Below are 72089 nucleotides of genomic sequence, written 5' to 3'. Positions count from 1 at the left end.
TTATGATCACACTCATCCATGTCACCTTTTCATATACTCTGACACTTACACATGTGTTATATTTAAGTGTTTATCTCTCCTCTCCAGAATATAAGGTCCATGAGAACAAGAATTTTTTATTGTTGTTTTCCTGTTAAATAATATATCCCGAGTCACCCGGCTGGCTCAGTAAGTAGAGCATGCTACTCGGTCTCAGAATTGTGAGTTTGAGCCCCACATTGCGTATGAAGATTATTTAAAAACTTAAAAACATAGACATATATCATAACCCCAAGAACATTCCCTGGCATATAATGGGTCTTAGATAAATAAAATATTTGTTGAATTAATAAATTAATTTAGTTTTATTCTGTGAAACAACTTTATAATAATAGTGAAAAGACATTTGTTAGAAGGTATTGGATTTCCATTATAGGAAATTCAACCTGGGAATGTTATTCAAATTAGATGCTAACATTGAATAGATAACTACTGGCCTCTATGAATGTAAAGTCCTTTCATTTGTAAAATGCTATGATCCTCAATACTCGATCAAGGAGTGTTAATGCTGTTTAACTGCTAAAAGCACTCATAGACCAAAATAGTTATAAAAAAATATATTCAGGGGTGCCTGGGTGGCTTAGTCTTTAAGTGTCTGCCTTTAGTTTAGGTCATGATCCAAGGGTCCTGGGATACAGCCCAGCATCAGGCTCCCTGCTTGGCGGGAAACCTGGTTCTCTCTTTCCCACTCCTCTTGGTTGTGTTCCCTCTCTTGTCATGTCTTTCCCCTTCAGATAAATAAAATCTTTAAAAATACACACACTCACACACACACGCACGCACACACACACACACACACACACACATATATTTCAATACTTATGTGGTCTTCAGTTTTATGGCAGTGGGATATGCAAAAGGAATAAAATAAAAAGATAGCACTCGTGGGAGAAGACAGGCAACAATGAAATGAGCATTGTAATTTCGTGGAGATGTAATTGCTATGAAAACAGTAAAACAGAGTAAAAGGAAGGAGAACAAACTAATATCAATGAAGTTAGTTAGAGAATAGAGTCTGAAAATGAAACTTAAGCTAAATACTGTATGATGAGAGTATGTCACCAGTACAAATACCTTGGGAAAGGAAGTCACAAGAAAAATAGACAGCAATGCATAAAGGTGCTGACAGTCACTGGCCTACAATGAGGTACAAAGAGAATGCCTGTGGGTGAGAGTGAGTAGTATGGTGTGGGGTCAAATGGTGAAGATGGCTGGGTTATGGAGATCACTGTAGACATCTTACTACTTTTGGAGAATCATTTTCTTTTTTGCATCCATGAAAAAACAGTTTAAAATACTTTATTTGGACAACTATGTATGTTCAATAACATGCTTGCATCATTATGAAACTTGGGCATAATTAATGTTTTCTTGTTAGACTTTTATTTTTGAGATGTTTTCCTTAACATCTGAAATTAGATAGACTCTTACCATTTTATTTTTTTCTTAAGCTAAATTTACTTTTCTGTGGCTAAAATGGTCTCCTTTATTTGATATTTTCTGTCCAAATGGAATAAGAAGGCCAATCCTTTACTGTATATAACTATTTTTCAGAGGTTTCAAAAGAAGACATTATGCTCTAATACCCTGAAGATTTATTTGTAAAACTTCTACAAGGAAAGAAGGGAAACCACAGAAAATTCTGAAGCAGGAGATGAAAAGTAAACATAGTGGGTTGTTGAAATATGGTTAGCAAATGATGAGGTGAACTGTAGAAAAAGAACTAAGAATTCTCTTTAGGCCTGGAAAATTGTTAGAGTTAAGAACCTGTGAACTGTTAAGTCAGGGAGGGAATGTTGGCAGTTAAAGTAAAGTAAGATTTGGGTGCCTGGGTGGCTCAGTGGGTTAAAGCCTCTGCTTTCGGCTCAGGTCACGATCCCAAGGTCCTGGGATCGAGGCCCACATCGGGCTCTCGGCTCAGCAGGGAGCCTGCTTCCCTCCTCTCTCTCTGCCTGCCTCTCTGTCTACTTGTGATCTCTCTCTGTCAAATAAATAAATAAAATCTAAAAAAAAAAAAAGATGCTCTTTAAAAAAAAAAAAAGTAAAGTAAGATTCTAAGAGAAAAAGAAAATTGTGAGTCCATTAAGTTATTGAATATCAAAAGCTTAAAGGACTTTTTGCTTCTTGTTCTTTTAAAATATAATTCAAGATTTTAAAAAGTTAAAAATAAAATATAACTCAAAATTGTTTTAAAACATAATTTTAAAAATAAGCATTAAGGCCTCAATATTATTAAATTATGAAGATGACCACAACATTACAAAAAATATTTTGTTGATGACCCTTTATTTCCTAGAAATATTATCTTGGGTCATGAAATCCTTTTTGTTACTGAAAAGGATAGAAGGAATGATACTATTTGAAAAATAATGTTATGTCTTGCTATTTTAAATTTATAATTTATGTATTTTAAAAAATAAAGTTGACACTATTTTGTTTTTGCTAAGAAAAATCTGTTTAGGAAAGATTTCTAGGGTTTTTTTTTTTTTCTCATTAACTATTTTCTAGAACATATCTAGAAGAGCTAGAATAGACAAACTAAATAAGTCCTGACAATATATCTTGACTAGTCATACATTTGTCCAAGATATAACTATATAAAGTAGGATACAGCTAGGCAAAGTAGATATATCTATATAATATATCTGGACACCTTATCTATTAAACTTTACTTCAGACAGTTTAAATGTATTTTTCTCCACACTGAAAGAAATTCTCAAGATCTCAGTGTCTTTCTCTCACTTGTTCTTGAATTGCCCTGCCATACTCAAAACACCTTTTTATATGTTTGGCCTGTGTATAATACAGATATTAGGAGTAGATAACTTCAGTGCTGCAGAACTAAGGATGGACAACAGTTGGAAGGTGGAAGAACTCTCATATTTTACCCATTATACTTAAGGATTGATTGAATTTATTATTAATATGCATTGCCTTGTTATTTTTTTTTAAGATTTTATTCATTTATTTGACAGAGACCACAAGCAGGCAGAGAGGCAGGCAGAGAGAGAGGAAGGGAAGCAGGCTCCCCGCTGAGCAGAGAGCCGGACATGGGGCTTCATCCCAGGACCCTGAGATCATGACCTGAGCTGAAGGCAGAGGCCCAACCCACTGAGCCACCCAGGTGCCCCAATTTGTTATCTTCTTAAGGACAACTACAAATACTGCTATAAAAAAAATAAATGGAATCCACACACAAATATTTATAGCAGCTTTTTTGTTGTTGTTAATTGCCAAAACTCAGGAACAACGAAGATGTCCTAAAGCAAATGAATGGATAAATAAACTATGATACATCCAGACATAATACTAAGTGAAATATTACTAAGTGAAAGAAGCCAATCTGAGAGACTACCTGCTGTATGTTTTCCAGCTACATAACATTGTAGAAAAGGCAAAACTATGGAGACATTAAAAAGATGAGTAGTTGCCAGGAGTTGGGGTTGGATGGGGGAAAGGATTAGTACAGGCAGCCTAGAGGATTTTTAGGTCAATGAAATTTTTCTGTATGATACTATAATAGTAGATAGATGTCATTATACATTTGTTCAAACTCATAGAATGTACCAACACCAAGAGTGAAACCTAAGGTAAGCTATGGGTTTGGGGCAACTATGATGTGTTCATGTAGATTCATCAGTTATAACAAATGTACTATTCTGGTGGTGGATATTGATAATGGGAAAGTAATGTATGCATTGAGGCAGGAGGTATACGGAAAATATAGATTTCTCTCAATTTTGCTGTGAGCCTAAGACTGCTCTTAAAAATAAAATAGTCTTTAAAATAAGAAACAAAGAAAAAGAGCTTTAAAAAAGATAATTGTGATATATTTAAAAATAATCTTTGAATTATTGAATTGAAATAACATTTTAAGATGTTACTTTAAAGACAAAAAAAAGCAATCTAATGTGGGGGAACAATCATAACTTAAGGTTTCTTAGAATGACATCTTATAAGTACTTTTTTTCTCTACTATACAATAATTAAATCCCTAATTAAAAGATACCTCTTTCCTGGGGCTAATTCTTCTTGTAATGTGTGAAAGTACATTAGGAGGGCTTCATGGTGATTTTATGAAAATAATGATGGGTGAATTAAATGAAACTCAAGATTGTTCCAATTAAAAAAAAAAAGTAGATCTGACCTCTGCATGGGAAATAAATACCTCTGACATCAACAACTAGAAAGCTTTTCTTTTGTTTAACATAGAATTTAATTCACATACAACCATGACCAATAAGATAAACTGTAGATACTGGTTTTCTACAGATATGGAAAATATTTTTGCATTTCTGAAATTCATATCTGAATAAGAATGCCTCATATATATATATGTTTACATGTTGAATTAAAATGGCTTTAGTGCATTTTTAAAAATATTCTGTGCTTAAACTCTGCTATAATTCTAATCCTGAGTAATCATTCTGAAGGGACTTAGAATTTCTTGGCAACTGAAAACTTTCTACTTTATAGTTAGTTTCTCTCCACTGTAAAATGAAAGACTGAAAATTAGTTAAATTATAATTAGTATTATTATTGCATATACATCATTCTCTTTCTTTGATATTGAATAAATGTGGCTTAATATTTATTTCCAAGCCTTACCTATAATCATGAGTTTTTCTATATGCTGTGTTATACCCTAATCCTATTTAGTTGTGTTTCACCATCCCATAAAACTCCAAAGGTAAGAACTGCCTTTATATGAATCTTGGCACTAGCCCCAGACACCCTCAGTGTGGGATTTGCAATCCGTCTTTTCATTTCCTCTTCAGAAAATAGTTTCTGCTCTTCTCATCACAATTTCTCGTTTTAGCTATTAGTAGATCTTCTCAACCCTCTCCGGATGCCTAGAAGTATCTTAAGGGAGTTCATTTTGATTAGAAAGTCTTAGGTCAATGTGTATGTAAATTCAAACCTTTGGTTTCTGTTTCCCGGAATGCAAAGTAGTTTAAATCTTAAAAATTTCCCAATGTGAGGGGTATATTCTTTTAAAATTGTGTGTATACATGTTTGTGGGAGTATGTGTGAAAGGGTGTTGTATATGTGGAGTTTTAAAGCATTATTCCAAGAGAAAAGAAAATGAATGACTTATGTTGAAATTTATATTATCTATAAGTGTTACCTAGAACAGTGAAAAAGTAAGCATTTACAAATAATTTTAAAACTGTATTTTTTGAGGGGCACCTGGATGGCTTAGTCAGTTAAGCATCTGCCTTTGACTAAAGTCATAATCTCAGGGTCTTGGGATGGCCCAATGGGCCAGTTCAGTGGGAAATCTACTTCTCCTTCTCCCTCTCACTTTTTCCCCTCACACTTGTGCTTTCTCTCTCACTTTCTCTCTCAAATAAATAAGTAAAATCTTAAAAAAAAAAAAGGTCTATTTTTCAGATCCAAGTGGGGAGGGAGAGCATTATTTTGAAGATAGGAGACTATGTAAGCATGCAAACTTGATAGGAATAATTTAATAAGGGCATGTGGACACTAGTCTTTAAACAATTTAAGAGACAAATGTGGTTATTCAATTAGGCAGGGTCTATTTATTTTACATTTGTGGACATTTATTCATTCGTTTAACAAGTGTTTATTGAATATCCATAGTACTGACAGTAAATAAACAAAACAGTTGTACTTGTGCATGGGAGAGCTTCAGATCTGAGGAGGTTACCATAAAGCTACTGTGGGGACAGGTTGACTTCAGTTTGAACAACTAACTTCTTACATTTAGTTGATTAATTTCCAAGACCCTATGGTAACCTCTGTTTACTAGTAAAGGAACGTCTCTTGGGATGGGATAGAAAGTCTTACTTTTAGAACATGAGAAATTATGGGGAAGTCCTGAGAGAAAGCTTTTGTTTTCACTTGGGTTCATCTCTAAGGAGGCCCTGTGACATTAAAAGGACAGGAAACCATAGAGTTGAGGGTCCATATCTGGGCTCTCTACTCTGTTCCACTGGTCTATGTGTCTGTTTTTATGCCAGTACCATACTGTCTTGGTGATCACAGCTTTGTAGTAAAGCTTAAAATCAGGTAACATGATGTCCCAGTTTTATTTTTGTTTTTCAACATTTCCTTAGTGATTCAGGGTCTCTTCTGATTCCATACAAATTTTTGGATTATTTGCTCCAGCTCTTTGAAGAATACTGGTGGAATTTTGATCGGAATCGCATTAAAAGTATAGATTCTCTAGGCAGTATAGACATTTTAACAATGTTTATTCTTCCGATCCAAGAGCATGGAATGGTCTTCCATCTTTTGGTGTCTTCTTCAATTTCTTTCATGAGTGTTCTGTAATTCCTCGAATACAGATCCTTTACCTCTTTGGTTAGGTTTATTCCCAGGTATCTTATGCTTCTTGGTGCTATAGTAAATGGAATCGATTCTCCAATTTCCCTTTCTGTATTTTCATTGTTAGTGTATAATAAAGCCACTGATTTCTGTACATTGACTTTGTATCCTGCCACGTTGCTGAATTGCTGTATGAGTTCTAGTAGTTTGGGGGTGGAGTCTTTTGGGTTTTCCATGTAAAGAATGATGTGATCTGCGAAGAGAGTTTGATTTCTTCATTGCCAAGTTGGATACCTTTTATTTCTCTTTGTTGTCTGATTGCTGTTGCTAGGACTTCTAATACTATGTTGAACAAGAGTGGTGAGAGTGGGCATCCTTGTCGTGTTCCTGATCTCAACGGGAAGGCTGCAAGCTTTTTCCCATTGAGGATGATATTTGCTGTGGGTCTTTCATAGATAGAGTTTATGAAGTTCAGGAATGTTCCCTCTCTCCCTATACTTTGAAGTGTTTTAATCAGGAATGGATGCTGGATTTTGTCAAATGCTTTTTCTGCATCGATTGAGAGGACCATGTGGTTCTTCTCTCTTCTCATATTAATTTGTTCTATCATATTGATTGATTTGCAAATGTTGAACCATCCTTGTAGCCCAGGGATGAATCCCACCTGGTCGTGCTGGGAAAACTGGGCAGCTATATGTAGAAGAATGAAACTCAACCATTCTCTTACACCGTACACAAAGATAAACTCAAAATGGATAAACGACCTCAACGTGAGACAGGAATCCATCAGAATCCTAGAGGAGAACATAGGCAGTAATCTCTTCGATATCAGCCACAGCAACTTCTTTCAAGATATGTCTCCAAAGGCAAAGGAAACAAAAGTGAAAATAAACTTTTTTGGGACTTTATCAAAATCAAAAGCTTTTGCACAGCAAAGGAAACAGTCAACAAAACAAAGAGGCAACGCACGGAATGGGAGAAGATATTTGCAAATGACAGTACAGACAAAAGGTTGATATCCAGGATCTATAAAGAACTCCTGAAACTCAACACACACAAAACAGACAATCATATCAAGAAATGGGCACTTCTCCAATGAAGACATATAAATGGCTATCAGACACATGAAAAAATGTTCATCATCACTAGCCATCAGGGAGATTCAAATTAAAACCACATTGAGATATCACCTTACACCAGTTAGAATGGCCAAAATTAGCAAGACAGGAAATATGTGTTGGAGGGGATATGGAGAAAGGGAAACCCTCTTACACAGCTGCTGGGAATGCAAGTTGGTGCAGCCACTTTGGAGAACAGTGTGGAGATTCCTCAAGAAATTAAAAATAGAACTTCCCTATAACCCTGCAATTGCACTACTGGATATTTACCCCAAAGATACAGATGTAGTGGAAAGAAGGGCCATATGTACCCCAATGTTTATAGCAGCAATGGCCACGGTCACCAAACTATGGAAAGAACCAAGATGCCCTTCAACGGACGAATGGATAAGGAAGATGTGGTCCATATACACTATGGAGTATTATGCCTCCATCAGAAAGGACGAATACCCAACTTTTATAGCAACATGGATGGGACTGGAAGAGGTTATGCTGAGTGATATAAGTCAAGCAGAGAGAGTCAATTATCATATGGTTTCACTTATTTGTGGAGCATAACAAATAACATGGAGGACATGGGGAGATGGAGAGGAGATGGGAGTTGAGGGAAATGGGAAGGGGAGGTGAACCATGAGAGGCTATGGACTCTGAAAAATAATCTGAGGGTTTTGAAGGGGCGGGAGGTGGGAGGTTGGGGTACCAGGTGGTGGGTATTAGAGAGGGCACGGATTGCATGGAGCATTGGGTGAGGTGCTAGGAAAATTATGCTGAAAATTAATTTTAAAAAATAAACAAACAAACAAATAAATAAAATCTTTGAATAATTAAAAAAAAAAAAAGGACAGGAAACCTGACTTACTGAGTACCTTGCATAAGACACTTCATTCAGTTACAAATGGAAGAAGGTAGAAGAGATCTGAGATACTGGCAAGTCTCTGGCTTTGTAATTTGCTAGTAATATGGCGCCTCATTTTTATTTAAATATATCTTATCAGATTAGTTAGTGTAAAACATTCATTTTCATTCTTTAATGTTCCAAATTATATTAAATTTCTCTTCATAAGTTCACTATTGGGTCACTGCCTGGTGATTCACAGTATTTGCTCTGAATTCTTGGTTTGGTGGAAGAGATTCAGTAAATGATCAACTTGTTGATGATGTCATTGGAATGTTTTTAGTTCTATCCTTTGTCTCTCTCTCTCTCCTTCTCTCTCTCTCTCCCACCTTTTCTCCATCCCTCTCTCCCTTCTTCCATCTTTCCTTCCTTTCTTTCTTTTCCAAAATTGACACTTTCCTAAGAAGACACTTGGGACCTGTGAATGGTTTCTTGATGTAGTTTTCCATAAGACTCTCCTGATCGGCATGCTCTCTTCTCCACCTACAGTCTTTATCCTAGGAATGTATCTTTATGATATCAATAACTAAGATGTGAAGCAAGTTATCAAATTCAATAAGAACTATAAATTGAATAGATAAGAGTCTCTTTCTCTTACCAGTGATATTAATGCCTATCTCAAAGTTGAAACAGAGAAGAGAGGAAGTGTCCAGCAACTTACTTTTCAATAATTATTTGTATTTCAGACATTTAATCTGTTCCTTTTATAAGGAGCTTTCATATTAGCATGGATGACATTCTTATCTAAAATCCAGAAAGCCCCAGGAAGAGAGAAAATTAAGGAAAATCCTTTTAAGGAAACCACATCTTTCTCTTCAAAGCAATCAAAACTTTAAGAGTCTTGTGTAAATAAGTCAGTCAAAATTTTGCTTGTTTTAGGATTTTTATGCCCCAAACCAAAAGGTAGGACTAACTTCATTTGGTTTATTTGTTTTTATTTACTATTTAACCTTTACTTTTCTAAGTCAACCCCAAGTCTTTCTTCTTTCTGGACATAAGGATGTAAAAAGAAATAGACTAGTAAATGTATGTGCACCTAAAGTAAATTATTCTTGATTAGCTCTTTCCAAATACATAGTTGGCAGCCCCTCAGAAAACAAAAAAGAGAAATGTGAACTGTGTTGTTCTCTATATTTCAATATTTCTTCTAATTAGATGTAATTAGTGAAAAGGCCAAAAAAATTCAGACATGTCTCCAAAGTGAGTGAATAAGACACTTTAAGTACATTTATTAATTGAATGCATTGCAGCAAAAGTAGCTAGATGGAACTTATTTTAAAGCCTCCAATTATATTTAAGGTGAGCTGCAAAATAATAAAATAGTCATTTTACATCATATTGCTTAGTAGATGCTTTAACTTTCTAATTTCAGGTTTTAGAAAAGGTTATAGGCAATAAAAGTCAAAAGGAATAGGACAAAAGTTAATACCATATGTCTACACTCATTAACATACCTGGCCCCGAGAAACAAGACACAGTTGAAGTTCTTCTCACAAATTAGCAGGTCCCATGTTTTGGGAGAATTATGTTTAGAATCATGGGACTTTGCCTTTCTTGAGACACAAAGCTTTCTGAGATTTACAAGGACTGTTGTTTTCCCTACCTAAGAAAATAGAACATGTGTATATACACATAAAATGCTTGCACAGACCTTGTTAAACTCCGATTATCAAGTTTTGAAAAAAGATGAAATCAGAATCAGATAAACGTAACACTTTCTGATGCATGTTTGCCATTTTTACAATGAAGTACAACATGAATTCCAATGGCTCTCAACCCATGCTATTCTCTGAATGAGTTACTGTTTTTGTATTGACGAAGAAACTTAACATTTCAAAATAACTTTAAAGATTATAAACTGGATCAACTATGTTAGAAAATAATTTGGAAGCAAAGATCACTGACTTTTGAGGGAGCAACTCTACTTATAGAAATTTGTTTTAGAGAAATAATCTGGGGGGCGCCTGGGTGGCTCAGTGTGTTAAGCCGCTGCCTTCAGCTCAGGTCATGATCTCAGGGTCCTGGGATCGAGCCCCGCATCGGGCTCTCTGCTCAGGAGGGAGTCTGCTTCTCCCTCTCTCTCTGCCTGCCTCTCTGCCTGCCTCTCTCTCTACCTGCCTCTCTGCCTGCCTCTCTGCCTGCTTGTCATCTCTCTCTGTCAAATAATTAGAGAAATAATCTGAAATGCAGTTTCATGTACAAATATTGTGACAATAACACATTGTAATATAAGCTAGAATGTGTTTAGTATGTTCTACATGGTGAGCTCATTTTTTCTTATGGATTTTAACTCAGTCTAATGGCAATTTTATGTAGATACCATTTATTATGCACCATTAAAAAAAAAAAAAAAAACCTGAGAGTTTAAGTGATTAATAACCAGCCCCACATTTTAAAGAGGAAATGGCATAGTTGAGACATGAATCCAGGTTGGCCTGCACTTATACTTTTAGTGGTCCATTTTTTAGAATATTGTTCATATCAATGGAAAATCAGAGGAGCCTTAATTTCCAATAATAAAAGGAAGTTTAAACACCATGTAACCATAGAGATAAGATGGATAGGATAAAGAAATTAAATTTAATCAAATAATGCAATGCTGTGGGAATTCTTAGTATATGCAATTAATGTATGAAGGAAACCTCAGAAATATTCATATTATAAAATTATAGGTGCAGTATGAACATAACTTTGTGACTTTGACAAAATTTGCCAAGTATTAACAAAAAATTGCTTTGGGATTTTGTTTTTTTATCATTTCCATTACATTAAGTTGTTTATAAAAAGCATGCATGGCTCTTCTAATAATGCAAAGAAACTCTTTTGCTATTTTTGTAGTTGTGGATTTCGCAATTCTTCACCTGTTCATGAGGACTACCTAAAACTGAAAACAAGAGAATTTAGCGCAGGCTCTGATAAGAAAGTGGAACATGCCCCCTAGTGGTCACATTGTTTTTAAAGTTCTTTACTGCCTCTTTTTCCTCTGAGTGGTTACACTTTGATCTGGTATTTGATGGTGGTGGGAAGGAAATGGGATTCATGCTATCAGAATGAACGGCAACGTCTTCTAATTAGGGGTTTGGGTTGTTTGGAACACTTTACTTGTAACCCGCTTTGGGGAAATTTTTAAATCAGATCAACAATTTAAAAATGTGTATTTAACAATATTTTAAAATTATACACATTTCTCTGTTTATTTTGCCTGTTAATATTTTAAACACATATTCTATTTTTCCTAGAGTTAAATGTAGCTTTATTTTTACAAAAACTAAATTTACTGCCAGTTAATTAAAGTGTTTTGTTTCTGAAAGTAACCTGTTTTTGAGGCTAAAAACGAGTCAGTGTAATGATCAAAAGAGCCATGAAATGATATGGAAAGTAATGATGTATAAAAACCCATTTAAATGGTGAATAAAGTATGTGCATATTATGGAAAATCACAATACCTTAATGACAGATACTACATTATTATTATTGTGAATTTCTTTGTGCACTAGAAAAGATGCTCAGACAACACATTCCTACTGGGGAAGATTTAACATAGACATAGAATTAAAGACATTAATTCTTAAATTCAAAGCAGAATATAATATATCTCCTATAAAATTCTAATAAGAAGTAAGGTTTAGGTTGAGGGCTTTAAAGATTTATCTATCTGTCTATCTATCTATAATTTTATCTGAGACAGAGAGAGAGCATGGGAGGGCAGAGGAGGAGGAAAAGGAAGAGAAAGAATCAAGCAGACTCCCCGCTAAGAGGACTTAATTTCACAACCCTGAGATCATAACCCGAGCCAAAATCAAGAGTCAGATGCCTAAATGAGGCACCCCAAAGATTTTATGTTTGTGAGACAGAGAGGGACGGAGAGAGAGAAGAGTGGAAAAGGGAGAGTGGCAGCAGATTCCCTGCTGAGTGCAGAGCTCAGCCCTGGCTGGGCTCAGGGCTCAGTCTCAGGACTCTGAGGTCATGACATCAGCGAAAATAGATTGGGGGCTTTAATGTTTGGTTTCAGATCTTAGTCTTAATGCCCACTTGCTATATAACTCAGGTGATGTTACTTAATTATTCTGACCCTAAATGTTCTTCTTTGTATAGTATTCATACTAATAATGCAATGTCTACTTCAGGGGTTTATGAGATTTAAATGATGCCAGGAATGCTTGGCATAAAGAGGAATTCAATAAATTATAGTAAAAATTATTTTTAAAATTTATTTCCCTTGAGAATACTAACAGCACTAATTTCTTTTATTTTTAATTAATAATAACATTTTCCAAGAAGAAGTACTTTGAATAGGTAAGATATTCCTGAAAAAGAATAGAAATAAGGGACATTAGTCCTCCCCAAGTAAATGTATGCCTATAGAGAATCAGCAAATGCATCATTGTATATCTACAAAATGGAGTACTGTTTTGTTGATAAAAATAATCAGCTAGAGGGGCACCTGGGTGTTTTCAGTCAGTTAAGCATCTGCTTTTGGCTCAGGTCATGATCTCAGGGTTCTGGGATCAAGAATGCCTCAGGTTGCCTGCTCAGCCGGGAGTCTGCCTCTCTATTTGCCCCTCCCCCCTCACTCTGTTCTCTTTCGCTGTCTCTTTCTCTCTCTGTCTCAAATAAATATATAAATAAATCTTTTAAGAAATAATTAGGTAGATGCATATAATAGAATTAAAAAACATGATGAATAACTCTTTTGGCAGGAAGTTAGATTTTATAGCTAGGGTATAAAGCTAAATTTACATGTAATCCAAATTATTCTTAGAAATCTCTCAGGAAAGTGTGATGTTGGAGACAATGGCCCTGAATAAATCAGGTGATTTCTATATAAAGACAGTATTTTACCCAACATGCTTTCTTTAACTACTAGATCACACTTAGTGCTGCAAAACCTCATTCTAGAAAATTCACTGAATGGTCTTACAAACTTGAACCAACAGAGGGAAACAAAAAAAGTGGAAGGATAGTCTTCATCTACTTTGATACAGAAACATTCTGCTTACTGAAGACAAATATCTGTGCAGTTTTCATATTTTTTTCCTACCTTTTTTTTCCTTTCCAGATTATGTATATTTCAATTTGACTAAGTTAAATGCATGGGAATTTAGTGGAAAGATCTTAGTGGAAAAATCTCCATGATTAAAAAAAAAATTGCTGAATTATATTATAATATGTTACTATAAAGACACCCAATATACACACATTATAAAAATGGATCAAACTGTTCATAAAACAGTGTATTGTATATATTTAAGGAATTATGCAATTTCAAACAATAGAAATCAAGTTGTTAATTTGTGATTGTTTCTATGCAATAAAATCAGGAGGAGGGATTTTCTTGATATATCTTTGGATGTTCAAGGAGTATATGTTAATTTTGTAATGTAATAGACTGTATATTAAATGATTGAAATAAAAAGAGAAAAAAGAGAAACTAACAGTCTTGAAAAGAAAACTTTTGGAGCATGCTTTTTTAACATATGGCTTAAAACAAATTAGGGTGTAGGTAAAGACAGAACAAGAAGAAAGGAAAATTTGCCATAACTCAGACAAATAATTGGATTCAAATATTGTATTACTGGTCTATAAATGTGTATTTCTATGTATGCATGTATGTGTGTCACAGTTATTAATTCCTACCCAATCTGATCCCTAGTTTCTGGAGTTCACCACTACCTCTCCATCATTGTTGCTAATGCCTTAAATCAAGGAATGGCAAACTGTTTGAGACAAATGCACAAAAGGAATTTGTTTCAACCAGATATTGTACTTAAAATTTGCACTTAACAATTCATAAAACTTTGACATTTGTTATTTCACTTTTCCCTATAATATTAAAAGGTCTAAAATACTTAGTCTACATTTCCACATAGCATTCACCTACAGGAAATGAAAGATGAGTAGACATCTCTTTTGTAGATATAGCATGTGTTCTCTGTTTTCCATAGTCTTAACTAGCTGTTTCACTTATTTAAGTGAACTGCTTGACCTTGATATTGACTGTTATAAATGTGTCTCTTACTGTTATGACCTCAAAATTGGTCTGAAGTTACTTTGAAGCTGCCAATTTTATTCTGTTTACCAAAGATAATTATGTCACTATTGTGTTTAAATGAGGCACTTAAAAATATCTGCCACAGTTCCTTTGCCATTACTTATTTTCCTTGTAAGTCCCTTACTTTATCTTGAGTTGCTTTTCATTGTTCTCTTTTATACTCCAAATACATACCTTCCTGATTCAATGAAGTGAATGTTTACTGAGTACAAACCACATGCCAGGCTCTTAGCTAGGTGCTGTGGATATAAAAAGTTCTTATTGGGGGTTGAAAAATTAAATTATTATTAAGTCTCAATTAAATTGCTCTAGCTGATGATAACAGAGCAGTAAGAAAACCAGCTAACTTTACCCTCAGAGGAGTAAGTCAAAGAAGACTTAATGAGGGTGAGAGGAAATTATATAATAATTAATTGTTGGAGATAAGTTTGGATGTGTACTTGAGGATACAGTAGCCATAATACATAGATTCATTTTCTGTTGAGTTACACCTTATTACACAACTATTCTCTAGCTTAAAAGAAGGAAAACATAAAGATAAAACAACCATTTTTATGTATTTTCAGTTGATGTCATTTAAAAAACTATACAGCATAGCATATTAACATTGAAGCATAAATTTTGAAATATAAATAATTACTAATGATCTTTATTACCATGTCATTCTTTTCTTAAATGTTGGATAATTCTATCCACTAATTTTGGAAATGCCAATATCTTGTAATGAATGCATAATATGCTTATAAAATTCTCAGGGAACAGAAAAAGAAGTGTATTGCTATGTGTATCTGAAATCCCCAATTACTTCAGATTCAGCACTAAGAAGGAAGTGGAGTAATAAGTACTAATGAATTTAAGAGCACCATCTGCTGCTTTATCTTACTATCACATGTTGCTTGGTAAAAATACTATAGATTAAATAAGATTCCAGTCTGTGGAGGAATAAAATAAAACAGAGTCTTGATGTAAGTTTAATGGCAATGTAGTATTTTTTAATTAAGTGAATGTTCTCAAAAATATGGATAAGCTTAAATTTAGATACTTAAAACATGTAGAAAAAGGGAAATTAAGGAATTTCACACTCTATCAGAGCATTCTCAAGTATAAAATATGATTATTTCAGTAAGTCAACGTTACATATTGCAACACAAGATTAGACAGATATATGTACACTTTTCTTTCCTAAGTCAATATATACTTTGCACTTTTTTTTTATTACATTTTAAGTTATGCTCTCCAAGTAAAAGAATACCTCAAAGAATGAAGAAGGATCCAAATAAAAGAATACCTCAAAAAATGAAGAAGGATTCTACTATTAAATGTTTTATATATATATATTTTAGAGAATGAGCAATAGCTTTCAGGATAGGCTCTGCCCTCTTCACGGAAGGCCAACTCAGTCCTCAGAATATGCTCTTTTTTTTTCTTGTCTCTCTTGTTATCCTCTCTCTTGTAATCTCTTATATATATTTTTTGTATTTTCAGTTTTGGGCAAGGCTAGCACAGTATGTTTCTAAAAAATATGAATATCAGATTTTTATCATAGCTGACCCAATCATTTTCTAATAAGATGTTTCCAAATTTATGGGAAGGCCAGCACCCCATGTTTCCGTACACATGGGTATCTGACTTTTATCATAGCTGATCCATCTATTTTCTATTAAGACTTTCAACTGCCATATTACAATTTGAACTATTAATATTACCTTTTCTCTTTCCAGTAAGCAAGTTGATCTGAAATCTGGACTCCCTTTTTAATGTTTTACTTTGAAAATAACTTTTCTTACTGTCCAAATTTGATCCTCAGCTTTCCTTTATTTTCTTTTTCTGTCCAATCCTTGTACATTATTTTTTCAATTTAAATTCTATTACCCAACATGTAGTAGTACGTCATTAGTTTTTGATTTAATGTTCAATTATTCATTTAGTTGCATAAAAACCCAGTGGTCGGGGCGCCTGGGTGGCTCAGTGGGTTAAGCCGCTGCCTTCGGCTCAGGTCATGATCTCAGGGTCCTGGGATAGAGTCCCACATCGGGCTCTCTGCTCAGCAGGGAGCCTGCTTCCCTTCCTCTCTCTCTGCCTGCCTCTCCGCCTATTTGTGATTTCTGTCAAATAAATAAATAAAATCTTTAAAAAAAAAAAAACCCAGTGGTCATCACATCATGTGCCCTCCTTATTGCCCATCGCTGAGTTACCCCTTCCTCCCACCCACCTCCCTTTCCATGAAATTCTACATATTAAGTCTTTTCCAAAGTGGTATATAGACATGTTTAAGTCCCTCCTATCTTACTTAATACTAAACCAACAAGATAACTCTCCTTTGAACCTGTTCATGCTTCTAATGCCGGTCATACCCCCCCGCCCCCATTTCTAACCAAGCTTCTTAAAGCACAGAGCCTGATGCAGGGTTCATCTCATGAACCTGAGATATTGGTCTGAATCAAAATCAAGAGTGAGATGCTTAAGTGATTGAGTCACCCAGGCGCCCTTCAAACATTCGTGTTTTAAAAAATGATCTTACACATTCTTTGAAAAAGAATCTCATGGCTTCCTTCTACCTGAAACTTTTTTCTGTTGAAGTCCATTCTTCTGTGAAAATGAGGATGTCCAACTGTGTACAAGTAGTGAAGTCGTGATATGTAAGCAGTTTTTCATTAGCTTTGTAGTTTTGAACAAACTTCTTATATAATCTAACCTCAATCTCCAACTCTACAACAGGAGACTGTTAATACTGATGAAATGACTTGTTAACCCAGTGCAGCCCCATCTGGCCATCATATGCTCAAACTCGATTTCCTCTTTCTACCATTACCTGTCAGGACCACACCACTGGCTTATTTGTATCTTTATATTCTCCTAGGAATGGCAATCTCTTTCCATGGTTGCAGCTGTCCTATTAGAATCTTTCAGTAAAACACTATATAAAGAAGAGGAAGGAAATTACATTTTAAGTCTGATTAAAATGCTGTGGTATTTGCAAACATATCATTATATTATATTCTAACAAAATTATGCAATAGTTTAATGATCTTGAAGGAATCTTCAATTGAGCATGATTTTTTGTTCTGAATTAATCTCAGAAAGGAATGTGTAGCTCTGCCTTTTCCTTGCTGCTCTTTCCTATCTGGTTCTTTGCCCCGTGAATTCTAGACACTTTGACCTCCTCTAATTCGCAATTCTGTCTCACCCCTTCAACTCAGGTAGATCACCGAGTTCTGCCTCCCTGTGCTGTAGCATGAAATTCCATACCGAGAGCTCTGACCTTTTTTCCCTTTCCTCAGGCATCACTGTCCCGTGCTGCCTGTTGTCCAATGTATCAGACAACAATTGAATCGTGTGTTTTGTCTCGTTCTTTTTTTTTTTTTAAAGCCAGGTATGTAAAACCAATCTTGGCTATTCCTTCATGAGTGAAGAGAGTTGAAAACTGACATCTTTTAACTATAGCAATTAGCCTAATATAACTGGGGTTCTGATACAGAACAGACTACTATAAATATTACAAGCCCTGATTATGTATAAATGATAAAAATAAGAAAAAAAAACAGAAAGGAGGGTAGAATTTGTGTGACGACTACTCTTGTATTTTATTGCAAGGGTTAAACATCAAATAAACAATATATCAAATAGTAGAGGTTATAAAGGTAACTGCCAAAAAAAAATCAATACCATTAAATAAAATTGGAAGGTACAGATGAAAGAGAGGAGGAGTAGTAATTTCATCACTGCTCATAGTAGAGAATTAATCAATAGAAGTTTAAGTGCCTCGTACCTCACAGCTATTAATATAATTACTAAAATGAGTATATAGAACATTTAATTATTAAAATATATATACACAGAAGTTATACTATAAGAGATTGAGGTGAAAAAAACAGTAAAAATTAAAAGCATTACATGAAATATAATGCCAGAACCAAAACCAAATACAATTTCATATCTGTAAATATTGACTGGCTAAAATCATAAATTGAAGGAAAAATCTCTCACTGAATCATAAATTGAAATGTTATGCATTCAAGGGAAAGTTCAGCAAGAACTTGGATCCCATGAACCAAGTTGTTTGTCCAAGGAGTCCTTTATTTACCAGGAGTGGGTGTCTCTTGGGATCCCTGCTGCCTCCAATGTTTGGCTAGGAGCAGCCCATGGAAGTGTGCCCTGGGCACATACATACCCAGAAACAGATTGCAGGAACTGGGCCCATAGTCAATTATGCTCTCCCAGTTGGAGGTCTGGAGTCCCATTCTCTTTATTGCCATGAAGGAAGCATTCTTTGAGAGACTGAAATAAAAACAAAAGCAAAACCAAAATGCCAAAATACTCTTCAATCCTATACAACTGACTCAAATTACCCTCCTGAAACCATGGATCATTTACTGAGGATGTAGTGACCTCTCCTCAAAAATGCCATAGTGACTTGTTATTCCTTTGTGAAATGTTTCACACTTATTTTAAGTATTTATAATGTATGTAGTGAATAATATTGTATTTTATGTAATATAAGTTATAATTTATATTTTGTCATTGGTCCATTAAATTGTCACAGATAAATAGCCAGAATGCACAGACATATAGAAAGGTAGGCTTTGCTTTTATGGGAGAAAAAGTGGAAGTAAATTCATGTTTATTCCAGCTTTCTGTCATATTCCTTGATTCTTCATATTGAGTGATTACTTCATCAATGTTATATGAAGAAAAAAAAGGAAAAAATGGAAAAGAAAATAATTAAAAATCATTGAAAATTTAATGCAACAAAAGTAATGCTATAACAAATTCTTGAAAATTGTATACCTTATTTTCTTTAAAAGCAACAAAATATACTACAACATAAAATGGAACATTCAACCAATGTTTTTAAAAGGCAGAACAATGCAAATTATAGTTCAAATATTGTGGATAGATGTGTGTTTCTATAACAGTAGTTCCAAGCTACCACAGAATGGGGTAGAAACACACTACATTGTGGGGATTATGTGTACTTTTTTTAAAAAAATTATTTTTATACTGCAGCAAAAATAATAACAATAATAAAGTAGTAATTTAAGACAAAGGACAAAGTCAAATGAGGCTCTCTGTATATTATAGCAATATGTTCAAATTTTGAATCAAATTTTAATGGAGGCAGAAATCAAATTTTAATGGAATCCACATGGCTTCTGAACAAGTTGAAGTTGACGGTCCTAAATCTTGATTGCTTGGCAGTCTCCCATGAATGAGTTCTTAGGAGAGTTGTAAACAATAAATCTGATTTTAGTGGTAGAGGGGTGCTTAGTAGCCAAATCTTCACAGGGCTGATAACTGATCACTATCTCTGGCGGAAATCATAATCTTTCCCTATACATGCTCCCTGTACTTGCAAGGGCACTCTGTTTTCCATGGTGTTTGCTACATTTTCTCCTGTGGGGGTAACATTAGCAACTTCTACGTACATGAACTCCACTGTCATCAAATAACACTTCAAATGAAAACTACAGGATCTAGTTTAAGGTAGATCAGTTTTCTCTATTAACTCAGTTGTGATAAGGTATCATCTTCATCTGTTTTTCTCATCTTTCCATACTTGCCAGTGGTATCCTTAAAAAGTGAGTGGTCACTGTGTCTAAGTACTAAGTACTTTGTTCAGGGTCTTTAAACTCAGAGATCAGCTGAAGGGCTGCTTTCCAAGTTATGCTTTTAAAATATTTAAAACATAGTGTTGCAGTATATTATCCTGGATTAAGAGCCTCCTGATTAATTTTTTTCTCATCTTCTGAGAAGGGCTTAGTAGTAGGGGTGATTTATGGCATCGCATCTGCAATTTAGATGAGTCTGATCATACCTCGTCTTTCATTTTTAATCAAACTGCTTTTCATTGTGCAGAAAATTCTTGGGTGAGTAAAAACAAGGAGTCATGTATTAATTTTTTAGAAATAGTTAATGATTCTTGGAGCCCTTGTGTAATAAATTAGCTAGGTATAGATAAATCAGTAGGAAATCAGTCTCACATTTACATAGATGACAAAGTAATTTGTAAATAAAAACATCTCATTTGTACTCTTGTAATTTTATACCACATATATACATTACTTTTTTCAAAACTAAAGAACTCATTTAAAATTTTTATGCAATCTGAGATGTACCTCTGAAATATTTTTAAGTGATTTTTAAAAATTTTTAATAGTTTTAAATGTACAGAAAAGTTGCAAAGATAATAATAATACTAGGAAGTTTCCAAATATCCTATGCTCAATTTTCCCCATTTTTCTTAAGATTTTATTTATTTGACAGAGAGAGAGAGAGAGATCACAAGTAGGCAGAGAGCCAGGGGGAGAGGGGGAAGCAGGCTCCCTGCTGAGCAGAGAGAGCTTAATGTAGGGCTTGATTCCAGGACCTTGAGACCATGACCTGAGCTGAAGGCAGAAGCTTAACCCACTGAGCCACCCAGGTGCCCCAATTTTCCCCAATTATCTTATATAGTAGGGTACATATATCACAACTAATGAGCTGATAGTAATATATTATTAATGAAAGTCCATACTTGATTCAAACTTTCTTTGTTACTACTAATTTTTTTTCTGTTCCAGGATAACATCTAGGATATGACATTAAATTTAGTTGCCACATCCTTGAAAGCATATTTCAACCATTTTTATTTTCTATGTCTATTAAAATAGAATTATGTATATAATCTAGTTAATTTCAACATTTGGGTGCTTCATTTTAAATAAGAATGTATATAATTTTTTAAATTAATGTTTAAATAATTTTTATTAAAATATGTATAGATATGTCATGGGACCAAGTAATAAAATATGGTATCAATCACATCATGATACTGGAATATTTAGAAAGCACAAAGTAACAAAAAAAAGCTCTGTAAACTCCTACTGCCCAGAGGCAGTAACTTAACATCTCATCATAATTTCTACTCTGCTTTTATCTAGCTTATTTTCTTGAAGAACTGACAATCATATTGTTTATGTAAGTTCTTTTCTGCTTTTTCCTACTTAAAATGTAGATTGTTAACAAAAAGCATTTTCTTGGTGACAAATGTTCTATTTCTATATAAACCCATATTTTAAAAATGTATTTTCTACTGATAATCATTTAAATTATTTTCAATATTTTTCTCTTTATATATATAACTTCTAAATGAATTAAAAAAACACATTATTGAATATGTGATTGACATACAAAATGCTGTGTATATTTAGGATATACAATTTGATGATTTTGTAGATTACTATATACCCATTAAACCATCCCTACAGTGTATGCCATAAGCAAATCTATCACCTCCTAAAGTTTCCTCCACCCTCTTTATTTTTTTTTTTTAATTTTGGTGAGAATACTTAACATTTTTGACAATAAATCTTTATCATATTTCCAGATTTCTTTAGGGATCATTTATTTCTTTACCATTTACTACTTTCCAAACAGAATTTCAGAGTGTACCAAAAACACCCATAGTGTATTTAATACTAACTCTCCAGTAAAGCATTAGAAAAGATTATCTGAAATAAGTTCCTGCACTAAAAAAAATGTGAACATTTTAAGGCTTTTGACAAATGTTGACCAAAAAAAAACCTTCCCAATTCTGGGCATTTTCCTTAAAAACATATAGTAGTAGTAGTAGTAGTAGTAGCAGTAATAATTTGATAATCATTTTACCATTCGCGTGCTTGAAATTAACATTGCAATATTTTCAAATATCTCTAGCTATTGCCATTCCTTTTATTTAAACTAGCCATTTATATCCACTTATCTTTTGTGACATTGGGATTTATCATACCAATTTGAGTTAGTTCTAAATAAATTAAAGTTAATAAAATTTTTATCTCGTATATTCTGTATTTATATCCAAATAAATTCAGAGGTTTAGACACATGAGGACATTAAATGTTTATTCAAAATATTAGTATTTTTACCTGCGGTATCTTCTATTGCTTTTAAGGTTAAAATGTATTCACTATTCACTTACCAATAACCATGATGTTTCATTTATTTTCTTTTATCTGTTCTAACAGTCAATATATCATTGGCTATGAGCTCCCTCCAGTTCTTGCCAGGTACGCCGAGAATAGAAGGCTTTGACCCCTCTTTGCCCATGCCTTTCTCAGGGTTGTGTTTGCACCCAGCAACATTGAATGATTAGATAACCTATGCCCCCAGACAAAGATCTGGCTTGTCTTCTGCTGACCATAAGAGCAGTAAATTCCTTGAGCTCAGTGTTTCTCAGCTGCAAAGAAAACCCACTGAACACACAGTGTCTATCTGGGCCCTTCCACACAAGTCCAGTAGGATTTGGGGGTGAATAAGGAGGATCTATGCAAATAGGATTCTTGTGCTACTTCTTTTATTATATCTAACTCTCTTATATCTTTGATCCTGGAATGCGAGGTCTTCTGCCAGCATCCAAGAAACAGTGACAAGCTAGCTTTCATGAAGAATAACACCCTAGACTTTGAAGGTTTGACAAGAATGAAATGCAGACAGACAGAGCTTTCTGAAGGGGAAGAAGGAGGGACTGCGGGAGGGCTGAGTTCGGGGCTATGAGAAGACTTCCTAGGAGTACTTAATATATGCTTTTGTCAACGATGTGAGTGAGATGGAAGAGTAAAGACCCCACTGTCCTACTGTGCATGAGTCTGAGCAGCAAGAGGTGGGATTACAACAAGTTGCCTAAGTGGCTCACTTTTTGTCAGACAGGAGGAGGGATGCTATCATGAAAAGGGGTCAATAAGGGACTCTATAGCTGAAATAAATGCCGCCAGCAGTGAGGATATAGAACTTTAAGTGTATAGAAAACATTAAAACCTTCTTGAACCTGAGTGATCAGAGACCAAAAGCCCCTGGAAACTGCAAATAAATGCAAAATCTAGCTTACTGCAGTGGAGTTGCTCTCCCCATCCATTTGCCCTTACCTGTTTCTCTCTCTCCTGTTTATCCTCATCTCATCTGCTTTAGGCAAAAGCCTGGATATGCTGGCACACCTAGGGGAGGAGAAGGACACAAATTGTTATAGCTCTGTTGAATACATGCATCCAAGTCACATTCTATGTGGCTGTGTTGCAGAGTGGATGCTAACAACAAGGGTGGCCAAAGTTCTAAGAACTGCAGGGATGACCCACAGCAGTGAAGGTGGAGAGGGTCTGCAGAAAAGGGTCCCTAATGTTGAGTGTTTATTAGAGCCTGGAGATCACACGCAGGGAGGAAATGGTGACTCTGAAGCTAGGGACACAAGGAGAAAATTTTTCCCAGCTAATCTCCTCTGGCATCTAGTTCCCCACAGCCTAGTTTTCCCGCCTGTGTGCTTCCCAAGTTCTAGTAGGTGAATAGCAGGATGTCCTAGTGGCTGTGGCTGTAGCTTCCAATAAACGTGTGTTAACCCCTTAGTCTGTGTTCCCCGGGAGGTAACAGACAGGGTTTGGGAAAACTGCAATGAAAAAAGAAAATTAAAGCAATCTCCTTAGTAAAGTCTTTGAGGTTATTCTGTATCCTTAGAGTTTCCACTGTTGTATATATAAGCAGAATGGCTTGTTCTGTCAATGCTCACAAAGTCTAGAGTGAATTCTTCCATTCAAGTGCTCCCCCATATACAGATGTGACCCCTTTCTCTTCTTGTGTATGCTCTAGCAAAAACAAAATAGAATCCAGCATGAAATGGGAAAATTACAGAGTTGGTGATTATTTAGATGACAGTTGCGAACAAAGAGAGGTAATTTCCTTGTACAAGAGTGACACCTGCCTGAAGCAAGTAAATTCCTTTTAAAAAGGGTTGAACAATGGGTCGGGTTGGGGGGAGTGGGTTTCTGTCCTGCTGCAACTTAGCACCTGAAAGTTGGTGATTTGAGACTCCCAGACTGACTATTGTCTTCATTTTAGGGTAAGTCAAATCAGATACCATGACTAATAAGGAAAGGGCCCAGCAAGCCTTGTTAATCAAATAGAAATTATACGACCACCCTTGCCCTGGTGTCATCTTCTTATACGTAAAGTGGTAGCAACTACACTTTCAAGCCCAAGTAGTCCTGGATAACACCAGGTATGACAGGTGACACTGGAGCTACTGAGTGATTCTGCCCATGCGGCTTAAACCAATGTAATATGATTCAAGTAAAGTTTAACAACAAATCCTAAACTGGAATAACTTGAGCCCTTTCAGGTACTATTTGTTCGTAAAAATGATTGGCAATGGGATATCTAAGGTTGCTTTTTGGCTCATGACTGCATAATTATTGGCAATAACAATAATAAATATCAGCAGGTCCCTTGGGTGGGTCTCCATGTGGTAAGACTTCTTTTCTATCACATTCTGTATCTCTTTTTTCTAGACTTCTCGCTAGGCTTAACTCTTGATATATAAACCCAAGTTTTAACAAGTAAAATACTTTTATCTTTAAAAAGAAAATCTAGGAGCACCTGGATGATTCAGTAGGGTAAGCATCTGACTTAATTTCTGCTCAGGTCGTGATTTCAGGGTCTTGGGATCAAGCCCAGCATTGGGTTCTGCATTAAGGACTAAGTCTGCTTCTTCCTCTCCCTCTGCTCTTACCCCACTCACACACTCTCCCTTTCTCAATAAATAAATAATTTTTTAAAAATGAAAACCTATTTTATTCAATCTCCTGTTACCAGAAATCTAATTTGCGAATCAGAGCTTAACAATTACTTCTTTTGTTCTACCATGGTATTCATCCTTCTTGGAAGTTTAATCAACCTTTTGTAGAGTAAAGTTAATCACAGTTATGGAAAACTGCAGAGTAACATGATTTGTGAGGATTGTTTTAAAGGCATGAGTTTTTTCTCCTCTGGTATTATGGTTGATTATAAACAGTGGCCAAAAGAGCGTATGAAGGATTCAGAAGCTCTGAAGAAGGTTTCCTCAGAGTTTATAAACTCCCATGTGTTGGTTAGGGGAGAAAAGAAGAGGGAGCTGGGGCCTCCAGGGACAGAATACCCTAAGAGCCTAAGTCCCAAGAAGCACAATTATTAGGATGCTGAACTTTGAGCAAGCAGTGGAAATGTAAACTTAGTATAGAATCTGTGCAGCATAAAATACCAAATACAGTGGGAAATATAACTTTGTGAAAACTAGTTTACAATATGATAAATAATGAAGTTTTCCTTATCTCTTACCTTTGAAAAAGTAATTCCCAGATTGTTCAAAATCCAAATGAGAGATCTGCACCTATAAAGTAAACTGAATGAAATAAGAAGTGTTTCTTAAACATGCCAGAAACCATAATCTGCAAAATCAGAATTTAGTGGATTTGGCTATTTAAAAACAAAATTTTCCTCTAAGATAAATTTTTCAGATGTGCAGAGACCTGTTAAAAGATACATATAGATTCATGGAAGAGGAAATAAGAATTGCCTGTAAGTGTGATTAATTTATTTACTTTAGAGATATTCAACTTCATTAGTAATAAGGAAATGAAAATTTTAAAAAGAGAGAGAGAGACAGAAATTACTTAATACCCATTGTACAGACAGAGAATTCAATTTTGGATAAGCCAATGTTTATGAGGATGTAAAATGGAAGTATAAACTTGGGAAGCTATCCTAGAGTGCAGTCTGGAATTAAGTGAAATTAAAATTGTCTATATGTTAAGATCCTATAATATATTTCCTGAAAAATATTGTACCCAGAAAAACCTTGCACAGATTCATTAAAGGATACATAGAAAGACATTTTTTTTTCAGTCCCATATGTGTTAATTGTAGGCAACATAACTGTTTATCACTAGGCGAAGAGATAGAACTTGGCAAATGCCTAAGAAAGAATATAATATGGGTACAATATCAGAAGCCTCAATGTGTATTTGTGTGTGTGTGTCTATTTATCTGTTTATCTATAGAGAGAACACAATATACATGGTTCTTAAGAGAATAATTCTGGGTTTACAATAGCAACAGAATGAAATTTGTACCATAATTTCATTTATGGGAATTAAAATACACACAAAAAACATTGTATATTTTTCAATTAAATATCTATATATTTCACACATCACAGTTGGCTATTATTGTCAGAAGAAGAATAAGAGAACACATTGTGATGGGGAGAAATGGAATTATCGGGCGCCTGGGTGGCTCAGTGGGTTGAGCCGCTGCCTTCCGCTCAGGTCATGATCTCAGAGTCCTGGGATCGAGTCCCGCATCGGGCTCTCTGCTTGGCAGGGAGCCTGCTTCCCTCTCTCTCTCTCTGCCTGCCTCTCCATCTACTTGTGATTTCTCTCTGTCAAATAAATAAATAAAATCTAAAAAAAAAAAATATGAAAAATACCTAGTACAGACAATGACTCTCATTCTCTTGAACCAAGGGTGTGATGAGCTCAACTCCCCACTCTACCTGATATTCACACATGAGAGGGGGGTAAATGCCAGTCAAAAAACTCTCCAAAAACCCCTAAATTTCCAAGAGGCTTGCTAATTAATAGAGGATATTCATGTATTAATTCAAATTATTGGTTAATTTGGGGACTTTGAGATACTTACACAAGTCAAAGGGGTAAGTTTTTAATATTTCAAAGCATATAATTCTTTTAAAGCTGATAAATGCAATGATCATTAAGTGGCAACTTCTATTTTTACTGAACCCTTGATTTTTTTTAGAGGATCAGTAGATGAAACTTCAGTACAATCTTTAAACAGGGTAATTTCTTATTGCCTTCTTATCTTGCCTTATTCTTAAGACTTGTTTCAAGAATCCATCATAAAAAAAATCACAATTTTGTAATATTTTATTAAAAACAACCTTGAAACATAATTTAATATAATGCTCCTTTTTGAGTTATTTAAAATTGTTTTTGCTGTATTTAAAATCTGCTTTTATGAGACCTTCATATTTTATTTCTATAAAGAGAGAAATTTCTGTGAAAAGACTGAGACAAAATAGTTTCGTTTCACACAGTACCCTCTAGTGGAATATTGAGCTATTAGAAGAGTTCTGTATGATGGGGGAGACTGTGAAGGCACACATGCAAGTACACACCCCTCACTGAAATTCTACTTGCTCTTCAAATCCTAATTACAGAGAGAATTGGTGGTGGTGGCGGGGGGGAAGAATTCACAAGCTTTTATGTTAAGTGTTGGCTTTAAAGTGAATGTAAGACACCTGATTATATAAAAGAATTCAGTTGCATGTACTGAAGGCAGGGGCTTTTTAAAAATTTTTATTTATTTACTTTAGAGAAACAGAGAGAGCATGAGCAGGGGAAGGGGCAGCAGGTGAGGGAGACAAGCAGACTCCCTGCTGATACAAGGCTTTGATCCCAGAACTCTGAGATCATGACCTGAACCAAAGTCAACTTAACCAACTGAGCCACCCAGGCACCTCTAAAGGCAAGGATTCTAGCAGAAAATTGGGAACTCTCTGAGTGCAAGAAATCTACTATTATAACAGAATGTTGGCACAGAAAGCTTACTGAAACAGTTGGCCTATTTCATATCTAAGAACAAACAATATGTAGATAAGAAAGAGAATCCTAGTGTAGTTAGAAAATTTGGTCCAGGGGGGATATTGCATCCTCAGAAGGACTCAGGAGAATTGGAAGGAAAAATCTGAGGAGAGAGTACTGTGAAACACAGAAGAGGGCTCTCAAGTTGAATAATTCCAATATAGGAGGTAAAAGAGACATATTTTTCCTTTCACTGGGAATGAGCTGTTCGAATGGGTTGATTTCACTTATTGAACCCCAAAGCAAAGTGATATAGCCTGGAGTTGGGGGATACAGCTTCTCTGAGTTTCAAACAAAAGTTCTGTGAATTTGGTCTCCCGAGGCTTTATTTTTTTTCCTTATTAAATAAAATCATAGCAATAAACATCACCTACTTCACAACATTGTTGAAGGATTAAATAAGATAAGGGCTATAAAATACTTGGCAAGATCACCAGCATTAATTTAAATTATTCTCCTTAGGTTTTATATAATATCTTAGGGTTTATGTAATATTGATTTAAAAGTTATTCTCCTTAGGTTTTATATAATATCCTAGGTTTTTATATAATATCAGAGGTTTTCTTTTAAATTTTAAGAAAATCATAAATTATAAATTTTTCATTTGATGAAACTAAAACACAGAATATCTTTTATAATATCTGAGCAAGCATATGTCTTTATGGAAGGGACACCAGAAAAAGACAGTGAGACAATGATTCAAGGTTAGTTAGTATAATTTAGAGGTAATACCCAGAAATACTGGGGTGTGAGACAGAAAAGGGAAGGCAGCCTGTACAGGTCCCTTTAGGATGCAAGTTACCACAGTAATGGAGCTTATCCTGCTAGGGAACTAGGAGTAGTATAAAATGTGAACCTCAGAATTATCATCGTCAGGGAGCTGGATATTTATACCTTATTTCCTTCAGTCATAGGTTGAGGACTGGTCTTGAGGAAGATTAATTCTGCCTACCGTATGGTAACAGAGAATAGCTCAGGAAACATGTAGGTGGTATCAGTTGAAAGTTGAGGCAGCATATACCAAAGTGGTAAGAGGAAGGAGAACTAGAGCATTAACTGCAAGGGGTAATTTATATATAAGTGTAAAATTTAATGCAGTGACTGGTACATGTACTGTTTATAACCAATACAGAGAACATATTTTTCTTCAAAACCATATCACCATTCATATCACATTTTCAAGGGTATTTAATAAATAAAAATTCATTATAATTGTATATTTTAACAAATTTTTTAAAAGATTTTGTTTATTTATTTGACAGACCGAGATCAAAGTAGGCAGAGAAGTAGGCAGAGAGAGAGAGGGAAGCAGGCTCCCTGCGGAGCAGAGAACCTGACATGGGGCTTCATCCCAGGACCCTGAGATCATGACCTGAGCTGAAGGCAGAGGCTTAACCCACTGAGACACCCAGGCGCCCTAAACAAAATTTTCTACATTGGATACTGACTATATATAAAGAGTATAAACAAGTCTGAAAAGCTTCTAAATGTGTTCCCAGTGTCCAGTCCCACATGTAAACCGTTTGGACATCACCAATCTGTCCTAACAAGAAAAAAGCTGAATAGAGACTCTATTTGAATCCATGAGCAGTGAGGACACAGGACAAACTGCTGCCCTAAGATCAAAGAGACAGAAAGGTGAAGATAAGGTGTCATGGCTTACTTGTGTGGATTCGGGAGTAGAAACTGCTATGACAACCATTGCCAGGATAGGAAACTCTCATCAGTGATTGACAAATTGCTGGAGGCTTCGCATAGACAAGAGTTATTTATTCCAGGGAACCCAGTTATAGGGGAACCCCCACATTTTTGTGAGATTTACCTGCAGGAGCTTGACCAGGTTCTCACATTGATTTTTAGAGAAAAATCCCAGCAAAAGAAAGAAGGAACCATTCAGAAATTCACCAGAGCACTCTGTTCTTAACAAGGCCTGCCTTCAGAAGAAACAAGCAGACCAGAACCTAACCTCCTCTGGTATTATCAGAGCCCAACTGACCTACAGAAAAGAAAATACCCAGCTTCAGTCCAGCCTTCACATGTGCGAAAGGAAATACCCAATTCCAGCTCACTGTTGTCTTTCAGCAGAAAAAAAAAAAAGAAGAAGAAGAAGAAGAAAAAACAAACAAACAAAAATACCTGAGAAGTACTTGTTAAGTTCATAGACAAAAGACGTAGGCTTACCAAAAGATGAGCCCTAATCACAGAGCTATAGAACACTTCCCCTCCCTGTCACATTACCACACATTGTTTTGTTTTTTAAAGATTTTATTCATTTATTTGACAGAAATCACATGTAGGCAGAGAGTCAGGCAGAGAGAGAGAGAGAGAGAGGAGGAAGCAGGCTCCCTGCTGAGCAGAGAGCATGGCTGCGGCTGCGGGGCTCGATCCCAGGACCCTGAGACCATGACCTGAACCGAAGGCAGAGGTTTTAACCCCCTGAGCCACCCAGGCGCCCCTATCACCACATTATTAAAAGCCTATTTGCAGCAGTTCATTTTACCAGGTACACCATATCAAGGTTTTAAGAAAAAATTACAAATCTTGCTAAAAAGCAAAAACACAATTTGAAGAAACAGCAAGTATCAAACCAGACATGGCAGGGATGTTGGGATTATCAGACCAGTAAATTAAAGCAACTATAATTAATATGCTAAGGGCTCTAATGGATAAAGTAGATAGCAAGCAAAAATAAATGGGCAATATAAGCACAGAGATGGAAATCCTAAGAAAGATATTTTGCTCCCCAAAATATGTTAGAGATCAACAACACTGTAATAGAAAAGAGAGGTGCCTTTGGTGGTATACTGGGCACCGCTGAAGAAAGACTCTGAGCTGAGGATATATCAATAGTAACCCACAAAATGAAAAAGTGAACAGAATGAAGAGGAAAAAAAATAAAAAACAAGCAAAACAAAATAACTCATGACTATGGGACAACTGCAAATGGTGTGACATATGTGTAATGGAATACACAAAAAGAAAGAGAGAAAGAGAATAAATGTTTGAAACAATAAGAACTGAGAGTTTTCCCAAGTTAATGTTAGACACCAAACCACAGATACAGGAAACTCAGAGAGCCCTAGGCAGGATACATACTAAATCAAACAAAACCACACCCAAGGATATCATTTGAAAATTACAGAAATGAAAGAAAAAAGGTCCTGAAAGAAGCTAGAGGGCAATAACACACTACCTATAGGGGAACAAAGATATAAATTATATCTGATTTCTCCTGAGGAAACATGCAAGCAAGAAGAGAGGGGAGGAAAATATTTATAGTGTTGGAAGAAAAGAAAAACACATCAAACTAATATTCTATACTCTACAAAATTACCCTTCAAAAGTGAAGGAGAAATGAAGACTCCTCAGGCAAATAAAAATTGAAGGAACTTATTGCCATTAGACTTGCAATGTGTAAAAAATACTACACCACAACAGGTAGGATTTATCCCATGTATGAAAGGTAGGTTCAACATTCAAAAACCGCTTAATGTAATCCATCACATCAACAAACTAAAAAAGGAGCATCATATGATCATAACAATAGATGTTGAAAAAGCATTTGACAAAATCTGACATAATTTAGCCTTATTATGTTTTAACCATAAACAGTACTTCATAGTTGCTTTAAGGAAAGAAAACTATGGAACTTCAATTTAATAGAACTCTTCCCACAGGATGACGTATCAAGAGTCACAAAAAGCACTGAGAAATGGGGAGTATATTATCATGAGTTTTTAAGCTTCTTTTAGTGCCACTAGATGGCATATATGAGCTGTGAATCTCACTTGAACTAAGTTTAAGGAAATTTATAATGACTTATTTTCCCACAGTATCCAATACACTCCCAAATATCTTCTCTTTCATCTTTAGCAATTTTCTGTTGTTATTTAAACTAAGACACTTTTACATATTTGTAAAACTATGTTATAATCAGGTGCAATCATTTAATAATTAAAATAACAACACATGATTATTTCTATATCAAGTTACAATAGAGCGATTTTTATATAGATATTTTAAGTGTATGAATTATGTAAGGAAATGATGTTTCCTTTGGTTCTTTCTTAGAAAAAATCATCAATCGTTTTCAATATGAAGCTTTGACCACAGTAGCTAATTTGGATGAAGTGTCAAAAAATGACAGAAATCTTATCAGATACTGCTAGAAATGAAGGAAAGGCTTTACTCTGTTGAGATAATCATATTAAAAGATTGTCACTTGAGTAACTATTGGCAAGGAGTCTTTTTCTTGATTATTACTTTGAATGAAATAATTGTCTTTAAGAGAAACAAGTTATAAAAACAATCTGAAAGGGGCTTCCATTGATTATCAGTATTAACACATATGCAAACATCAATTGAGAGCATTCTCACCCTATCCCAAGAGAAGAAAAAAGAGGGCAGGGAATGTTACACCCAGAGCTTGGTAGTATGTTGGAAGAAGAGGGGGACCAATTGAGGCCTCTCTCTGTCATCTTCAATAGCCAGAGGTCAGAAAAAGACAGACTCAAGCTTAGGATTTATTTATAAGGATAATGGAGCCCCAATAAATATTTAATTCTCAACCTGGGCAGATCCACTTTATAGGTCAAGACTTTAATTGGAAAAAAAAAGAAAAGAAAAATTTGGAATCAAGACATCTGGGATGATACATTTGATCAAATTGAAACCAGGTCTCCTCTGAACCTCTGGGCCATTCCTCCCTCTTAAAGATGAATGTTCCCTATTAATTTGAAGACAACATCTTACAATTGAACTTACAGGTAATTTAGGATCATCTTTACCTCCTCTCCTGGCCATCAGACTGGTAATGAGTCAAGTCAGAACATAACTCAATGGAGAAATGGGGATACTGCCAAGGAAAGAAAATGACTATACACCAGAGAAACCACAGTACCTTAGTACAGTCAGGATGCTATAACAAAATGTCAATGAATTTTAGGGGGACATGAACATTCAGAACACAACACCTAAGTAGTATGTACCAACGGAAACTGCAAGTGTCTATAACACTAAATCCAGAGGGTGCTAAGGTTGATGGATCTAGAATTCTATAACATAAAATTGATGAGAATTTATCAATATGACAGTGATGGTTAATATCCTGGCACGGACCACTGGAGAAAGTGTTAACGTGTTCCTGGAGGCTTGGAAAAATAAAGGACGACGTTAAATGAAGCAAAAATTGCAGAATTTTCACAGCAGATGGTTCAGGAAGGGATCAAATGACATCCTAGGGAAGATATATTATATAAAAGCAAGAAACACAACTCCCAGCTATTCTCCACAGGAGGGCCCAGAGAATACCACATTTATTAAATCAATAAGGAATCTACTGTGAGAGTAGCATTCCATTGAGAACCTCAATGGAAGTTGTTTTCTGAGGCCAGAGATGATAGGAGGAGATTTTGTTACAGAATTGGGTAACCTGATTGCAATGGTGGGGGGCGGACTGAAATGAGGGAAGCTAATGCATTTAAGAGTTAGAAACAAGAAACTTCATAATGAGCAACACACAGTAGAAGCTGGAATTCCTGGCCCATGAGGAGTTATAGATATGGTTACGAGGATGTATAATTCCATGTATAAGATAAATCGGCAGTTAATTAGGGTATTCAACAATTTATACAATTGGAATAATTCAGATTTATTTATGATCTAGAGATTTAGGGTAGCCATCTCAATAAGAAGTCATGATTCCATGCTGTGTACCCAAAGCTGAGATATTTTGAAGACTCAGAGCCCATTGATTGAAAGGACAAGAGAGTCCTCATCATAAGAAAATATTAATACTATAGAATGTGTATATGGTAGTAAGTCTCCTTGCAGCCCTTTCTCCAAGAGAAACTTAGGCCATTTTGCTTCCCTGTTTTACACTGATCATTCCAGACATTTTGACAAAGTTTGGATAGAGGGTTCAAGTTGAAATTGATTCCTAGATTCTAAAGCATCACCATGGCTCAGATTTAGGGCTCATGGAAACCAGATAAAATAAATGGGGTTCTAGCCCAAGTTCTACTCTCTATTCAGCTCTGCTCAGATCTTAGTCTACTCAGCTTATGCCCCATCTGGTGAATATTCCCATGGTTCCCAGATATATATTCTGAAGAGACATACCTGAGAGTATATGGGTTGCAGAACCACACCCTTAGTTCCTTGGCCTGTTGCAAAGACAAAATGCTAGTCTCTGAAACTGACCCCTCCTGGCAAATGTAGTAAATCAAAACTGGCATCACAACCTATGAGTAGGTTGAACACATAGGAATTGGTGCTACTCTTAAAGATATAAAGGGCAGTAGCCATTCCCACACAAGCCCCACTTTAATTCACAAGTCTTTCCTCTTTAGATGGCTTCTTATGGTAGAGAGGAATCTATTAAAAATTTAATCAAGTAGATTCATTTTCATCAGCTGGGCTGGATATAATAATTCTTTTATAGCAAATCAACACAGCCTTAGGTAAATGGTCACATTGATTTGGTGAATATATTATTTTGAGAAGTGGGTTTACATTAATGGAATGAACAATATTATATTTATAATTCACATCCTTACTCAGATTGGGTTAATTCTTACTTTCTGTCATAATATACTCCAATGGCCCAGGGTTTATGGACATGTTATCACATTGTTCTGTTGTATCTGTGTCATAATATTAATTGCACAGATGACCAAGAGAAAGTTGAAAGAAAGTTAGGGCCCTTGGTAAAACACATGCACATCAGAGAATGGAGATAAATCCTACAAAGGTTCAGGGATCTGCAAATTTAGTAATTTTTTTTAGACTTCCCATGGCTTAGAATAGTGGGAACATTCCCTCTAAAATAAAGGGAAGTTGTTTCACTTTGTACTTCCCACCCACTAAGATGGAGACACAATATCTGGTAGTAACACACTGGTCTACTTACTAGGTTACATTAAAAGATAATAAATTTGATTGGGGCCAGAGCAAGAAAGGACTTTGTAGCAGATCTAGGTTATAGAGTAGTAGCCCTGCCACCTGGACCATGCAACCTAGCAGGAATCTTGTGAAAAAGGCATCATGTGAAATTTGTGTAAAAATCCATAAACAAGTAAGAGAAAGACAATATAAATCTGGAGTGTTTAATGGCAAGTCCATGCCATCTACAGGAAAGAGCCCACCGTTTAAAAAAACCAGCTCCTGCTGTGCTAGAAATAACCTATCTGACCAGGGAATACAAAGTTCCCATGTGGCTACAGCTGCCCATCATGAACTGAGTTCTATCAAACCAACTAAGGTAAAAGCAGGGCGATACCAACAATAATTCAGGGTAAAAACAGAAGTACATCTAGGATTGAGCAGGCCCAGTGTTAGCTGCATGGTCTGGTGGCCCAGACCTCCCTGCTATTCACTACTGTTACACTAACACTGCTCCCTCAGCTCAAATCTAAGGCAACATGGTATTGAAGGAGGAAAAAGGCTGTTTGCTTCACTGGTAAGCTAGTGCAGTATATGGATGCAGGCAGAAAAGAACTAGTGCAGTATATGGATGCAGCTAGTGCAGTATATGGATGCAGGCAGAAAAGAACTTTTTACTGAATAAGGACTTTATGGGATTTGGGGTGGCTTAATTTCTATGTATAATGTACTCCAGTGTTTAACATTGGGAATCACTCTCACTTTCTCTTGAAATGGGAATGAAATGACACATTTTAAGAGCAAATTTGGTATACTTAACACATATTTTAACTTTCACTATTTTTTTTCCTACATAAAAGTCGTAATTACAAAGACTTGAGTTCATGGTGAACAAATACAGAAATGAATGAATTGTTTTCTAATGAAGGAAAGTAGTGTGGCCCTCTTTGGATGAAAAAATTCACTACTTGGAGAGCAATAATGAAGCAAATGCAATGACTCTCTTGCATATTATTTATCTAGTCAAGTGAAGGTATTGATATAATCACAATATAACATGGCTTGTGGTTTATTAACTCTTAGAATCAAATTATCAGAATCAAATTGTGGTTACTTCTGGAGACTAAGATTGAGGAGAGTGGTGGGGTGCCATGGGTTGAGGTAGAAGATTGTTGTTTTTCATTATAACTGCTTATGTACTATCTTGTTTTTATGTATATGTATTACTTGGGCACTTCAAAGAAAACCATATTGTTGATTTTCTTGAATTGAATTTAAGCTTAGCTTTTGTTCTCTGATGGTGACATCATGTGTTATATTAATCTTGTGGTACATTAATGAAGAAACTGGGCAGTACTTCTAACTGGCACTTCCTGACTACTATGGTCCTTACTAAAATTTGAAATACTAGTTTAAAAATATACGTATCCAAGTTGTTCCTCCTGAGAAATATTTATTTAGGGGAGAGGGGGCCCAGAAATCTATTAGTTAATAAGCATCTTAGATAATACCTACAATTAGTTGACCTTGAAAAACATTGCTTCTGAATACACTTAATAAAATCTTAATGGCGACATGAAAGAAAATGTCATTTTAACAAATTTTCTGTGGCATACACAATGCTTATCTAGATTTATTGGGCAGCATACTAAATTTAAAATTAACATGACATTTTTAATTATACATGTCATATTCAAAGTTACATGAATAATGTGTAGGAGACATGTTTTATGTGTTAATTTTTTTGTTTTATTTATACTGTATGCCAAATGCTCCTATTTAACCAAATTCCAACTTTTTTAGGTCTCAATTCAAATACAGTTGCCACCCAAGGAACAAATAACTCATTTTGCTATTGGCTCTTTTACACTCATTCTTACCTATTAGCTTCTGCTTTATTTTGTTATTATTTTTTTAAAGCTTCACCTTTTAGAGTTTTCCTCAGTTGTACCTTCTGATGAGGTATACTCACTCTAACCATAAACCAGTAATTGGCACTTGAGCAATCCCTCTGCCTAGAGCAGTGCTTCTCAGCCCTTGCTGCAGAAGAGAAGCACCTGAAGGCAAGTAAGCTTTTAACATACTTCAATCTTAGTCGAGAAGAACTGTGTGTAGGACACAGGTATTAGCATTTTTTAAACAAGAATTGCTACCTTTTTAAAAATTTTAGTTAGTTAATATATAGAGCAATATCTGTTTCAGCAGTAAAATTCAGTGATTCATCACTTACATACAACACCCAGTGTTCATCGCAAGTACCATCCATAATACCTACCACTCATTTAGCCCATCCTCCAGCCAGCTCCCTCCATCAACCCTCAGTTTGTTCTTTATCTTTAAGAGTGCCTTATAGTTTGTTTCCCTCTCTCCTTTCTTTTATTTTCCTAATTGCTATATTTCATCTGCTTTCTTTCTTAAATTCCACATATGAGTTATATCATATGTTATTTGTTTTTCTCTGACTTATTTCATTTAGCATAATGCACTCTAGCTCTATCCATGTTGTTGCAAATGGCAAAACTGCATTCTTTTGATGGTTGAGTTATACTCCATTGTGTGTGTGTATATATATATATATACACACACCATTGTGTGTGTGTGTGTATATATATATATATATATATATATATATATATATATACCATTGTGTGTATATATATATATCACATCAATATTACATTCTTTTGATGGTTGAGTTATACTCCATTGTGTGTGTGTGTATATATATCACATTTACCAGTCAATGGATATTTGGGCTCTCTCCATAGTTTAGCTATTGTTGACAACACTGCTATAAACATCAGGGTGTATTTGCCCCTTCGAATCTGTATTTTTGTACCCTTTGAGTAAATACCTAGTAGTACAATTGATGGGTCATAGGGTAGTTCTGTCTTAAACTTTTTGAGAAAACCCCATACTGTTTCCCAGAGTGGCTGCTCCAGTTTGCATTCCCACCAACAGGGAAAAGCATTTTCCTTTCTGCACATCTTTGCCATAACCTGTTGTTTCTTCTGTTAATTTTAGCCATTCTGACAGGTGTGAGGTGGTATCCCACTGTGGTTTTGACTTGTAATTCCTGATGGTGAATTATGTTTAGCATCTTTTTATGTGTTTATTAGCCATCTGGATGTCTTTTTTTTTTTTTTTTGAAAATTGTCTATTTATGTCTTCTGCCCATTTCTTAACTGGATTATTTGTTTTTTGGGGTATTGAGCTTGATAAATATTTATAGATCTTTTGATACTAACCCTTTATTGGATATATCATTTGCACATATCTTCTTCAATTCCATAGGCTGCCTTTTAGTTTTGTTGATTGTTTCTTTCACTATGCAAAAGCTTTTTATCTTGATGAAGTCCCAGTAGTTCATTTTTGTTCTTGTTTCCCTTGCATACAGAAACATATCTAGTAAGAAGTTACTAGGGCTCAGGTCAAATAGGTTGCTGCCTGTGTTCTCCTCTAGGTTTGGTGGTGTCCTGCCTCACATGTAGGTCTTTCATCCGTTTTGTTTATTTTTGTATTGGTGTAAAAAAGTGATCCACTTCATTCTGCCTGTAGCTGTCCAGTTTTCCCAGCAGCATTTGTTGAGGAGATTCTCTTTTTTTCCATTGGATATTCTTTCCTGCTTTGTGAAAGATTAGTTGACCATATAGTTGTGGTTCCACTTCAGGGCTCCTATTCTGTTCCACTGATCTATGTGTTTTTGTTTTCATGTCAATACCATGCTGTCTTGATGACTACAGCTTTGTAATATAGCTTGAAATCTGGAATCATAATGCTTCCAGTTTTGTTTTTCTTTTTTTCAGGATTGCATTGGTTATTCGGGCTCTTTGATGGTTACATATAAATTTCAGGGTTATTTTGTTTGAGCTTTGTGAAAAAATGCTGTTAGTATTTTGATAGGGATTGCATTAAATTTGTAGATTGCTCTGGGTAATACAGATATTTTAACACTTTTTCCTTCTAATCCATGAATATGGAATGCTTTTCCATTTCTTTGTGTTCTCCTCAATTTCTTTCATAAATGTTCTATAGTTTTCAGAGTACAGATCTTCTAGTTAAGTTTACTGCTAGATATCTTATTGTTTTTGTTGCAATTGCAAATGTGATCAATCCCTTGATTTCTTTTTTCTGCTGTTTGTAATTGGTGTATTGAAATGCAACAGATTTCTGCACATTGATTTTATATCCTGCAACTTTGCTGAATTCAAGTATTAGTTTCAGCAATTTTTTGGTTTTGTGTTTTGGGTTTTCTACATAGAATATCATGTCATCTGCAAATAATGAACATTTGACTTCTTCCTTCCCAATTTGGATGCCTTATATTTCCTTTTGCTGTCTGATTGTTGAGGCTAAGACTTCCAATACTATGTTAAATAGTAATGGTAAGAGTGAACATCATTGTCTTCCTAATGACTGTAGGGGGAAGGCTCTCACTTTTCCCTATTGAGGATGATATTAGCTATGGGTCCTTCATATATGACTTATGATGTTGAGGTATGTTTCCTCTATCCCTACATTGTTGAGGGATTTTTTAAGAATGGATGCTACAGGAGTGCCTGGATGGCTCAGTTGGTGAAATGTCTGCCTTTGCTTGGTCATGATCCCAGGGACCCGAGATTCAGCCCCACATTGGCCTCTGCTCAGTGTGGAGCCTACTTCTCCCTCTCCCTCTGCCTGCTACTCTACCTATTTGTGCTCTCTCTGTCTGTCTCTGTTGGGGTCTGTTATCAAAGGAATGAGACTGAGACAAAGTGAAAGTTATGTAGAACTTTATTCTATGCTAAGCATTAGAAGTCAGACTGCCGGTCAGGGCCACCTCCAAAGAGAGCGACCCCCTCCCTATCTCACAGGCTGGTTTTATAGGGCATAACCACAGACCCAAGGTACATGGCTTCTATTGTTAAGGCATTTATTACCGGAATCGATACCAGGAACCATACCAGGAGCTACTGGGGCGTTTATTCCCGGAATGAAGTCCATGGGTGTAAACAACAATATGGCTACCTAGGCAATATGGAGTTGCTCTGGCTAAGCAGGCCCTAATAGTTAAACAGGTTTTAACATTAAATTGGCCCCAACAGTCTCTGTGAAGTAAAGAAATAAAATCTTAAAAAAAAGAATTGATGCTGTATTTCATCAAATGCTTTTTGCATGTTTTGACAGAATCATATGGTTCTCATCCTTTATATCATTAATTTGGATATATCAGTAACACTGATTAATGTATCAACGTGATACACTGATTCATTTATAGATGTAGAACCACACCTGCAGCTCAGGAATAAGTCCCACTTGATCATAGTGAATAATTCCTTTACTGTAATGTTGAACTTGATTGGCTAGTATTTTATTGAGAATTTTTATATCCCTGTTCATCAAGGATATTGACGTGTAATTCCTCTTTTTAGTGGGGTCTTTATCTGGGTTTGAAAACAAAATAAAACTGGCTTTATAGAATGAGTTTGGAAAATTTCTGTTCATTTCTATTTTTTGGAACAGTTTGAGAAAAGTAGTTATTATCTCTTCTTTACATGTCTGGTAGGATTCCCCTGTAAGCCCTTGGACACTGGACTTTTGGTTGATGGGAGATTTTTGATTACTGATTGAATTTCTGTGCTGGTTATGTGTCTGCTCCAATTTTTTATTTCTTCCTATTTCAGTTTTCGTAGTTTGTAGGTTTCTAGAAATTTGTCCATTTTTTCCAGATTCCCAGTTTGTTGGCATATAATTTTTCATAGTATTCTCTTATAATTGTTTGTATTTCTCTGGTGTCGATTGTAATCTCTCCTTTTTCACTTGTGATTTTATCTGTTTGGGTTCTTTTCCTTTTTTGACAAGTCTGGCTAGGAGTTTATCAATTTTGTTAATTCTTTCAAAGAACTAGCTCTTAGTTTCCTTTATCTGCTCTACTATTTGTTTCTATATCATTTATCTTTCTAATCTTTATTTTTTACCTTCTTCTGCTGGTTATGGGCTTTATTTGTTGTTCTTTTTCTAGTTCCTTTAGGTATAAGGTTAGGTTGTGTATTTGAGACTTTTCTTGCTTCTTCAGGTAGACCTGTATTGCAATATATTTCCCTCTTAGGACTGCCTTTGCTGCATGCCAAAGGTTTTGGACTATAGTGTTGTCATTTTCACTTGCTTCCATGTATTTTTTTTTTAATTTCCTCTTTAAATTCCTGGTTAATCTATTCATTTTCTAGTAGGATGTCCTTTAATCTCCATGTATTTGAAGTCTTTCTAAATTTTGTCTTGTGGTTGGCTTTAAGTTTCATAATGTGGTCTGAAAACAGGCATGGTTGATCTCGATCTTTTCGTATTTGGTGAGGGCTGCTTTGTTAGCCACTATGTGGTCTATTCTGGAGAATGTTCCATGGGCACTCAAAAAGAATGGGTATTCTACTGCTTTACGATAAATTAAGTCCATCTGCTCCAGTGTGTCATGCAAGGCCATTGTTTCCTTGTTGATCTGTTTAGATGATCTATTTATAGTTGTAAGTGAAGTGTTGAAGTCTCCTGCTGTTATTGCATTATTATCAATGAGTGTCTTTATGCTTATTAATCGACTTATATATTTGGGTGCTCTCAAGTTGGGTCCATAAATACAATTGTTAAATTTTCTTCATGGATAGACCCCTTAATTATGATATAATGCCCTTCCTCATCTCTTGTTACAGTCTTCAGTTTAAAATCTAATTTATCTGATATAAATATGGCTACTCTGTCTTTCTTTTGACATCCATTAGCATAAAAGATGGTTCTCCATCCCCTCACTTTCATTCTGCAGGTATCTTTAAGTCTAAAATAAGTCTCTTGCAGGCAGCATATACATGGATCTTGTTTTGCTATTCATTATGATATCCTGTGTCTTTTGATTGGAACATTTAGTACATTCACATTCAGAGTGACTACTGAAAGATATAATTTAGTGCCTTGTGTTACCTGCAGAGTTGGTGTTTCTGTTGATGTTCTCTGGTCCTTTCTAGTCTTTGTTGTTGTTTTTTCCCCCCCTCCACTCAAGAGACCCCCTTAAAATTTCTTGCAGAGCTGGTTTAGTGGTCATGAACTCCTTTAATTTTTGTTTGGGAAATTCTATATTTCCCCTTTTTTTCTGAATGACAACCATGCTGGATAAAGAATTCTTGGTTTCATATTTTTTCCCATTCAGCATGTTGACTATATTCTGCCATTTTCTTCTGACCTGTCAAGTTTCTATGGACAGATCTGTTAGTGAGCCTGACCTGTCTTTCCTTGTAGGTTAAGGACTTTTTGCCATTGCTGCTTTCAGGATTTTTCCTTTGTCTGTATTTTGTGAATTTGACTATGATATACCTTGACGATAGTGGGCTTTTGTTGAATTTAATGGGAGTTCTCTGTACTTCTTGGATTTTGATGTCTGTGGTGTCCTTCCCCAGATGAGGGAAGTTTTCAGCTATAATTTGAATATAACTTCTGCCCCTTTTCCTTCTCTCTTCATCTCCTGGGACTCCTATGATATGAATGTTACTACTTTTAATAAGTTGCTGAGTTCCCTAAGTCTACTTTCATGATCCATTATCTTTCTTTCCCTCTCCTTTTCAACTTCATTATTTCCTATAATTTTATTTTCTATATTACTGATTCACTCCTCTGGTTTGTCCCTCCTTGTTTTTATGGCATCCAATTGGGGTTTGCCTATTGTTTTGTTGTTGTTGTTGTTTTCTTTTTTAATTAAAATTTAAAATATTTTTAATTATTTAATTTTGGCCTGAGTAGATTTTAGGTCTTTTTGTCTCTGCAGTAAGGGATTCTCTAGTGTCTTCTCTGTTTTTTCCAAGCCCAACCAATATCCTTATAGTCATTGTTTTAAATTCTAGTTCAGACATCTTACTTATATCTGTTTTGATTAAATCCCTGCCATGAGTTCTACTTCCTGTTTTTTTTTCCTTTTGGAGTGAATTTCTCATCTCATCATTTTGTCCAGAAAAGAAGAAAGGAAAAACACCAAAAAAAGAAAACAAAACAAAACTAGACCCTTTGTGTATTTTGATCTGCTTGTTAAAAGAATCTAGATCCAAAACTAAAAATATAATATAATAGTATAGTATAGTATATAAAAATAAAAATTTTAAAAATAATAAAAATTTTAAAAGGAATATAAAAAATGATAAATGAAAAAATAATTAAAAAAAAACAAATAATAAGAATAGAAAGGAGGCTAGATTCCATTTCTCCTAGAGCTGAAGATTTGAAGCCCTTCATGATCAGTAAACTTGGTGCAAGTGAGTTGTTTGTGCTGGTCTTCTGGGGGAAGGATCTGCTGCCCTGATTCTCAAGTGAACTTGCCCTAGTGGAAATGAGCCTCCAGGGTACAGGGGTCCAGGGCTTCGTGTAAACAGCTCCTGCCTTCACTAGGTGGTGCTCTTTTTACTCCCTGAAGTCTTCAGCACTCATAGGTGAGGTGAATATGGTGGCACAGCTAGCCCTGAAGCTGAGAGTTCACACCCCCACACCCTTCAGTGAACCCTCACAGAAGAGCAATTTATCACCCCTCTTATGTTCCCAGTTTCTGTCACAATCCTATGTTCACCCTGCCCATGTCTGAGCTTTTTCATCTTAGGCGCATGACTGAGTTTCAAAGCTACACATTTTAAGGACTCCCACAGAACAAACTGGCACTGCTTCCTTGGGGAAGGGTCTCACCATACTTTTGCTGTTTGCTGGCTGTCCCAGAAAATTGGTCTCAGGGCCATGCAGTGGTTCACAGTTTATGGCAAAACAGAGCAGTCATCCAGCACCAAGACCTGCTGTTCTCAGCTAGCTTTCCTGCTCCTATGAGTGGGAACAGTGCAGCACATTGGTGCCACCTATTCTTCTTGCAACCCGGGGGATCCTCAGATCATACTGTCACTCCTGGGATTCCACCCCCGTTTTGCCACCCGAGCACCTTTAAGCCAGTCACATTCCCCACAGTAGTGGACACATAAAAGTTCTGATTTTAGACTCCACTGCTTATAATACTTTGCAGTAGCTTCAATAAGCAGGGCTCCCTCCCTGCCTGCTCCCTCCTTATTACCGATAGCTATATCTCCTCCAAGACAAGTCTCTGTGCCTCCTACCTTCCAAAAGGTGGTCACTTTTCTACTTGTAGATTTGCAGGTTTTGTTCTCTCAGAACTTGCATTGATTTCTTGGTGTTTAGGATGATTTGATAACTATCTAGCTGTGTTTGAGGGACAAGACAAGGTTAAGGTCCTTTCCCCACTCCTCCTGCATCTTAACTCCTGCCTCAGAAAGATACTTTTTTGTTGTTGTTGTTGTTAAGATTTATTTATTTACTTGAAAGAGTGAGAACATGAACCTGGGACGGGGCAGAAGGAGAGAGTGAATCCTCAAGCAGCCTCCCCCCTGAATGAGGAGACTGCAGTGGAGTGCAATCCCCACACCCTGAGATCATAACCTATACAGAAATCAAGTCAGCCACTTAACCAACTGAACCACCCTGGTGCCCCAGAATGATACCTCTTACTTACGGATGAGGAAACTAACTTCAAACACGCTATATAATCTTGCTTTCCCCATGTTTATATGGAAATTAAAGATATGTCTCCAGTTTATCTCTTATTTCCCCATCCAAGCTCTTCCTTCCATGTGTTCAGTATATGAACCAAACATTATCTATTGTTTATTCCATGTGTGATTTAAATAAAATTCCTCCTTTAGTTTATCATTGTACACACACACACAACATACATGCACACATGTATGAAAGAAATAAAGATAATACAGAACTCTACCCATTTTAGAACAAAAGTATTTTATAACTATCAATTGAAGTTATTTATGTTGTGCTACTTTCCCATGCTTCTCTTTTCTTGTGCTAGAAAAATCTCTGAAAAAAAAAACCAAAAAACAGTTTATACCTGGTTACTCATTTCCATTAAGGCATTAATCCCTGTAACGTGATATTTACCTTTTCAAAGGTTACCAGGACCAAATCTCCTCTTCTGCAAACAAGATTTGAGTGATTAATATTTGATTGGCATTGGGGATAAACATTCAATTAATATTTGCAACTGTCTTCCTAATGTTTATAATAAGAAAACAAAGAGACCGGTAATACTCTATGTGGTGTAGTGTTTTAGGAGTGGAAGCTTTCATTCAAGTTATCCAGAGAATGTGGTATCTGAGTTGTCTTGCTTTACAAGTAGAAATTAGTTATTGAAAAAAGATTAAGGGGTTCAGAAAGGGCATAAAACAAAAAATTAATATAAACAGTTTATATGCAATGAAGTCCTATTCAAAAAAATAAAGGGTTGACACATTGTTATAGACTTTGTGAGCTGCAAGTGGTGTTATATTCCTAGAATTAAAGGCATATATCTGGAATTACATATGTCCAGGGATAGAGAAGAACATGATTGTTTTCATTAGCTAAGGATGTGGAATTTTTACAATGTGAAGTTGGCCCCCAAGTCTGTTTTCTTACTAGTTAAAGTTAGAATAGTAATATTACCCTCTCCTTCATGTTTTCATGAAGATTACATATTAGGATGCTTTTTGTCAACTAGGTCTGGCACTTAGTACACACTCACAAGATGCTGTCTATAAATATATTCTCTTGTTATTACATAGTAGCTGTGGAGGCAGCATTTGAAATTGTGGGGCCAATTTGTAACCTACCACCTTAGCAATCAAAAATGATTAATTAAGGCTATTAAGGTGGTAATGGAAAATAAGAGGATAGCAGAAAGCATTTGAATCTACTTAATATGGTGTCTGTGTATTTTCAGAATATAGGTTTCAAGAAAAATGTATCTTAAAAATTTATGAATAATTATGATTAAGAAAAATTAAACTGAATTTTTGAATAGGAGAATAGTTTATTGCTATGATGCGCTTGGACCTTTAAGTAAAAAATAAGCATTTATAATTCACTTAAGTGTAGTTTGAATAATTGAAACTTGACAGCAATTTAATTAATGCTTTTCCTTAGTACTGTGAAATTTTCTCCATGCTTTTGGAATACTTTTTGAATGTAAGGACATTGATACTGTATTCTGTTTCTTACCGGAATCAATTGCAGATTCATTGTAAACTATCAATGGCTAGAAGAAAATAATTTATAATTACTATTCTAGTCTAAATTCGTATCCTTATACATAGATGTTGATGTTATCAATGACCTTGTGGTTCCTAATGAGATTACTACTTTGCAATTCACAGAGCCACTATATTAGAGTCATTTATACAAAAAAAATCTGACAACTGATTAAAATGATGTCTTGTTTACTCTTATTATTCATGCATTAAGTCAATACTTGTAACATATTGAAGGCTTCCTTAGAGTTTCATAGCAATTTACTCAAGTTTTAAAGTCTAATTATGTGTCTTGTTTATGAAATGCAATAAGATTGCAGTTCAGAGTGAGAAGAGAGAGAAATTTTAGAGATTTGAGAAAGTAGGAAAGCTCTGAAACTGTCATCACTGACAGTGGCAATGTGAATTTATTAGGGACATAGACAAGTGTGGGTGTATTGACGACCATTTGGAAGCATGGTTATAAATCCAAAGTGAGTCCAAAATGCATAATTGTGTTATTTTCAACAAGTATATACTATTGCTTAGGTGCTGTCAAAAGAGCAGATGATCACTGAATTTAATCAGAATTGAAGTTTTTTTCTGCCTAAATTTAAATTCAAAGGAGGCTGGTGGACAAGAGTTAAATGTTTACAAATAGAACAATAATACTAGACAGTGGATTTAAGCTAGTTAAAAAGAATGATCCCTGTAAATAAAGAGAAGGTAGTAGATTCCTCAGCATAAATATCTGAGATAGAGAAATACCTAAATATTTTGGATCAGATTAGGTAATGACCAGAGTGAGATGTTTGTTATCTAAATTTTCTAAGGTGTTGCAATTATTTATGATGACGAAGTACTGACGGTGACTCTGGGAGTGGGTATCTGCAACAGGGAGGACAAAAGAAGGGCAAAGGAGTTAAAAAACTGATCAGCCATTCTGTAACTAGAAGCCATATTGGTGGGTAATTTTCATGGAGGTTTATTTACTTATTTTTTTAAAAAAATTTTAAAGCTTTTCAGAAAGAGAATGCATGTGCAAGCACAAGTGGGGGGAGGAGCAGAGGGAGAAGCAGATTCCCCACTGAGCAGGGAGCCTTGATGCAGGACTGGATCCCCCAAAGACCCTGGGATCATGACCTGAGTTGAAGGCACTTAATTGTCTGAGCCTTTGAGGTGCCCATGTGGTGGTTCAGTATGCCGTGAAATATGCCAGGATAAGTGGTGAAAATAAGTCCAATTAGCTGGAAATTAAATTCACTGGTGAACTTGAAGGTAACAATAATAGTTAATGTCTGTTAAAATTTGAGGTGATATATACCTCAAAGGTATTTTTCCACATTTGAAATATTTCAGTATTTGAAGGAGGAAAGGGGTGCTTGGTTGGCACAGTTCTTTGAGCATGTGACTCTTGGTGTCACTCAGGGTTGTGAGATCAGGTCTTTCGTTGGGCTCTACACTCAGTGTGGAATCTGCTTAAGACTCTCTCTTCCTTTGCTCCTCCCCGTCACATGCATGCTCTCTCTCTCTCTCAAATGAATAAATCTTTAAAAAAAAATTTGAAGGAGGAAAGAGACACACTGGACGAGGAAAAATGAGGAGTAAGTAATTTGTTTCATCTCTAGGCTCTGAGATTTTGGGATATGTTGCAAATATTACCTTTACAGCAGTGTTCTTCCAAGTTAAAAAAAAATCTTTTAGTGTGAGAAGTTAAAGGAATAGCTTAGTGGAAAACACTGACACCCATATATTTTACAGTACAGTGTCATACATGCTACAATGAAGTTATATGTATATTTTTATAGATGCATCTAGTTTTGACTAGATGGTAGCACTGGGAGAGGGTTGCAGTGAGGATATCTGAATCTAGTCTCATAGTATAAGAAAGGCAAAGGGCTTGAAGAGAAAGTTGGTCCATCCAGTTGGAGAGGAATCTATAAAAGATTTTGAGTTTGTACACCAACCTTGAAGTTGTGACTGTGCAAACTCTTTCCTACAGTTCTCTAGCTGTATGTTCTAAATGATCTATAACAAGACGTGTATTCTTCATGTGAACCCAGGTGGTATTTCTTCTACAAAGCTTTCCTCTGACTGATCTAGCAGTGTTTTTTTGAATGCCTATGTATCTTATTACATGCACTGAGCATCTTGGAAGGAATTATAAACTACTGTACATTATTCTTTACTATATTTTACTTATATATGTTCCCAACTGGAATTTGGGTTCTTGATGAGAGAAGACCATGTTTTATACATCTTTAAATTCTTTGAAGTAATTTGCAAAGTGAACTCTATAGTTAAGTGTTACATAAAAACCAGTTGAAGGAAATATATTTATTAAACTAGTTTAAGTGCTAATTACTTTAGTATTGACTGGAAAACATCTTACTTATCTAAAGACATTGTACCAGATATAGTTTTGCATAAAAATTAGTTCTTTAATTCAGTAAAATATTGTGCTTTGGTTTCAATGTTTCGACTCCAATTTGAAATAAAATATATGCTAAATAATATTGTAATGGAAGAACCCTTGGAAGATAGTTGTCATGTAGTATATATTTGTTAAATACCTGACTATAATAAGGATAAATGGGCACCATAGATATCCTTAGATACAGCTCAACTAGGTTATCTATGCAGTCTAATTTCACAAATTTTGGGGGTGGAAGCAGAACACTGAAAAGGAAAAAAGAAAGAGCAATGAAAATTTGAATGCCTCCTCTCCAATACACACCATCAATTTATACCTTTAGAGATTATGCCAGTCTTAGAATATGATTTCCCTTATACCTGATATCACCAGTGTCAATCATTTAAAATTGAATGTTAGCTCTTCTATCCCTCAGTTTCCATTTCCACTTTTAACTGATAGGCTTAAATTATTTCATTTCTCTTTATGAGTTACCATTCACTATAATTTACTTGTAAGTGCTTTTTATTTTCTGGATGTCATGAAAAAAGAGTAATCACTGTCAAACCTGTGATATTTGCCCTTACCTGACGATTTCCAGGCAAGAAGTTTAACTTTGTATTTCATTTTGAATCATTATTCAGTAAGTTCCCATACCTATAAAGAAGATTTAAAAATAATGGAAATATTTATTTTAACCTTTAATATAAATATTTCAAATCATATGTGCATAAGTAATTAATGAATCAATAGTTTATCTTTATAAATAATTAGATGAACATTAAATAATGCTTTAAACCTCAGATTTTCCCCTTCAAAACATTAAGTCAACTTTTACCTTGATATCTGCCCAGGATCCTTGGTAGTGAGATTTGATTGGGTATGCTGATGTTTGTGGCAGTGGGGAAACAATCTTGAGCAGGCAGGAGCACTACGGATAAAGGAATAAAAAACAGAGAAAGTTTTAAAAAAGAAACTTAGCACCTACTTTTTAATCAAAATTGTCAAAATTATTAAAATCAATCATCTGCTTTGCTATTAAACAAATATCATTGAGTTACCCAGTAAACACTACTTGTCCAAAAAGAAAAACTTAATCTAAACAAAATGCCAATTAACAAGTATTTCTTTTGTATATGAAAATGAAAAAAATCCTCAAATCATTTTCATAAAATTTCCTTAAGAAAATATTAGCTTCGGGGTGCCTGGGTGGCTCAGTGGGTTAAGCTGCTGCCTTCGGCTCAGGTCATGATCTCAGGGTCCTGGGATCGAGTCCCACATCGGGTTCTCTGCTCGGTGGGGAGCCTGCTTCCTCCTCTCTCTGCCTGCCTCTCTGCCTGCTTGCGATCTCTCTCTGTCAAATAAATAAATAAAATGTTTAAAATATATTAGCTTCCAGGGGCAGCTGGGTGACTTGGTTAAGCACCTGCCTTGGGCTCAGGCTCTCTGTTTAGTGGGTAGCCTGCTTCTCCCTCCACCTCTGCTCCTCCCTCTTACTCTCCACCTGCTCCTTCTCTCTCTTTCTCATCCACTCTTTCTCTCAAATAAATAAAATCTTTGAAAAAAATAAAGTCAACCATTCTATTGTTGTTATTTTAAAAAAGAGAGAAGAAGAAAATATCAGCTGCTAAATATATTTCAGTTTGCCATTTCTGCAATGAGGAAGAGAAAAGAAAAACAACACATGATTATGGAAGCAATCATTTGAATTCTTGGGGAGGAGTTTCTAGCTTACCATAGTATCTGGCAGCACTACAGTTCTGTCATGATCCTCTTGGTAATAGCACATTCCATATATCCCTTTCCATGATATATGATTTCAGATGTGAAATGCATTATAGAGAAGAGTGGGGAATGGGTGCAATGTAGATTTTAAACACAGTTATTTCACTTAGTTTACTATATTTTTCAGGCAATTTTTTTTTTAGCTTGAATTATCTGACTGATGGTTTAGGGAAAAAAGCATTAGTTTTAGAACCAGAAGATCTTGGTTGACATCCTGTATCCAAATAAAAAATAGTGATGCTGTCATCTGACTCTCAGCTTTGTTGAGATAACAGTAAGGATAAGCTCTGTAATACATAAGAATAATAGGTGTTTGATGCATTTTATTCCCCAATTTCTTGTCTCCACTTCCACTGTGGCCTTTTAAAGTCATTCTTGATAGACTTAATGAGCAATGAACAAATTCAAATAGAAGCAGCAATTCAATTTTTACTCTTTTTGAAGAAGCACCACTCAATGGCATAGAGACATATCACCAGAGAACTCCCATTAGAGTTAGTACTGCAAGAATCCAGTTATCAGGGTTCCAGTAATATGAAATCTTTATTTAGACAGAAATAGTAATCTGAGAAATATAAAAAAATTTAGTAGGAACTGATAGCAGTACAGTTGAGAAAATGAAGAACACTATATGCTGAATAGAGTGCTTTGCATGTTTCACTCTTTCTTCTTTTTAAATTATTAAAATAAGGTAATCATCTGAGAATTATTTGAAAAATACAAAACACGAAGAGCAAATTACGAAGTATAATAAACTAACATCTCTTTCTGCCACCAAAAAAAAAAAAAAAAAATGTCTTTGTTCATAATATTGACTCTGGCTAGAATCCTCTCTCCTGTCATGGTGAACTTCTTGTACATGCTTGTACATGCTTGTTCATTTACCAGGGTTATCCTCCATCATTGCTTTTGCAAGCCTGACTTCGGGGTACCACATCTCCTTGTGCAGATTTCTAATGTAATTTTTGGAATTAATTTGCTATATTTATATTCTTTAATTATACTGCTTCTTTTGGGAAATAAACCCCTATTTTAAAAAGAACCATTATTACTCTCTCATCTTAGAGGTATGGATTTTGTAGAATTCTTGCCACAGAGAAGACAGTAATGAGTTTTGGTGAGTTTGAATGAATCAGCGTGTTGCTTACAGGCCAAAGTATTATTTAAAAAAAAAAAAAAAGAATTATTGGTTTTTTTCATTCTCTATCTTAAAAAACACACACAAAAAAGTGTTTCTCAGATGGATCCCCAACAAACATATTACTGTTTAAAAAACAGCTAGTAATACAAAGTTTAATATAATACAGACTTTAATTTCCATGACTGAACAACATGATATTCCCAGTAGATGGCAGCATAGGATAGAGTAAGTTTGTGAACACAGGCATATTAGGTATGCTGTGTCCTAGGACATTGAGTCCTGGGGCTGGTTTCACAGAAATGAGAAAGGGAGAAAACACACTTTTGCAAACAAGAATCCGTCAACAACAGTAGTAGCAAAAATAGCACTACTTATATAAGTCAGTGAGAAGAATTCTGATTACTTTGTTGAATTTTGGTAGCTGTTGAAATTGGTTATTATATGACTACACGCTCAATCAGGGCATGTCTGGACAAAGCAAGATCAAGAAATTAAACCAGATGCCAGCAGGGTCAGTTGAAATACTGTGACCTCGTTTTCCTAAATAAATAATATAATGTATTTCCAATGATACATAAATGGATGACAATTTGATTATGTCTTAGTCACCTAGCTATTTTTAGCTCATTAAGACAAAATATTCCTACTAAACTTATTTGGGAAGAATGCCACTGCTATAAAAAAACATTAAAAAAAGAGACCCCAGCCTAAACCTGTTAAGTTTGTGTCCTTCCTTCCTACAAATATTTATTGAACACTTACTATATCCCAAGAAATATGCATCAGAGTCACTATATAAAGGAAATATAAAACCTTAAAAAAAAAAAAACACCTTTAAACTGAAAAGGGTAAGAGTAGCATTTATTTAATGGCCACCATGGTTGATGCTAAGCCTTTTAGCTGTATTATTTCAGTTTCCCCTAATTCTAATCCTAAAAGAAAGATGTTCACTGCTTCCAATTTATAATTGCACCCTGCTGCCCAGGGAGGTTCTGTATATTATCTAAAGTTGTACAGTTACTAAATGGTAGAACTCTACCATTGAGCGTGTCTCTAAAGATCGCGTTCTTTCTACTAGACAATACCTACCTCCCAAGAAATTGAAGATATTGTGAGAGTTTTGAGAAAAATGAATGTCTATATCATATAAAGATTTGTGTAGGGTTTTATTGTTGTTATTTGGTTTTTTTGTTTGTTTGGGGGTTTTTGTTTGTTTGTTTTTGTTTTTTGGATTTTTTGGTCACGAGCATTGAATTGTATAGATCCAATTAAAGGTATCTGAAAATTGCTTAAAGGTTACTTGAAAAGATCATCCTTACTCCTTGTACTTGGTTTACTTGACAGATATGGGTAGATTTCCTAGTTTCTTTATTCTTGGTCTTTTCTTCTCTCTCTTTCAGGTATACACACTAAAAATATATAATTCCTTTATTTTAGAAAAGCCACACCATTTAAAAAAATATGTTAAAGTCTAAGACAAATCGGGATATAACATTTCCCCCCCAGGAATTATATTAAAAAAGCAAAATGCTTCTGTGAGAACTAAATATAATATTACTGACTTGTATTTTTATAACATGTTTATTACAAACCTTCACATCTCTTGTTTTTTGATACTTGCAATATCTTTTGTACAATATATACAACTATTCTAATCCCTTAGATATTCCATGTGCACAGTAAATATTTGAATATGTGTTATATGTAGGCTTGGCTCTCTCAATTAAATACTCTTTCAACTCTTGTTCAACATAATTTTTAAAAACTGAATTTGAGGGTTAGCTTTTGACACTCACAGTGCTTCCATAGTTTCTTACACTATCACATTATGTTTTAACTGATTTTTGACTTTTTGGAGTCCCCAGTAGATATAATCATGAGGACAAAGACATTCACTCTTGCCTTACTTCTTGCAATAGTGACCTAAATGGCCTTGTTGCCCTGTTTTCTCCTCTACTCCTCCTGTCTCTACTCTGCTAATATAGTTTTAATCCTGCAACTATTCATTTACAACTCCCAGGAATCTAAATTGGCTTTGAATTATCTACAAAACAAATTCTAAAATCCATAACATTGACTCTAGACCTGTTTCAGTCTACCTTCTTGTGCTTACCTCTGACCAACCCTTCTCACATGGTCTAGACACTTCTAATTTTTCTCCTTTCAAGAAAAGACCATGTACTCTTGCACCTTTATTCCTTGATTTACACCATTTCTAAATATCTTTGTTTCTTGTTCTACCCATTAAAGGGCTACATAAATTACAAAAATCTCTTCCCAGAGCATCCCATATTCTCTAAGTCAGAATTTATGATGTGTTCATATAATGATGATTGTTTATTCTTGCTTTATAATACTTGTCATAATGACATATAACTTGATTTATTGGAAATACATCTACATGGCTATTTGTAGGTATTTGCATGGTGTGAATCCTGCCAATCTCTTCACTTTATTTCACAATTTTCTCTAACTTACCACACCAGAAGATTGCTGAGACTTCTACCATTTTACTATCTTTTTGCCAGTCTTCTTGGTCCTAGCATTTACTAAGTTTGACTTTGGGTAAGTTATTTGAACTCATATCAAGAGTATATGTGTATCTGTGTAAAATATAGTATAATATATATGTATATAGATAAATTGATAAACAAATTTCATGACTAGCTATAAAATTTTGTTAATATATTAATGGAATTATTTTCTTATAAGAAAAATCATTAAAATTTTATTTAATTATTTCATCCAAGAATTTCCAGAACTTATTTTAGGTCATGTATATATTATTATGCAAAGTATTCTCTTTTTATAGTTATACTTTAAATCTAGATTGCAACATTTTTTTTTAACCAGCTTTTGGGCTTGCTTAAGCAGAAACCATGAAGATACTCTTAGAGTTGATCAAACAGTTACTCCTCTTTGTCACGAACATGAGGAGTGATGAAATAAACGGCTAAGGATTGACAGGACACTGGACTACATATGTCATCAGACGTTTATCTCACCATTCGGTAAATCACCAGTGAAAACAAAAGAATTTCTCATGTTATTTGATCATGTACCAAGCTTCTTACATCTGTGTGCAGTTAATTTGGTTTGATTCATAACCTTAATTACTTAACTTGTTATATTTTACAGGAAAGACAATAATAATATTCTCCCTGTCCTGAAATCTTTCATCAGTGGGTATTAGAGTCACAGCAGATGTGTAAGGCTATAACCTAGCAGAGTACAATTTATGTATTTCTGCTGACTTTCCAATTATTTCATTTAACTCTCATCGAAGATAGTTTTTAAAAGTCTACAAATAAGAAACTCTGCTTTAAGTTTATAAAAAGTTTCTTCTCGTGCAGTGTTTCAAAGATTTAAAATCAAATAGAAACCAGATTTCTATAGAAAATAGTGTTTAGTGCTGAAACACTGAAACTTTAATTAGAAATGCCCATTTTTCTCATTTGCCAAATTTTTAAATAAAAATTAATAAAATATTAGAAATATTTTAAAAAATATTTGTATTATAAATAAAACATGAAAACTTGTTTTGTTTTGTTTTTTTTTCTTAGAGGGAACTGCAAATGAGAAGTAGAGTATAGTGAAGGAAAAATCATTTTTTTTCTCCCCTCCTAGGTTCTTGGCTGAGGAACCCCTGTGATAAAAGACAGATTTACAACAAAAACAACAACAACAAAACCCAGAAGTTTAATAACATGTGTACCTCCTGTATACATGAGAAATACCCAGAAAAACTGAGTAATTCTCCAAAATGGCCCAAGTCACCACCTTAAATACCATCTCCAGTTTAAGACAAAAGATGATGTGGTTGGAGTGGGGTGGAAAGAGAAGCCAGTTATGAGACATTGCCAGAAAAAGCAGTAAACAAGGGTAAGGCAGATTTAAGTCAGTTGCTTTTCCACTGATAAAGAGTTTAGAGAAATTCAGTGATCTTCCTGTGGTAAATAGAGAGATAGATATCCTTACAAACTGACATTTTCCTTATAAATGTCCCTTGCAAAAAATTAATTTCTATTCTGTTTTCAAAGCTTTCTCCATGTCAACTGATTCCTAAAAATAATCAGCCTAGGGGCACCTGGGTGGCTCAGTGGGTTAAAGCCTCTGCCTTCAGCTCAGATCATGATCCCAGGGTCCTAGGATCAAGCCCAGCATCGGGCTCTCTGCTCATCAGGGAACCTGCTTCGCTTCCTCTCTCTGCCTGCCTCTCTGCCTACTTGTGATCTCTGTCTGTCAGATAAATAAATAAAAAATCTTAAAAAAAAATAATCAGCCTAAAATAAAATAATTCTTATGCCAAAGAGGCACGTTTGGGGTGGTAAATTCTGTTGTCCTTCAAGAGGTTTGAACATCATTTCAGCCTTCATTTAATGCCAAATGTTTTCAAACAGTCTTTTTCCAAGTTTTCATCAATTAATAAACATTTATAAAATAACTAATATAATGCTATACTTACTAGTCATCTCCTATTTTCTGAGCATTGCACTAGGCTAGGCTTCTGTAGTAACTTTTAATAATCCCCGTTGGCAGATAAGAAATTGAGGTTCAGAGGTGGTACATAACTCAGCCCAGTTTCACAGCTGTTAAAAAAACAAAATTCAAAGTAAATTTAAAGATCAAATTGGCTTTAATTCAATGATTCATCAATCTAGAAGCATCCCATCTAGCTACAGAGAGGAGCTCCAAGGAGCTATACAAAATGGAAGGCTTTTATAGGCAGATAGGATCACGGACAAGAAAATATATGTTTACCTAAACTTTCTTTGGGAGATAGAAGGGGTCTGTCAGGCAGATTAATTCACTAGTGCTGACCAGAATATTCAAGACTGACCAGTTATGATTACATAACTGGGAAGGAAACTGCATTAGGTTGGATGTTAAGCCTTGGTTTGCTGGTGTGGAGCTTAGCACAGATTACTCCATTTTGGGCCTGTCGTTACTTTTTTTAACACAGTTATGGAGTGGGAAGACCTGGGACTCAAACCAAGATCTGTCTGATTCCTAAGACTACATACTTTCTATTCCGCAACTAGGACCTTAAGACTATTTGTTGTCCATGTTAAAATTCTGACAGAATTTACATGAAATTATATTATTATATTTCATTTCAAACTTCCACTTGAAAATCTTTTTTCCTTTTAATTAGAAGACCTGGTCACATTAAGAATAAATGAGTATGGTGAGAATTTAGTAATATTGCTAATGTGTTTCCTGAATATGAAGTTATTATAAAAAATAACTTCTTTTTTAAACTATGATATTACTCCTAGAACTTCCTATGCATTCTCATATATGAGGTACTAGTGAAATTAGTAAATGCTATAATATTAGAACAAATGCTGAAAATAAGAAAAAGACATGAAAATATTATTTAAAAATATAACAACAGAAATTTAAAGTAATTAACAGCACTACTTGATTTTCCTGGAATGAAACACAGGGCCACTAGCTAAAAGACATTATTTAGGAAAGTAAAACAAAATGAAAACATTTCCTAAGTCTCTTTAATTAGTGATATTCTCACTTTGATTACCCATATTATTACTCTTGAAGGTCGTGTGACTTTCCTTATATTTTGTAAAATAATTATTTAATATTTTAATGTTAAAATTTAAAATGTTTAAATTATTAAAATTTAATATATTTAATAATGTATTTAAATTATTGGTTTCTATTTTGTAAATAACTTGTTAAAATAAATGAACTACACTAATAACAATTATTTTCCTTAAAAATAAATACTTGGTCTTCTACAAAGTAGCTCAGAAAGATTTAGTCATGTACTTTAGGCAACAGAACAGTCAAATAAAATCAGAAAAGAAAATTATATACCAAATATCCAGGATGAATTTGTTTACGAAGAGATAGGCAAAGTTATGCCATACTGGTTTTCCATATCTCTGTCTACACCTTTTTAAATAAGCTCTTCTGTAAATCTTCTGTTACTTTGTACATGTACAACTGGTTCTTAACTAAACAAAAAGACTGAGAAATAAATAAATGTAAAATGTGATTCTCACTATTAATAGAGTGATTTTCTTATAGGGTATATAAATATAACACTTAAAACACATGGAAATAAATTCCCAAACACTTGCATAACCATGTCACTTCTCAACAGGAAAAAAAAATGCAGTGTTTTGAGGGTCACTAAAAGAATTTATTCCCGAGCAACATCTGAAGAAAGGAGAGTGACTTAGCCACCTAGTTCCCCTGTCTGCTACTTAAGAAGAAAAATTGTATGGTTTATAGTTAGAGGCTGAATAGCAGAATGACTTGAGAAATGAAGCAAAGGTTTTCATTTTCCCCATAGGTTCAAGGGAACTTATATTGCTGTCCTCCTCAGGGGTATACATATATCATATCTCATAATACATCTTCCTGCATGTTTTGTAAGAGCAGATAAAAATAGGCATGCTTTCCTGTTATGTGTTTCTTCACACTCTCTCCACTTCTGGCCTACCATAAAGGTATTTTATTATATTCATCATTGTCAACCCATTATATCAAGGCTTTTTTACTGATGTATTTTTAAGAATAATTTAAAATAAGACAAATGAACTTGTTATAATTCTGTTACTGCATTTAAAATGTTATAATTTAATACACTTTTTTTTCTGTTCTTACAAAAATAATGCTGAATATCTGAGAGGGCTTTTTCTTTCTTTTTTCCTTATAAGGGGTACATGGATTAATCAAGTTTAAGAAATACAGGAATACTGCAATAGTACAACAAATGTAGGATCTGAAAACAGGTCTGGGCTGAAATTATGACTGTCAGTTAAATTGGGGAACTTCTAGCATTCAGTAAACAGTCAATTAGTGACCATACTTACCAACCTACTGTGTCATTATTTCTTCATATTAGAAAAGTCAAAGAAGATAAATTTAATTTGGGTGGAAGATTTTGGGTGATTATAGAAATATCAGTGATGGGCTCTATTTCCCAGGCATACAGGGCATAGTGGTTGTTAAGGCATAGCTCACAACAAGTAATATATATTTCCCTAGTTTCTTCAGTGATACTTGACTCAGGTGAGTAGAACATGCCAGTGGCTTCTACTGATACCTTGACCTATAAAAATTTGCCTAGAATGATTTTTAAGATGAAGGTTAAGAAAGTAAAGTAAATGCTCTTTCATTTTTTGGTGGCTAGCCTTTTGCTTATCATACATAAGTATTTGCTAATCTTAATTGTTCTTTCTATCCACTTTAAATTTCTTCTACTTTGGGAAAATTATAAGGAAAAAGATAGACAAATTACATACAGTAGTGTGCTGATAAACTACCTCTTAAAAAGAAAAAAAAAATCCTGTTATTTACCAAATTCCATAGTGTTAATATTCCCGCCATGACAGATTTCAAGCTATAAAAGGCTGAACAACCAGCTGACAAAACTTCCGAATGCTTAACAATACTCTTATTGACTTTGAATGAGCAGCACCCCATTGTTCCAAATTATCAGCTGAGAACAAATTTCTAGACATATTTGATTGCAAACTACCTTGTGAGGTGTAATGCTAGTAAAAGATTGGTCTTCAATGAGTCAAATCGGCCTTGGGATAATAATATGCCTCTGCAGTGAACACAATAGTGTAGAAAACATGTAAAGTTGTAAAGACATAACCTCTCACCTCTAAGCACATGTCTCTAAGCAGCCATGTCTTTCAGATTAGTTTTCCAAAATTCAGATTAAGTCTAAAGCATATAATGCCTTTTTCAAGTTCTTCATTGGTGGGTTAAAAATCTTTTTTATTATTCTGTTACACATCATGAAACATGGATGGGTAACTAGAATGAATGGATGAGAAGATTGAACAGAGTTATTTATAGAAACTTTCTCCCTTGTATTCTTTTACCCATGTATTGTTTAATGTTGAAATCAGAGCAAAGATATGGCTATAAATTAATGTGATTTATAGATATTAATTCTGGGCTTTTTACTATGGAACTCAATTTGCTGCATGTGATAGTTTCAGGAATTTTGATTCATAATCCCTTGGGGATTACATTTGCAGGAAATGATGTCTAGCCAGTTACCTCATTGTCTCTTTCGCCAATCTGAACTTAAATTGAACAAGTTAATTCAGTTCCTGAAACATGAGTTAGTTGGTCTCTCTCTACCTGCCCTGAGATGGACCTCTGAGTAGGCAGGTATGGGTTCAAAGATGAACGTTAATCAGGAGACAATTTGCAGTTCTGTTTATTTTACTTAGTCTGGGGTTGGGTTTACTTATTAGCTTCTTTGACTAAGTCTTTCTACATTTAAGATAAAAGTATTTCTTCTTATTTTCTTTTCTAAGCTTCAAGGTATTATTTATTTATTATAATGTCTATAAGAAAATGGCAAGTATTAACATATATAAGAAATATGTAAAGTTTTCTATGTATTTATTTTAGTGGTTTATACCACTAAACAAAATATGTTTTGCTCATAATTTTTTTTTTTTTTTTTTTTTTTTTTTTTTACAAATTCAGAAGCAGGAATAAACTCTTAGTTTTACTCAGGTTTTCTAAATCTGGGTTCCATGGTTGGGTTATACAAGCCTGTAAAATTAAATATAAAAGGGCATGCACATTGTTCTGGAGAGAGAAACCATAGCTTTCATCAGATTCTGCAACAGTTCATGAATCCTCCCTGCCCCCAGTTAAGAATGAACACATATCTTTTGCATAACATACAACATTGGTCCTTTCACTTATCAGCTACCATACTTGGCATTTTAAAAGAGGCAGAAGTCTTTATTGAATGTCTTCACTAGATTACAATTAATGAGATGCCCTGCATTTTTTCTAGAGTTTTGAATAATTTTTTGTTTAAAAATCGGTATTTATAGTAAATTTCATGCTGGTGATGTCTCTTATAATATTTATAATATGATTAGATTTAATTTTAATTACTTTGCATCTTTTTATCTTCAGGCCTTAATTTATTTATTACTCATAGATACACATTGCTAGCATTCTGGCTTCAAGAATTTTCTATTTCTATTTGTGTAATGGATTTTATAGTTATATAGTTACATTTTAGAAGTAGATAAAATTCTGGCAGTGTATTCTACCCACTTAGAAATGTTTTTAAGTTTTTATATCTCATTCAACATTCTAGCTGAAAGATCTGGCTTTAAAAAAAAATGTAGTGGAATATTAATGGGTAAATCCTGAGAGAGATTCTCTTTCCTATCATATATTGTAATACACAAATTCCAAACACAATAAATGGTGAATATTATAGATTATGTATATTTCAGATCTAGCATTTCACTTCCACATGAAGTGTCACTGCCTTTTTAAGACCTAAGTCTTTTATCTGGATTAAAGAAGATAAGATCCTAAATGATTTCATGGGCACTGCTTTCTTTATTCTCCAATCTTTTCTTCGTGTATTCTAAATTACTTACACCTTGGAACATATCTGATCATCTTATCACCCTTTTCTTTTTCTCTTCTTTTCTTTTTTTTTTTTTAAGATTTTATTTGACAGGGAGAGAGAGAGAGAGAATGAACAAGCAGGGGGAGTGGCTGGCAGAGGGAGAAGTAGGCCCTCAGTTGGGCAGGGAGCTGGATGTGGGGACTTAATCCCAGGACCCTGGGATCATGACCTGATCTGAAAGCAGATGCTTCAACCAACTGAGACACTCAGGTGCCCCCATCACTCATTCCTTGTAAAACTTTTTGGGCCTTTCTGATTAGAAGATAAAGTCCATATTCTTTAGTTTAATATTAGAGATCTTTAAATTTTTTGTATTAATAGTCTACTACTTTCTTGAACCCATTTTTTTATTATTTAAGCCACTTCAAGATGGATATTCTATTTTTAAAAGATTTTATTTATTTCTTTGACAGAGGGAGAGATCACAAATAAGCAGGCACAGGGGGTGGGGGGATGTTGCAGGGGTGGGGGGGAACCAGGTTCCCCACTGAGCAGAGAGCCTGATGCAGCACTTGATCCCAGGGCTCTGAGATCATGCCCTGAGCTGAAGGCAGAGGCTTAACCCACTGAGCCACCCAGGTGCCCCTAGGTATTCCATTATTTACAACAAGATTTTCCCTGATTTATTTAGCTTTGTACTTCAACAAGTTGAAGCTTTGTACTTCAACTTCACAAGGCTTGGTCGTGCGATTGACTCAATAATCTAAAGACATAGGTGATCTTTACTGGAAATTTCGTAACATACTCAAATACAAATAATAGCTAGTCAATAATACATTAAGCCTATGGAAATATTATCTTTTTTAAAAACCTATCTTAAAATATGCAGGTGTTTTTGTCTGCTTGCTCTCAAGAACATGGAAGTTATAAGTTGTTTAGGTATCATTTCTCCTTCCTGCACAGTGGGCAGACTGAACTGTAGAAGTTCTAAGGTTACTTCTGGCTTGGTAATACTTTTTGCAAAGAGAAGCATATATATATCTCCCTGTAGAAATGTGTGTATTATGTATGTACACTTGGAAGCATAAAAGCTGACATGGCTTATGGAAAATAGCAAAGACCATTTGCCACAAACTTTGGAAGTAAATTCTTAAGTCAAACATTTGTAATGATTTCTAGGCAACATTAATTGGTTTGCCTCTTTTAGCAAGTCTCATGTAGTTTGTCAAGAGAATTACATGGATTAGTTTCACTCAACTACAAATCTGAAACTCCTTTCATGTCTTGCTACAGAATTTGTTTATTCTATTATGCTTTGTTTCAAGACTTCTGTTTTGCTAGATTTTGCTTTATTAATCAGAAATTTAGATGATAAAAATCAATTTTTTGGTATAAATTAGATTTTTTCTTCCACCATGCAACAGGCTCAAATGATCTGTCCCAAAGAAGCAAGATCCAGTAGAGAAGATTAACTCAGAATAGGTAGATGATGTTTGTGTTGAGTCCGAAATAAAAAGCAAAACATTTTAATGGTTAGAATGCTGCTACAACCACTTAAGATACTACTGATGTTGTAGATTGGTCTTGGGTAATATTTCTTGACCTATAAAATGATTTGAGTATATATTTGTGGAATGTGAAAGTTGTATGGTCACATAACCTGAGGTAAAGGTAAAGGTAAGAGCTAAGAATTAATTTACTGAATGACCAGGAGAACAGTTATACTTAAAATAATTTCAGAGCATGACTATATGAAATATGATTAAAAGCTCCAAAGCAGACAGTTTTAATGAAGCTCCAAAAAGAGTTTAGAGTATTTTGATTGTAAAGGGAATTTGGGGGAAAATTTGCAGCATTAAACAGGAATAGCTTAAAAACTGCATAGGAATTTCAGATTAATTCCCTTTCAATTATTTTACAACTGTTATTTTGTGATACCTAATATACATACAGAGGTATAAAAAAGTAGTACAAGAACTCACCAGAAATCCATAACACAATCTCAGTAATTATCAATTTATTCCCAGTATTATTTAAACTTACACATGGTCTTCTCCACTAACTTATTTCAGATCAAACATTACATAGAAAAATATTCCATTTTATCCATAATAAGAAGTTGTTAATTCTAAAGTACTCAATTTCCAAAAACTTTCCTTATGGCTAGGTTTTTTTTTTTTTTTTGGTCTTATTTAAGAAATCTTTCCATACCCTCAAATTATTAAAATAGTATCTTAAATTATTCCTAAGTTTGTAATTTTGTTCATTTAGTTTTTTTAAGAGATTTTATTTTTTTTAAGTAATCTCTACATCCAACATTGGGCTTGAATTCACAACCCTGGGATCAAAAGTAACATGTTCAATGAACTGAGCCAGCCAGGGGACCCTAATTTTGTTTATTTTTGCCATTAAATTCTACAAATTCATCTGGACTTAATTTGAATTCAGGATCATTCTTTTTTGTCTATATATATATATATATATATATACACATATATATGACCATTGCCCAGTATAGTTTATTGAACCTATATCATTCTTTTACCACTGCTCTGTAGTGTCACTTGATATAAAGCATGTCTATACATTGTAGATCATTAGCCAGACTTTTTATTCTATTCTCTTGTCTATTTGTCTCCCATGCACCATACCACACTATCTTAATCATTGCATTTTATATTAAGTCTTTATTTGACTTAAGAGAAAGAGAAATTCTTCCCACCTTGATTTTTTTCCATCAAACATAATGACAGGGTTGTTTATTATACTCTCTTATAATCTTCTTCTTCTTTTTTGGGGGGGGGAAGAGTTGCCATATACAGTAGTTTTCCCTTTTCTTTCTGACATTGATAAAATGTGACTTCACTCCTCACCTTTAGCCTCTTCAAAGTAATATATAGATTTTATTATTGTTTTCAAATAACCAACTTTTGGCTTTATTTTGTATGTTTGCTTTCAATTTCATTAATTTCATTTCTTATCATTTAAAAAAGTCACTTTGAGTTTAAAAAAGTCGTGAGTTTATTTTTTCATTTAAAAAAGTCTATTTGAGTTTATTATTTTGTTCTTTTTCTAACTTCAAATGAAACGTAGTTTTAAATAAGTTTTAAGGAACTAGATATTATTTTTAAATAATAATATGACATATTTGAGATGCAGTTAAAATAGTATTTAGGGGAAAATGTATAGCTTTCAATTCTTTTTAACTTCATTCATCTTGCAGTTTTATTATGTATTTTCATTCATTCATTTATTTAAAAATATTCTTTATTTCTTTAACTTCTAAATACCTGTTTTGATCTCTTGTATAATTTCTTAAAGTCACAGGTAACACTTAGCATGATTTCAATCCCCAGAAATCTGTTTAGATCTGATTTATAAACTAATATATGATCAACTTTTTTATGCATTCATGTGTGCTCAAAAAAATGCATGTTTGATAATTGTTCATTGTAGTGTTTGTATATTTTTTATATCAGTATGGTCAGGATTTAATTTCAGCTATTGTTTTTTTGATTTCTAGATTTTTTAATATGTTTTCAGATATTCTATGTTACTATATAGTCTCTAATAACCTGACCAAATTTCAAACTTGGGATATATATCTCTTGAACTTAATAGACATAATTATTTTGTGGTTTGTTTTTGAAAACTTCTGTAGTTACTGTATTTCTGCTTATGCTTTGTGTGGTTTTGTTGCTTCTTTGTTATGACATCTTATTTTCTTATGCGCCTAGCTATATTTAATCTTGTGGTGTTCACTAGATTGAAAAAAATTGTTATAAATAATTGGAAGCTTAGAATACTGTTATCTTCTCACAGAAAGAATTTACATTTCTTTCTGCTAGGCCCTGGGGAGCATTACCAGTCCCACACCACTTTAATCCAATGTTTTGTTTTCTTTGGATCTGGAGTATCCAAATTGTATTATGATGATTTTGTATAGCTAATGCAAAACTTCTTGACTGTGAAATCAAGCAAGGGAGAAATTTTCTATAACTTTTCCACAAATAACTATTTTAATTCAAATATATCTTAATTGTGTTAGCTCAGTTATATAGAGAACATCATAATAATGTGAGTGAAGGCATGGATATGAATTCCTACTTGGATATTCAAAGTCCACCTGTTTGAAATCAAACAGCATATTCCACACAAAGCCATCCTACACATCATTGATTTTCTCTATATTTCCACATTAACAAAGGTTATGAGGCATTGGGAGTCTGTCTTCTGCTGTGAAACTTAGTAATTTCCTGTCTTCAGTAATCATGCAGAATTCTAATCTTTCTTTTCTTTTAATTTTAATTTATTTTATTTTATTTTATTTTCAGTGTTCCAGAATTCATTGTTTAGGAACAGTGCTCCAGTGCTCCATGCAATACGTGCCCTCCGTAATACCCACAACCAGGCTCACCAAACCTCCTACCCTCCCTCCCCTCCAAAACCCTCAGTTTGTTCCTCAGAGTCCACAGTCTCTCATGGTTTGTCTCCCCCTCTGATTTCCTCCATCTCATTTCTCCTCTCCATCTCCCAATGTTCTCTGTGTTATTCCTTATGCTCCACAAGTAAGTGAAACCATATGATAATTGACTCTCTCTGCTTGACTTAGTTCACTCAGCATAATCTCTTCCAGTCCCATCCATGTTGATACAAAAGCTGGGTATTCATCCTTTCTGATGGAGGCATAATACTCCATTGTATATATGGACCATATCTTCTTTATCTATTCGTCTGTTTAAAGGCATCTTGGTTCTTTCCACAGTTTGACGACTGGCCATTGCTGCTATGAACATTGGGGTACAGATGGCCCTTTCCACTGTATCTCTGTCTTTGGGGTAAATACCCAGTAAATAGTGCAATTGCAGGGTCATAGGGTAGCTCTATTTTTAATTTCTTAAGGAATCTCCACACTGTTTTCCAAAGTGACTACACGAACTTGCAATCCCACCAACATTTTAAGAGGGTTCCATTTTCTCCATATCTCTCCAGCACTTGTTACTGTCTTGTTAATTTTGGCCATTCTAACTGGTGTAAGGTGATATCTCATTTGGTTTTGATTTGAATCTCCCTTGATGTTGAACATTTTTCATATGTCTGTTAGTCATTTGTGTGTTTTCTTTGGAGAAGTGTCTGTTCATGTCTTCTGCCCATTTTTTAACATGATTATCTGTTTTGTGTGTGTTGAGTTTGAGGAGTTCTTTATAGATTTTGGATATCAGCCCTTTGTCTGTAGTGTCATTTGCAAATATCTTCTCCCATTCCATGGGTTGCCTCTTTGTTTTGTTGACTGTTTCCGTGGCTGTGCTGAAGCTTTTGATCTTGATAAAGTCCCAAAAGTTCATTTCCACTTTTGCTTCCTTTGCCTTTGGGGACATGACTTGAAAGAAATTGTTGTGGCCAATGTCAAAGAGGTTACTCCCTATATTCTCCTCTAGGATTTTGATATATTACTGCCTCATGTTGGGATCTTTTATCCATTTCGAGTTCATCTTTGTGTATGGTGTAAGAGGATTCTAATTTTTTTTTTTTTCAGGATGTTCCATGCTCAGATATTTTACATTATCTACATGAGCTTCTTTTCCTGATGTAAGTCTAGCCTCCAGTTTCACTACCTTCCCAGGATTTCCCAGAACAGACTACGCTCTTCCTAGGTAATGCTATACATTCTTCCTGCAAAGCTTTTCTTCTTCTCTTTACATTAAAAAAAGAAATTAGTTCTTAAAGAACTACATTATTATTTTCCTTCTCTATTTATTGAGAACCTTCTGTGTATCTCAGCCCAAATAAATTTACTTTATTTTCAAACTCAAAGTTATGTAACAATTATCATTTGACATTATTTAGTATTTATTTAAATAGTTCTAAATGTATATCTTGTCTTCCAATGAGTCTATATGCTTTTCAAGGAAACATACTTTTGTTTTTGTAAACCTTATAGAGTGCTATGTACATAAGAAAACCTAATAAGTCTTTATTTAAACAGAGAAAAGCATGCTATGATAAGAACAGAGTTACTAAGAATCTAAACTAAATAATATTAAAAAGTCTTATAAAAATGAATATTTACCTTGACTCAAAATTACTGCCTAACAGCTCTAACAACTTTTTCTTACTTTGAGGATAGAAATTCTAATGTATTAAAGTAACCATTTCATTAATGTCTTTTATTGCCAAAATATAAGAATAACTCCTATAAGAGTTCCCGAATACTTTCTGTGTTTATGACTAATTCAGACTTTAGAATTATATTTCATCACTAAGTACTTACTGTAGTTGTAGTTGTTTTTGTGGAAAAAGTTGGCTGCACTGTAGTCCAAGGAAACACATAAATTATGACTGTTGTAGTGGCTGACAGCTGACTAGCTTTATTCCCACCTAATTCATCAGTAACTTCAATAAGTAGCTGGAAAGTCATAGGTTCCTGAATCCCTTGAAACACATCATACTGGAAATTCTGAGTGGTGGTCAGAGAAGGAAGATCAACACCCAGTCTCTAAAGTATGAATTGATTACTTGTATTTCCTGAGAATGATGAGGTAATAAAACAGAAATAAAAGTACATCATGTATTATATTATTTCTATTGTCTTGTTCAAGTTCTTTAAAATATGTTACATGATAATGTGTTTCTAACAGTTCTAAAATATATTATGTGGATATCTGGTAAAATAGCATAGAAGTTACTTACTTAAAATCTATATCTTACCTTCTACAATTAAATCTCTCAATTGTTTGTATGGAGAATCTTTGTCTGGACAATTGAACTGAATAAAAGGTGTCCTAATAAAATAAAAGGTGTCCTAATCCAGGTGTCCTGGATTTCCAAACATAGTAGATTTCATACAAGAGGTTTATCATTTATGTTCTATAAAACAAGAATATTACCTGTTTTAGCTTATGTTTTAAAAATCTTTCCATATCCAGTCAATTACTTGTTTCTTTTTCTTACTCATTATTTTCACCTTTATAATAACTTTCAAGGATACTTTTACAGTCCATCTTATTTTACATTTGAAGACTGTATTTTAGTGTTTCATCGTAGAAACTCTTGTATGGGGCTTTCCAGCAGTATAATCCATGTTCCCTTTTTAATATATGTATGAGGAATTATTTTCTTTTCCAAGTAGATTCTACTCCTAATATGTGGCTTGAACCCATGACTTTCAGATCAAGAGTCACATGCTCTGTGGTTGAACCAGCCAGATGCCTGATGAATGAGGAATTAATTTTTAATAATGTCTATTTCCCACATAATTTTTCTAGGACAGGTACTCATGACATTCATGAGACTGTTGAATTTTAAAATTAGAAACTAAATGTTATCTATTTTAATTTTTTCGCTTTAATCCAAAAGATATATGTCATCAAGTCTCCTCTCAACCAATTATACTCAAAAAGGGTACTCACTACTTAAAAGAAAGTGTATTTCACTATTGGAGAGCTATAATTGTTAGATATACTCATTTTTGTAGAATCAAGTATTTTTTTGCAAGCAACTTTAACCTATTCTTTCCAGTTTTTGTTCTGAGGAAACTTAAAATCTAATAAGGCATGTGACATATTTCAAATATGTGAGGGATTCCAGCAATTAGATTGAAAGGGAAACTATATTATCTCTGAGAATGTTTGAATTCTAAAGTTCTTTGACTGTATAATCTGGAAGTCTGATGAACTACTTGCCACTAACACACCTCTTCTCACCTGTAACAGACTTTGTTATAGACTGTCCCCTCTCCTGAAGAATATAAGCATAGTCTCAGAGACATTTTCAAAGTAGTAATCAATGAAGACACTAGCAATTTTTCAGAATGGGACGTGAAATGAAACCAATTTATGTCCTTATTTTAGGAAAATGAAGTGCCTTATCCATTTATCCTTTTTTTTCCTTTCCTTAGTAATATTTCTTGAACATTCTTGGGTTCCTTCAGTTTGCACAGTTTTCTTAGAAGTCACATGTTTTTGTTTTTCTCCAACACAATGCAGCTTGCTTCGTTGGATTGCTCAGTGGAGACCATAAAGAGGTACTTGCTAATAATAATCACTATTTCACTAAGTACAGATTTCCTTAAAAGTAAATCCTTGATAACCATATTTCTCTGAAAATGAATCACCCTTAGTTTCCCTTTCTCCTTCCAAATGCAATCCAAAATAGGGAAAGATGGTATCTATTCTTTCACAGTTTCTCATAATTGCTTTAGTAATAGTAAATAATAATAATTATAATTAATATTTATTGAATGAGTAATATGTACTAGACTCTAACATACTTACATTAACATATATTTAACAACCCCATGAAAAGCATAGTATTATTATCCTAAAATGGAAAGTGAAAAGAGGTAAAAAAGCTCAGATAGCTATAAAGTATATAGGAACCAGAATTCAACAATATCTCTAGAGCCCAAGTTTTAACCTGAGAATATTACTTTCTACATAATCATAAACAGTGTTTATTTATACTATTATAACACTATTCTAATGTGTTATGTTCTCATAAAAGGTCCCTTCCACTCTTTAAAAAATATTCTGAATGATATAAATTAATTGAAAGAGGATTTTTCTTTGTCTTCTAAATGATGGTTCAATTTACGTGAACTCTCAAAGCACTTACAATTCTAAGAAACTATGGTTTGTGTGTTTTATAACTTCTTCATAACCGAGCTGAAATTTTAACAAAAGCCCAAATAGGTTTCCCTTGTTAATCAGACACTTTTTAAAATTAGCAAAATATTAAGTATTATAAACTGAAATGTTGGTTATAAAACAATACATTTTAAATGCAAATATAGATGCCTCTGTTACTCTATGAAGGGAAATATCATTGTCCAGTACTCAACCTAAATTTTTGTTTTTTTTCTATTTTTTTTTTATTGTTGTGGATGAGAAAAATAGAGATATATTTGGAGAAAGTGTCTATATAAAACTGGATATAGAAAAGAAATTGAAGACACAAACAAAAATGTATTATATTATGTGTGTGTATATATATATGTATGTATATATACAGAAGTAAATATACTATGTGTGACATAATATAGCAATTTATTTATCTAAACATACACACACATGCACACACACAAACATACATATCTATTCTCAGTGGCTCAAATCCTGAGATTGCAGAATAGCCAAGATGGTTTAAATGATCAAAACTGGATGTTGGCAGAGTTCTTCACCTCTACAACTTTGCACAATATTTTCTTGTTCTACCACTTATTTTCCTATTGGACTCATTCATTAAAATACCTTTTTCTTCTATTCTCAAGTTATTCATTTATGAAATAAAACAGATAAACTGAACTGATGTTACTACTGATATGAATATGCAGTGGCATTTTCATAAAGATTACATGGGAAAATGTATTACTTAACTTCAGATTGTCTCATAGTAAAAGGGCCTAAAGTAATACTAAAGACTCCAATGGCTTTATTTTGAGTGTTCTAGTATAGTACTTTGCAGGAACAGTGTGAATTAACAAAGAGAAAATCAGGGTTGTTGAAGAACTTTGAGGCAAAAAGAAAAAAGAAAAGGTCTCTATGGTTACTATGGTTACAAGGACAAGATCAAATATAAAGATATGAGATAATTGAGTTGATATTATTCATGAATTTTCTTGTGAACTTTGTTACTTTGAACATTACTCCATCTCACAACATAAATGAGGAATTAACAAACCTAAAGATAATACTAACAATACCTAAAGGATAGAAGGTCAGGATCAACACATAGTCCTCAGATGGAAGCTATCTAAAAGTTTTCAAAAAAATGTCTTCCCATGATACTTTGTGGCTTTTCTTTCTTGGTGGCTTCCAAGTTCATCTTTTGACCTTATATTCTAGACTCGTATTTTTCAACAATCTTTGAAATCTCCGTTATGTTTTTGAACTCAAGGAACATGTTGGAAAGAAGAATTCTTCTTTCTCAAACATTGTTATGGCCAGCCTTTAAGCTGGTTTTTAACATTGAGCAGAGGGAGACGCTGCCAAGCTTGAATCATCAGCTCCTATTTCTGGGGTGTTGTTTCTATGGCTTGGCATTTAATATATTATGCCAGTGTTCCTTGTCAGAATTAATTTTGGCAAAAGACCATCATTATACTGACTAACTGAATCTCTCATTACAGAAGAACATAGCACATTCACTTTTCTAAATGTTCCCAATTAAAATATTAGAAGTATGACTATTGAATTATGGAAATTTCCTCAATACAAAGTCTACAAGAGAGAGAAAAACAAAGTTTTAGCTGTTTGTACATTTCAAAAACATAGAATTATTAAGCTTTTAGAATGCAAAAAGGTCTTTTCACTAAGAAAAAGAAAGTAGGTAGTATTTCATCTTTCTCTTAACTTTCATCACAAAAATATAAATAAAGCAAGGTAGCATAATTCATAACATTATTGTACATACTCTAGAATTTTATAATATGTATTTATTAATTAAATTTCAATAACTAAAAACAAACAACCAATTTATCTAGGAAATTCTTCCAAACCTATTCCCAATTAAAAACAAGTTAAGATTATCTTTAAGAAATAAGGAAAAGTTGGCTGGAAGTCTTCATATCTGAGGAAAACTACTTGCAAATTAGGGAAAGCAAGGGTACTGGTGACCATGAGGTCTTATATGGCTGCTCAGAACCCCCTTTCTGTGTGGTCTGCTTTTAAACTTCAGGTGCCAGGGCAGAAGTGCCTGGAGTGAGCTTCCCCATCCCACAGCGTGGGCCTGGATGAGAACACAGTACATGACTAAGAGCAGATCATGGAACATCTAAAAAATATCAACAAAACCAGAGGTGGAGATATCTCCACAAGAGCTACAGCTCTGTTATTCCAAAATGCTTGATTATGATGACAATAATTTGCATTATGACTAGAATTTTCCATAGCAATCACTCACTTCATAAGGAGAAAGAGAATGAATAGGCACCACCAATGAGTCAAGTTGAACTGATTAACTTGATGGTGTTTTGAGAAGGATGACAAGAACAATGATGAATACATTGACTGTGCTGAATTTGCTAAATCACTGCAATAGACATTGTTTGGTCATCTAGTTATATGCAAATGTCACCCATTATAATGTGATTGAACACTTTTGGTAATGCAAAATAACACATTTTGAACTACTGCTGCATTATTTTGGTAAAAACCTGTAGCAGTTTATTGCACTACAGTGAGAAAGAGAAATCAAGAGAAATAGAAAAGCAATGGGACATATTGTAGTCCTCAAGTACTGTTAAATTTCTTATTGGACAAGAACTTGGTTAAAGATTCCTTTTAAGAATGTTGGATAATTGGAGCAGAGTAGTCAGGAACTTGACTGTGAAATATCTCTGGTCTCTTGGTTTTCATTCATGCTATCTGGAAAGTAAGACAAACTTTGCCAAGTGGACACATGTTTCAGTAACAGTGAGGGAATTCCCTAGTGTGTCCTGTCTCTTTAGATAACTGTGGTCAGTATTCTGCAAAGTTCCATTTGGCCTGAATGATGACTTGTTTTAGGCAAGTGTGTATTAGGTTATTTCAAAGCAACAACATAAGAATGTTGGACACTAAGTTCAGCTAGCCTTAGAGTCTAACATTCTGTATC

The 72089-nt window shown here is 34.4% G+C and overlaps 1 pseudogene; it reads left to right on the top strand.

Moving 5' to 3' along the window:
- Positions 1–39606: 39606 nt before the first annotated feature.
- LOC132016332 (multiple coagulation factor deficiency protein 2 homolog) lies at positions 39607–71534 on the top strand (annotated as a pseudogene).
- Positions 71535–72089: the final 555 nt, after the last annotated feature.

The sequence above is a fragment of the Mustela nigripes genome, chromosome 4, assembly GCF_022355385.1.
Source record: "Mustela nigripes isolate SB6536 chromosome 4, MUSNIG.SB6536, whole genome shotgun sequence".
Classification (NCBI taxonomy): domain Eukaryota; kingdom Metazoa; phylum Chordata; class Mammalia; order Carnivora; family Mustelidae; genus Mustela; species Mustela nigripes.
Note: the sequence above shows the minus strand (reverse complement) of the source record. Positions and strands in the feature narration are given on the sequence as shown.